The sequence below is a fragment of the Gossypium hirsutum genome, chromosome D04 (assembly GCF_007990345.1).
Source record: "Gossypium hirsutum isolate 1008001.06 chromosome D04, Gossypium_hirsutum_v2.1, whole genome shotgun sequence".
Classification (NCBI taxonomy): domain Eukaryota; kingdom Viridiplantae; phylum Streptophyta; class Magnoliopsida; order Malvales; family Malvaceae; genus Gossypium; species Gossypium hirsutum.
This window is the reverse complement of record NC_053440.1, coordinates 10,061,850-10,133,938: the sequence shown is the minus strand read 5'-3', so window position 1 is coordinate 10,133,938 and position 72,089 is coordinate 10,061,850. Positions and strand designations below refer to the sequence as shown.

The window sequence follows — 72,089 nt, the reverse complement described above, 5'->3', positions numbered from 1 at the left end:
CTTTTTAACTGAATCTGTTAAAGCTTTATAATAAGCTCTTGCAAGATCAACTCTTCCACCATAGTTTTCACACAACATTTCCAACAGCTGTTTCAAAAAGCACAACATAATTAAATATTTAAATTATGATAAAACCAGATTAAAAGATGGAAAAAAATATTTGTTTTAAAATTTTGTGACAACGATTTGTTGAGAAATAACCAAAAATAACGTGTGGCAATAAAATTATTAGGAGCAGTTACGTGCCGACCAAATGTGAAATATGTCAAAGTAACTGAACCAACCGAAATTTTGTCTGTATATTAAAACTCTAGTCAAAGTAAAAGAAAAAACAGAAAAGAAAAAGTAAAGGATTAAGATTTGGTCGGTCATAGCATAGACACTTTCAATTTTTTATTTTCATGAATTTTCTAGAAATCTTGGATACCTATTAAAACTCATATTTAAAAAAATCATTTTTTTAAGAAACAATTACATCTAAATATTTTTAAATAAATCAAATTCTTTTAATTAAAAAAAAGGTAGTAATCACTTACATGAATCACGTCAACTTTAACTCCGTCAATTCCAACATTTTCCAAATGAGAATGGATTCCTTCATAAAGTTGATCAGCCATCTCCGGCGGCACCAATCCAATACCTGTATTGACAATCTTATCGACGGCAAGATCCTCCATCGTTTTCTTCAATCCCGGAGACAATTCCGGCTTAATAACCTTGGTTTCCGGCAATCCAGGGACATTAGGCCTTAAACCACCCCAATATCCACACAGGGCATGCCACACATAAACAAAGTCTACAGTGTTGAATTCCTCCTTAAGGTCCTTGATAAAGGCACCCATGCCCATATTAGTGGAACCATTAGCCAAACTCCTTGGGCTAACGTAGTCCCTAAACTTGTAATTCTCTTGAAACTTCAAGAGCCTGCATGGCATTTGCTCCCCGGCCACGGCACAATTCATGCCTTCTTTAGTGATGGGGTCCTCATCATGGCTAATGGATTGCCACCCATCATCAATCAACACCAGCCCTGGTGGGCACCCACCGTCGACAAGACCTTTCACACCTTCCCAAACACCTTGAGGGTGCACGGTAAGGTAAAATGCGTCCCACGTGCACCAACCAAATTTGTCCACGATCCCTGGTGGGGTTTTCTCTTCTAACAACTTGAAGGTTCCAAGGTGAGTCCTAATCACTTTCATGGCATCCTTCACCAAAATGAACGGATCTTCGCCGACGTGAACGTAAACAACACTCCGGAAGCTGGCTGCGGCCACCTTCGTCGAGCCGCTTTCGACACAAACGTCGACGTTGTTGTCTGTTCCGGGCTGAAGCGAAGCCCTGAAAGGGCCCTCGATGAGAGGGAGGAGGAGGATATAAGGCCTGCCGGAGTCTGATCTATCGAGGATCACCATTTGAGTTTCGTTTTCAAGGTCGCTCCCGTTGGAACCAACCCAATGAGTGGTCCACCAGACTTTGAACCTGAAAATGCTCATGAACTTGATGTTCTTCAGCTTCCCAATGGGAACAGCATGGCGGCTGTCGGATTCAACAGTGTCGAACCCTACAAAGGATCCAACACTGGGAATTGATTTGTCAGTGGTGGAAACATAAGGGGAAGGAGTAACAGTGATGTTAGCAGGGACATCAGTGAGAAAAACGTGGCCATTGGCAATGAAGTTTGAGCCTTCCAGTGAGATTAATGACTGGTTGTTATGGCCATCAACTAGGCCTGAAACACCAGAACTAACCTTCGTCAAGCTTGGAGCCATAATGAAAAACCAAACCAAAACAAAAAAAAAGGGTTTTTGCTGTTTTGTTTTAAGAAATCAAAAGAGATGGAAACAGTCAATTGACTGAGGTAAGAAAAAAACTGAGATTTTGAGAAGGAAAAAAAAATCAGTGAAAATAGTTTGCTTTGACTCTGTGTTTTTAAAAGCTTCAAAATTTGCTTGCTTTGGTTGCTCAATCGAACTGGCCAATGCTCTAATTTATAGGCTTAATTCAGAGAGACGGTGGACATTTGCAAAAAAGAAGGAAATATTCAATTTAAAATAAATAAAAAAATATAAAAAGGTGAGGGGGTGATTTGAAATTTACTTTATTTAATTAATTTTACTTTAGATTATCTAAGATACTTTTTTTGCTATTATGTCATCAATCATGTCAAAAGTTTGAAAGTCCAGAAGGATCGACAAGTGTAAAATATAGAGGCTCCCTAAATCTTGGTATTATGTTTTGACTAGATTTCCAAAAAATAATAAACAATACTAACAAAATCAGTCTCAATAAATATGGTTCCATTTATATTATTGTTTTGTTTAAATCATCAATAAGCTCTAATTAAACCGAGAAATGATTAAAATATTGTATTTTTTATGAAGTAAATTATGCTGTAGGTAAGCCATAGCATTGATCACTTATTAGCCATAGCATTGGATACATTCCCCCAATTCGATTCCCACTAATTATTTTTAATAATTTTAATTTTTTAAATACATATAAATATTTAAATAAAAACCTTAAAAAATATATTTATAATATCTTCTGTTTTTTTCTTTAGTATTGGAAACTGTGATTAAGGAGAGAAAAAAAAAGTAAAAAATAATTGGAAAGCTACTGATGGAAATTAAAAGATCATCCCTCCAATATTTTGTTTGAGTAAGCATTATTTGCGAAATTGTATAAATATTTCATATTTAATAGTATCTTTAAATCGTTGCCCTTGGAAACAAAATTGAAGAAATTTCCGATGGGACGAGGGTATAATTGTCCTAATAATGACATTTTTGCATCCATATGCTTAATTTAAAAATTAAGAGGGATTACGAGTAAAATATAACTTCAACTTTGTTTCTACTTTCTAGAGCATTCATTCAAAACCTCCAAGGCTCTTTATTCCTAAGGCAACTTTATTTTTATTAAAGAAAGAAAAGAAAGAGAGAGAGAGAATCTGTTGATTAAAGGAAAGGAAAATTGAAGCAAATGATGTGAATTTCATAAATGGTTTGATTTTGTTAGTAATTCGTAAGAAATTTTGTTATTAGGAAGAAATTTAATTTTTCAAAAATCGAGAATAAAATCTATTGTTTTATTGAAACAGTTCATATAAAATAGTAAAAGAGGAAAAAAATATATTGTATTAATATTGATTATTTTGTAAATTTATTGATTGAATTAGTGTCCTAACTAATTAAACTATGGTACTTTCACTATGTTATTTAGATATTGATTTGCATTAGGAAGATTGAGATTTTAAAATATTTTGCACTATAGAGTAGTTTTTTATTTTTAAGATAAAGGTAAAATATTTAGTTGGTCATTTAATTTTTAGGGTGCTTTCATTTTGGTCACTCAAAATGAAATAATTACAATTTCATCACTCAATTTTTAGGGCATTTTCAGTTTAGTCATCCAACCATTAAATCACTATGAGAGATTAACAATACATGCCATATCATGTTTGTACTTTCATTTTGGTAATCCAACTTCTAGGTCACTTTCTTCTTGGTCACTAAAAAAAATACCATTTTTAAGTAATGTTTGGGGTAAGAAAAAGTGATAGAAACTAAAATAATGTTAAAAAAAAAAGTTAAATTGTACTTATTTACCCCATTGCCGAAAGTCCTAAATTTATTTATTTTTATATTGAAATTTACATTTCAAAACATAAAATTCAATTAAATAAATTATTAAAAATTAATCCCTTGACAATATCAACTAATTTGTTACCATAATATTGAAATTAACTAGTTCAATGTCCTTCTAATTTTAAATTTTTATTTTATGTTTTCAAATAACTCATCTTTAATAATGGTCTATGAAACTTAAATTTCTTTTGATTATATAATCTTAAGTTTTTCATGCTAAGCTAAAAACAAAGAAAAATCATTACAATTATAATTGAATTAATTTTGTCTTCTATGTCAAACGAAACTCAGAAAATTTTTTCATCACTTCTTTACCCAAACAAAGAACTTAATTTAATTAATCGTAATGATTTTTTCTTTGCTTTTAGTTTAGTATGGAAGATTCGAGATTATATTGTAGATAAATAAATTTTTAGACCAATTACAAAGTGCCATGTGTCAAGAAACATACATAAAATAAGTCGGTAGGTAGCTACTTACCATTTAATGTAAAAAAATGTTCAGTTGATTTTATTTTACTAAAAATTTGAAATAATTTTTTTTTAAATTAAATATTTAAATTACCATATCTATCTTTCCTTAATTAATAGAACATATAAATTAATAACGATTAACTTTTGCAGCTTTTACGATTTCGTCCTTTTTCCTTAATTAACTAAGCAAACTTTAAAATTACCAAACTAAATTTTAATAAGACACTCTAAAAACATTGTAAATATTAAAAAAATAATATTTATCAATTCACTGGTCAAAATTGTGGTCCTGAAACCACTGTTTCCGACACCACTGAAAATAGGTTGTTACATAAATGATGAGGTAATATTTTACAAAAAAAAATACTCTCATCTACTTGATTTTTGGTCTATAAAATGGGGTCACCGTCTAACTATTCACTACACATTCACAAATTCAAAAATCTAAAAGGTCTCTGAAGAAAAGATCTTGTAGACTCAAAGCTCTCTTCAAAATCTCAAGAAATTTATCAAGAACTTAAAGAAACCTGGAAAAATGTCATATCAATTCTGAATAAAGCTGCCTTCTAATCTTATTTAACCAATGAATGGAGGTAAAAACTCGTTTCAAGAGAAAGTCATTACAACACTTGAAGCATCCTACATCCTTTCAATAACAAGTCTAGATGACCCTTGAATCAAGGCTCTTCCCAATTTGGTTGCATTAGCACAAAGAAGATAAAACCCATTCTTCAATATCAAGACCAAGTCTAGAAGACCCTGAAGCAAAACTATCCATCCAACATCAAGTCTTGAAGACTCTTGGATCCAACATCAAATAGGAGGAATGTTCTAATTTGAACTTTTCTTTAGAACTAATGCGATGTTCTTCAGAATTTCTTCAAATTCTTTAGCTTCTTCAGAGGTTTTTTGTGGATATTTTTTGGACTTTTTGAACTTGTGTATGTGTAGAATTGTTTGGGGTGACCCCTTGTTATAGTGTCAATTACTTGAATAAAAGAGAACTCTAGTATAATTTAACATTTTCATTTGGTTGTTCTACAAAATTAAAATCTTTTATTTATTATGTATTTTTTTATTAATTTAATTATTTAGAAATAACATAATAGTTTAATATTATCACTTAACTATTTTATTTTTAATTAGTGATCATATAACTTTTTTATTGATTATATTTTAATTAATTTAAATTAATTAACAATAAATATTTATGACATAGTATGTAATGTCATCATTTTTGTCATGGTAACTCTAGCTTTGACCCATGATAATTTCAGTTTGACACATATCACTTTGTAATTAATTCAAACATTTCATTGTCTACAAATACGATTAATTAATTTAAATGTGAATTTTCAAAAAATTCTTAAAAGAAATAAAATTATAACATATAAAATTAGCTAAAATTTTCTAAAAGTACAGAATTCAAAATTTGAATATATTAATTTTAAAAAATATATTTTAGTTAGAATTTTAAAAATAAAAAAATCCTGAATATTGAGATGTTCTTTTAAAATTTTAAAAAATTCAAAAAACAAAAAAGTTGGAAGTTTAATGGTGTTGGCCGAGTAGACTGACGGTCAGAGTTTATTGCAGCAACACCGATCAATGACTCTCAACTCTGGTCAGTTTTCATTACTGGTGAAGGTTAAATTTTTATCAACATAACGAGTCAAATTATTTGATTTAATAAATTAAAATAATTAATAATATTCCTTAATTAAAATCTTTCTTTGTTGATAAAAAAAAACTAAAGCATTTGTTTTAAAAATATCGTTTTGATTTTCGGAGAACTCGATGTACCTTTAAATCGACAATTGCCACGAGTAAGCTTGAGAATAAAAGAAATAAAATTATCCACCGACAGAACCAGATAAGGTTACGTGGAGGCTCATGTTAGTACCGCGTGGGAATCTTCCCCAGTAAGAAACCAGTATTGGAGGGACGAACGGCATAGGAAACGTTAATGAAAAGACGGTGACCGTTGGTTCCTAACGACCAAATTATTCAACTACCACTCCACCCAATAGGACATTTCCACGTATACGTCAGTTATTTGTACACATGTTATCAGGATAAAGGATTTGGTGACAAACACTCCCGCGGATAAAGCGTAAAAACGCAGGAAACCGGGCAACGGGATTTTCTTTTACAACGGTTCTTTGAAAGAAATTCTGATAATCTAGAAATTGGAATTATATTTTACTCTTAATTTTTGACAAAATTATGGAAACGGCAATTTCTTTTTTTTTTTTAATATATAACTGTTTCTTTACAGGAAAACAACGAGAATATATATTTTTAATTTTAAATAAAATAAAAGCAAAATTGAATAATAAATTTATACAATGCATTCAAATGTACATTGATAATATGAATGTAATATTCTCATAGCTTATCAAGTTTGTTTCTACTCTGGAACCCTTCATGAATGGATGACAGAAAACCTCCAAACAATGTTATTTTTTTTTTGTTTAAAATGAAATTGACTGGTCTTATCTTTTTGGGATGATTTATTGGCATATATGGAAAAATTATAACAGTTTTGTTTTTCAAGATATCACTTGGAGCATGGAGGAAATCATTAAAATCTCTTCTAGTTTGGCAAGACAGTATGCGTCTGTTTCGAGGCTGCCTTCATAGAGGACTTGTAACTCCCCTACTAGTCCACACTTGGCACATAATTGGATGCGTTTGAATACAGATAGGTCGGTCAAAATTGAAGATGATTTTGTAACAGCTGGAGGCTTAGTATGAGACTACAATGGTGAATGGATTTTCGATTTCTAGAACTATGGGACATTTTAGATAGGTTGAACCTATCACTAGATGGAGGTTTTGAGAATATCTTAATTCAAATGGATAGTCGTAAAGCTATGCAAGCCATTCAAGATTAACAGTGTTAAGAAATAATTTTTTTTTCACTTAAAGAGTGTTAAAGATAACATTAATTCGGTATTATATTTTTATATTTAAAGAAACAATATAAAATTGATATTAATTGATTATGTTTTCACGCGTTTTCCATTGTTAACATCCACTAAAGAGTTTTAATTTTTAAAATTGACACATTTAAAATATTGTGATCGTTAATTTTATTTAGTTAAAATAACAAAGGACTTTAATTATACCAAAATTTGAAGGCAAATGAATAGTTGGTTGCTAGCCTACCCCTAATTTGCAGCAATGAAATTTAGACAGTTTACAAAAAAAAAAGAAGACCAAATGTGTACCAGCAATGGTAGCGTCACTATAAACAGAGTCGGTGTTTGGTGTTGGGTGTTGGGTGTTGGGTGACGCTTTTTTGAGAAGGCCCAATCATGTGTTGGAAGTTGGAACCCATAAAATTCTTTCAAACAAGAACAGGTCACTAACTACCGTCACCTAAACATTTTCCTAAATGAGTCGGTTGGAAGCACGGAATATTCGGTATTCTTTTATATTATTAATACTAGTCTTATTGTAAGGTGAAAATATAAAATAATGTTAAACATTTTACAACTTCATAATTATTAATACAATAATATTTAAAATTTGTTGAATGCAAATGAGACAAAATATATTTAAAAAAATTGTTTAGTTGTTGTGCACTTAGTTTATTTATTTTTTTAAATGTTTAGAAGGTGCGTTATTGTTTTAAAAAAAATATTAGATTACCTTTTTATCCTCTCCTTAATTATTAAATATTCAATTTCGATTTGTTAACTTTTAAACAAAGTGGTGTTGGATTGACTCGTAATACTAACTTAATTAGAAGTTTAAATAATAGTATAGATCAATAGGCACAATCGGAGGAACATTTTCTTGATACCAAAATTAAATTATAAAATTTTAAAAATGGTTAAAATGAAAATTTACCATTACATTAACTTATAAATTTATAATTTATGGAGGGGCTAAACTAATACTTTACCATTTTTGAAAGAGCTATAGTTGAATTATATATTTTGAAGGTCAAAAATACAAATTTACATTTATATTAACTTATCAAATTATATTATTTTTATAGGGGTATACTAACAGTTCACTATTTTAAAGGCCAAAACTCTTGTTTCCCATCAACTTGTTCAAGGACAAAGCTAGGTTAGAGCTTTTGTATTCACTTTCTTTACTTAAATTTAACTTGACCTAAATTATGGGCTCAATTTTTTACCCAAACCCAATTCGTATAAAAAAACAAACTAATGTTTAAGCCTTACCACACCTATAAATATTTTACTGGTCTTCTTTAAATCTACTTTTAAAATCTACATTTTTCAATATACTATCATAATATTACGTTAAATCTAATAACTAATCATATTGATTGTAATAATTAATAATATAATTATATACTAAAAATTCTATCATGTAAAAATTACATATTTAAAATAGAAGTATGCATTAAAAAATACAACAAATAATAATATGTATGATTCAAAACTAATAATAATAAATATATAATATGTACGAAATTTAAAAAAAGAAATTAAGTTTTACATAAAGGGTTTGGATAAAAAAAAGTTATAGAGAAAGATTGGTAGCAAAATTTGGTGAGATGTTTAGCGACCACTTATTTACATTAATCAATGAATAAGTTTATTAACCATATATAATCACAAAATCTAAATGTTATTTCAAAGTAGTTTAGGTAACTAGTGCTAAATATTAAGCATATTGAAACCCACTTAAATATTTAAATATCAATTGATTGAGTCTTAATTTAATTAATACGAGTATTATTGATAATGTAGGAGGACGTGAGTTTGAGTGTACTGAAGTGCATTATCCTCTTATTTATGAGTTGGAGAGAAGCTATAGGTAGTTTTAGACATTATGTCAAAAAGAGCTGATATGATCAAAACATATAATAAGATTATTCAAAAAGAAAAACAAAAATCTAAACATCAACCCTATTGCTCTCCACCAACACTCCCCACTTAAGCAACTAGATTTTCGAAATTGAGAGAGATCAAGAATTCTTACTATTTTTAGATTCATGGACCCAATTCAATTCAGTGGGATCTTTCATTCACATTTTTTTCACCCAGAACGTTTTATAAAACTCTTAGACCCTCAAATTTGGAGTATCCTACTTTCATGCAATTCACAGGGTTCAACAAGCAATTGATATTTCACGATCAATGGTGTAGTACTATTTGTAGTAACGGTCCTTATAAATCATATTAACAATCGAAATATGGTCGAAAGAAAAAACCTCTATTTGACAGGGATTCTTCCTATACCTATGAATTCTATTGGACCCAGAAATGATACATTAGAAGAATCTTTTGGGTCTTCCAATATCAATAGGTTGATTGTTTCACTCCTATATCTTCTAAAAGGACAAAAGATCTCTAAGAGTTGTTTCCTGGCTCCGAAAGAGAGTACTTGGGTTCTCCTAATAACTAAAAAGTGTATCATGCCTAAATCTAATCAAGGTTCGCGGTGGTGGAGGAAATGGACAACAAGCACTAACGGGGCTTTTGCTGTATAATTATGCAGTTGTAGATATATTTTCTATTAACCCTTGTTTATAATTTAATACACACATCAAGTTTCCTAATAAAATCCTATGACATTAATTTCATAACAATTAAATAAAAGAAAATAGTGAATGTACGTGAAATGTTGTTTTATTATAGGGATTTGATTAAATTAGTTATTCTATTATTAAATGGATCAATTTAGTATTTGTATTGTTAAAAAGAATTAAATAAGGCCAAATTTGAGTAGAGTTAACATTTACTGTTTAGCAGAGTTAGTATTTTTAAAGTTTTTTTGGTTCTGTAAGTGAAATCTTTTGTTTAGAATGGAGCTGTAATTAAAAAGAAAAATAAATTTTAAGACATTTTTTATATAGTAAATGTTAACTCCATTACAATTTGGATGTATATGATTCTTTTTAATAGTATATAGACTAAATCGATCTATTTAATAATAGAGGAATTGATTTGATCCTCTTCCTAGAATACATAAACCTCCTAAGTACTTTAACCTATATAATTATTATGTTTTAAAAAAACAAAATAAATATATTTAAGTTATGATTATCTTATTAAGTGGATGACCATCAAGATCAAGATAAGTTTTGATATACTTTAAATTCTAATAGTTATTAGAACTAGATCTCTACTTCATTTATACTTCTTATGCCTATAAATAGAGACTTTGGAAAAACTTTGTAAATATTTTGATTGATCAATGAAATATACTTTCTCTTTTGCTCTCACATTTTCTTTGTTCTTTACTCAATGTTTATTTATTTTATAACACATTATCAGCATGGTTCTCTTTTAATTGTTTTTCTCCATAAGTCACAAAAATATCCCAAAATTTACTGTTGTCGATTGCCTCTTAGAGCTGCTGCTATTTCAATTGAGGTCTGCGCACCATATGTAATCATTAGAGCCTTGAACCACTCAGGTATATTTACTATGATTTATTTATTATATCATGTTTATTATAATTGGAGACTAATTATGAGAACATGAATAGATAGATTTTGATTTGAAATCCACGCATATCTGCGATGGTGATTATGAAATAAAGAATCTATTGGGTCGTTTATAAGTTTATCCTAGTAAATCTATTGCATTCCCCGAAGTGAACGCAAGCATAAAAGAAAATAAAAACCAATATTATGCTAATATTTGGTAGAACAAAATTAGTCGAAAACTCTGGAAAAGTTAATATATTAGTATTTTGTGATGGTTAATCCATTTGTTTTAAAATATATTCATTATAATAGATATCATATTGTGATTGTGAATGAAGAAAAGATTATATTTCATATGAAGCAAAAGAATATTGAGTTTTTTATTTATATTTATTACTCTTGTTATAAATTGAATTGATCGTGACTATTTTTGTGATCTTCTTTTGTCATCATCCCCATTAAGAGGTTGAAAGCAAAATATTTAACTGTAAAAGTTCTACTTATGAGGAATAGAATATGGTAATCTATCTAAAACTCGTTACGGTTAAATGCACTTGAAGTTGCAAGTTTTTTTAAAAATTGTGAGTATAACTCTACGGTATTCAGAATAAATTCTCAATTAAAATTACATGGGAAAATATTACTGATGAGAGCTTGCAAGAGAGAAAACTTATGTATGAAATGTAACAGCTCGTTTCTAGTGAAATTGAAATAGTGATTTTAGGACCACAAATTCGACTCCGTAAGGAAAATTATTTTAATATTATTGCATGGTCTGCATTATGATAGAAAATTTGTATAAAAATATTGTTAAGAAAATTTTACCGATTACATGTCTAATTTGAAAAAGGACCAAATTGCATGAAATGAAAAAGTTGAGTTCTAGTAGCTATATGTATCAAATAGCTATGGAATTCAAAATTTGAGGTCCTTATATGGAAAATAGACCTTTAAGAGGAGTTAGTAGATAAGTTTGATGATTCATCCATGGAAAATTAGAAAAAGAAAAGGATAAAATTGGAAAGATAAAAAATAAAGATGATAAATAATAAAATAAGGAAAATATCATCATTTTATCATCATCTTTCCCAAATAAAATATGGAAACCCTAGCCCTGGAGAATTGAAGAAAGAGAAAACTTATTTGGGCTAATTAGGTGAGTATTCAAGTCTCGTTTTTAGTAATTTTTATATTTTTGAGATCTTAATAGCTTAATTTAGCTATCTCGGGGATTAATTAGCAAAGTTATTAAAGTACTAGAGTTTTTCCATGGATGAATATGCACAAATTATGAATTTTATGGTAGAAAATGAAAGGTTGTTGATAGATAAACAACTTTTGTGATGTGAATTTTCATGAAAATGTGATTTAGAGACTAAATTGAAAAGATGTAAAATTCATAGAAAAATTCTAAATTTTATGAATTTCATGGGCTGCAAATGTTATATGTAAAAATCGATTAGGCTTGGAATAAAGATTAAAATACATGAATTTCATTTTCCGAGCCTAGGGACAAAATCGAAATTAAATAAAAGTATAAGGGAAAAAATGGTAATTTTTCCTAAGATGTGAATTGAATTGAATTGAATATGAATTTTATTAAATTGAGCTAAATTTACTCGTATAGATCAGGATAGACCAAATACGAAGCTAGATCGAGGTAAAGAAAAAGCAACAGATTAGTAGCATACAAGTTCACAAACATTGTCGAGGTAAGTTCGTGTAACTAAATTGTGTATATTTATATGCTTGAATTGAATGTTGTGTACGTAACTGTATTGTTGCTATGAATATGAAATTAATATTATATCCGACAATGCCTGTCAAACATCAAGTCTCCATTGAATAAATGAAATTGAATGGATACAGGATTTCCTGTATTGGTTATGGCCTTGCATATGTTCCGGACACACCACAGCTCGAAAGAGCGTCTCGTTATTAGCCCTCTCGAGCTTCCTTTTATATGGTTCTTGCGAACTTTCCGTTAATAGCTCTTCGGAGCATCCTGATCGGTTGTGATCCTGCATGTGTTGTGGACACGCCGCAGCTCTTATAAGTGTACCGTTATATTACTCTTCGTGAGCTTCCCGATTAAATGCTCTTTGTGAGCTTTTTGATTAAATGCTCTCTGGAGCTTCTCAATATGGCTCGCTTGAACTTCTCGGTACATGGCTATCCGGAACTTCATGTTTAATGGCTCTTCAGAGCTACTCGTTATTGGCTCGCATGAACTTCCCGATTATGGCTCTTATGAGCTTCTCGTTATATAGCCAGGATAAACTTCCTTTTATACACCTCACATAAGCTTCCTGTTATATGGTAAATTGCCAAATTTTCTTTGGATGAATTTTGCATGCTTACTTTAAATATAAATGAATGGCAAGTTAAATTCCTTTTATACGAACTTTCTGAGCATAATATGCTTACCCTGTATTATTTTTCCTGTTTTATAGTAATTCAGAAGCTCGAAATGGTTGGAAACTGGTCAGAGTATCATCACACTATCCTTCGACTCATTTTGGTATATGTAACGAACTAAATTTTGGTATAATGGCATGTATAGGTTCAATTGGGCCATTGATGACAAATATGTGTTTTTATTATAAATAGCCATTGGAATGGCTTGAGTTGGACATATTGTTGTTAACTATATATTTGTGTGGCTTCTTTATGTTTGTTGTGTTTGATGTGGTTGAGTGATGAATAAGTTATAGGCATATTGCTGTATGAGATGAGATAGTATAGTTGGTATAAGTAAACAAATAGATGTTTTCATTAATATAGTAAAATTGAAAGATGAGAAATGATGATATATGACATGTTTATGACTTGATTTTGGTTAATTTAAATGTCTTGGATTGGCTTTTGAATGTGCTAAAATGTTAGTGTAGGTGGAAGACCAAATGGGTGAGAATATGGCTTGGAAATGGCCTTATTTCGTCTACACGGTAGCGACATGGGTGTGTGTCTCAGCCGTGTGTGACACGCGGCCTACCACACATGTGTGTGTTTTGGCCGTGTGTCCCCTACATCTCTAAAATTTCAAAACAGAATGCTCAGAATTGATCACACGACCTGACACATGGGCGTGTGGCTTGGCCGTGTGACCCCTGCACATACACACGACCTAGCACACGAGTGTATGACTTTGCTGTGGACCAAAGTCAGAGAGTACACGAGTACAAACACAGGCTGAGACACGGCCGTGTGCCCTATTTCGAATGGCCACACGGCCTGGCCACACGGGCATGTGTCCCCTGCACCTTGGAAAAATTTTAAGATTTTGCAAAAAATTCTTTGAGTACCCGGTCTAGTCCCGACTTGTTTCTAATGTATGTTTTGGGTCTCGACAGTATATATAAGGGACTTTATGAATAATTTATGATATGAATATTAAATAATATGAAATGATTGTATTTTTTCTGTATATTTCGGTAATACTCCGTAACCTTGTTCCGGCGATGGATATGGGTTAGAGGTGTTACATTTTTTGGCATCAGAGCTATGATTTAGCCGATTTTTGGACTAACGTAGCGTATACGAGTCTAGCTATGAATGCCATTGTATAACCTTCAGTAATGTAATACCTCCTGACCATTTTAAATATGTTTTTCACATAGTAATATCATCCAACCGAGTTGAATTTGAAGAAGCTGAGAGTAATGCTCAAGCTTTAGTTCAAAGAGCAGCCTCAAGTAGTAAAAGACCCGTATCTCAGGGCTGAGGAGGAGAGGCTAAATAAAACTTCTTCCAAATGATGAATGAATGGTTTACCGAATATATAAGAACAAATCCAGCTGTACAACAACCTCCCTCTCCTTTCTCTCAACCGTTTTTTGATATGCTAAAAGGTACAAAACTTGTAAGAACTAGTAAGCCTCCTGTAGATAAAATTTACAAATATGGGGTAAAAGAATTTAGAGCAACAACCAAAGATACTCCTGAAAGGGCTGGATTCTGGCTAGAAAATAATATCAGGGTTTTGGATGAATTGTCTTGTACACTACTTGAATGTCTGAAATATGTTGTATCATTGTTAAAAGACTTAGCCTACCAGTGGTGGAACACCTTAATTTCTATCGTACCGAAGGAAAAGGGTTACATGAGAATTTTTCCAAACTGAATTTAAAAAGAAGTATATCAGTCAGAAATTCCTTGATCAGAAGCGAAAAAAATTTTTAGAGATTAAATAGGGGTATATGACAGTATCTGAGTATGAAAGAGAGTTTGTCAGACTGAGTAAATATGCTAGAAAATGTATCCCGGCTGAAATCGCAATATGCAAGCGGTTTGAAGAGGGTTTAAATGAAAACATAAAGTTGGTAGTTGGGATTCTGGATTTAAAAAAATTTGTGGTACTGGTTGACCGAATCCATAAAGCTGAAGAACTGAGTAAATAAAAGAGACAGGCTGAGATGGAAGCTGGAACTACAAGTAAAAGATTTACGGGGAAATCACAACAGTCGGTTTCAAAGAAATCAAAGGGTATTCTGGGAGAGACAAAAGTATTCAACGCTCAAATTTGAGATCTCAGGCTACATTTGTAGTGAATGCAGACAGTGTCAGAAATACTAAACCCAGGTGCAAATACTATAATAAATTCTATTTTGGTGAGTGCCGCATGAGAAGCGGAGCATGTTTTAGATGTGGTTCTTTTGACCACTATTTTAGAGACTTTTCAAAAAAGCCTGAGAAAGATACTTTAAAGACTTTAAAGTTAAGTAACTCCGCTACAAGAGGTAGACCACCTCGAAACCTCGACAATGTGAGTGGAAGCCAAGGTTCAGCAAAAGATTCAACTATTAAATCTGAAGCACGAGCACCGACAAAGAAATATGCTATTCGTACACGTAAGGTTGCCTTCGTACCTGATGTTATTACTGGTACATTTTCTTTTCTTGATATTGATATAACTGCTTTAAATGATCCTGGTTCGACACATTCATACATATACACAAATTTAGTGTCTAATAAAAATTTGTCTGTCGCGTCCACTAAATTTGTGGTTAAAGTATCAAACCCCCTAGGCTAGTATGTGATGATCCTGGTTTGACACATTCATACATATGCACAAATTTAGTGTCTAATAAAAATTTATCTGTTGAGTCCACTAAATTTGTGGTTAAAGTATCAAACCCCCTAAGCCAGTATGTGATGGTGGATAAAATTTGTAAGAATTGTTTATTAATGATACGGGGTTACTGTTTTTCGACTGATTTGATGTTATTTAGCATTTCATGAGTTTGATGTGATTTTGGGCATGAATTGGTTAACTCAGCATGATGCTGTGGTAAATTGTAAACGAAAGTATATTGTATTGAAATGTTAGAATGGTGAAATGATTTGTATTGAATCTAAAAATTTGGATGGGTTGTCGAATGTGATATCAGCCATATCAATACAAAAATATGTCAGAAAGGGTTATGATGTTTATCTTGCTTACGTATTGGATACTAAAGTGTCTGAATCGAAGATTAAGTCAGTGCCAGTAGTCTGTGAGTATCTTGATGTGTTTCCAGAAGAGTTTCCTGGATTATCGTCGGTCACAGAGGTTGAATTTTCTATAGATCTTGTTCTGGGGATAACACTGATATCATAGCACCCTACAGAATGGCTTATACTGAATTAAAAGAGTTAAATGCGCAGTTGTAAGAACTGACCGACAGGGGTTTTTCTCAACCCAGGCTTTCACCTTAGGGTGTACCAGTTCTTTTTGTTAAAAAGAAAGATGGATCATTGAGATTATGTATTGATTACAGACAGCTCAACAAAGTTACAATCAAGAATAAATATCTACTGCCTCGTATTGATGACTTGTTTAACTAGTTAAAATGTGCCACAGTATTTTCAAAGATTGATCTCCGTTCTGGTTATTATTAGTTACGAGTGAAATACTTGAGTGTGCCCAAAACAGTCTTCAGAACCAGGTACGAGCATTACGAATTTCTTGTGATCCCATTTGGTTTGACAAATGCACCTGCAGTATTTATGGATTTGATGAACAGAATTTTCAAACCATATCTAGATAGATTTGTTGTTGTATTCATTAATGATATTCTGGTATATTCTCGAGATGAAAATAAGTATACTGATCATTTGAGAATTGTTCTACAAACATTGCGTGAGAAATAGTTGTATGCTAAATTCAGTAAATGTGAATTATGGCTTTGGGAAGTTGGTTTTCTAGGGCATATAGTGTCTGCTGAAGGCATCAGAGTAGATCCGAATAAAATTTTAACAATTGTTAACTGGAAACTATCGAAAAATGTGTCTGAAGTCAGAAGTTTTCTGGGATTTGTTGGTTATTATCAGAAATTTGTACAAGGATTCTTGATGATAGCTTCACCGATGACACGACTATTACAAAACGATGTGAAATTTGAATGGACCGATAAATGTCAGAAAAGCTTCGATCGGTTGAAAGCCCTATTCACTAAAGCACTAGTTCTTGTTCAGCCATAATTTACAGTGATGCATCATTGAATGGTTTAGGCTGTGTTTTGATGCAAAAAGGTAAAGTAATAGCCTATGCTTCTAGATAGCTTAAGCCACATGAAAATAATTACCTAATACATTATCTTAAATTAGCAACTATTGTATTTGTGCTGAAAATTTGACGACACTGTTTGTTTGGTGAAAAGTGTCATATATCCACTGATCATAAAAGCTTAAAGTATTTGATGTCGCAAAAAGATTTGAATTTGAGACAATGCAGGTGGCTTGAATTGTTGAAAGATTATGATCTAGTTATCGATTATCATCTGGGAAAAGCCAATGTGGTGCATATGCTCTGAGCAGAAAGACTCTGTTTACGTTTCGAGCAATGAATACCTGATTGTCATTGGCAGATGGTGGCTCAATCATAGCTGAGTTAAAAGCTAAGCCGACATTTCAATAGTAAATCTGTAAAGCTCAGAAAAGTGATAGTGAGTTACAAGCTAAACAGGTACAGTGTGAATCGACTTCTGATTCAGAATTTCAGATTGGACTTGATGACTGCCTGTTATTTAGAGGTAGAGTATGTGTTCCAAAGAATTAAGAACTTATACAAAAGATTTTACATGAAGTTCATAGTGGTACTATGTCTGTTCATCCGGTGAGTAATAAAATGTATAATGATTTAAGGAAATGTACTAATGGTCGGGAATAAAACGTGACATTTCTGAATTTGTATCTAGATGTTTGATATGTCAGCAAGTTAAAGCTGAGCATCAGGTGCCTTCAGGATTGTTACAAATAGTCACGATACTGGAATGAGAATGGGAAAAAATTACCATGGATTTTGTGTCAGGATTACCCCTATCTTCGAAAAAGAAAGATGCCACTTGGGTAATTGTGGACCGTTTGACAAAGTCTGAACATTTTATTTCGGTATGTATGGTTTTTTTTCTGGATAGATTGGCTGAGTTATATGTTTCTGAGATTGTTAGATTACACGGTGTGCCGGTTTCTATTATTTCTGATAGAGATGCAAGGTTCACATCCCGATTCTGGAATAAATTACAAAAAGCTTTGGGTACTCAATTGCATTTCAATACTACATTCCATCCTTAGACAGATGGTCAATTCGAATGTGTGATACAGATTTTAGAAGATATGCTTCGATGTTGTGTTTTAGTATTCGAAAGCAATTGGGAAAAGTATCTGCCTTTAGTCGAATTCACATATAATAACACTTATTAGTCAAGCATAAAGATGGCACCGTATAAGGCTTTATATGGTCCTAAATGTAGCACTCCATTGTATTGGATTGAGCTTAGTGAGAAAAAGATACATGGAGTTGATTTGATCCGTGAAACTGAAGAAAAAGTGAAAGTGATCCGAGAAAGCTTGAAAGAAGCTTTTGATTGTCATAAATCTTATGCGGATCTTAAACGGAAAGAAATAAAATTTCAAGTTGGTAACAAGGTATTCTTGAAAGTTTCACCTTGGAATAAAGTTCTTTAGTTTGGCCGTAAAGGAAAATTGAGTATACAGTTTATCGGACCGTATGAGGTTATTAAAAAAATCGGACCTATTGCGTACCGATATACAATACCACCAGAACTTGAAAAGATTCACAATATTTTTCACTCATCTATGCTACGACGGTATTGGTCAAACCCTTCACATGTTATCTCTTCGATAGATGTCGAGATTCAGCCTAATATGATCTATAGTGAAGAACCTATCACAATTCTGGCACGTGAAATAAAAGAATTGAGATATAAAAAGTTAGTATTAGTGAAAGTTCTTTGGCAATGACACGGTATAGAAGAAGCTACCTGGGAACCGGAGGAAACAATGAGAAATCAATATCCAAATCTATTTACAGGAAAGATTTTCGAGGACGAAAATTTTTAAGGGGGGAGAGTTGTAACAGCCCGTTTTCAGTGAAATTAGAACAGTGGTTTCGGAACCACAAATCTGAATTCGTAAGGAAAATTATTTTAATATTATTGCATGGTCTACATTATGATAGGAATGTCGTATAAAAATTTCATTAAGAAAATTTTACCGATTACACGTCTAATTTGAAAAAAGACCAAATTGCATGAAATGCAAAAGTTGAGTTCTAGTAGCTAAAAGTATAAAATAGCTATGAAATTCAAAATTTGAGGTCCTTATATGGAAAATAGACCATTAAGAGGAGTTAGTAGATAAGTTTGATGATTCATCCATGGAAAATTAGAAAAAGAAAATGATTGAATTTGAAAGATGAAAAATAAAGATGATAAATAATAAAATAAGGAAAATATCATTATTTTATCATCATCTTTCCCAAATAAAATATGGAAACCCTAGCCATGGAGAATTGAAGAAAGAGAAAACATATTTGGCCTAATTAAGTGAGTATTCAAGTCCTGTTTTTAGTAATTTTTATATTTTCGAGATTGTAATAGCTTAATTTAGCTATCCGGGGGATTAATTTACAAATTTATTAAAGTAATAAGATTTTTCCATGGATGAATATGCATGAAATATGAAATTTATGGTAGAAAATGAAAGGTTGTTGATAAATAAACAACTTTTGTAAAATGAATTTTCATGAAATTGTGATTTAGGTACTAAATTGTAACAATGTAAAATTCATGAAAAAAATTCTAAATTTTATGAATTTCATGGGCTGCAAATGTTATATGTAAAAATCGGTTAGGCTTGAAATAAGAATTAAATTGCATGAATTTCATTTATCGAGCCTAGGGATGAAATCGAAATTAAATAAAAGTGTAGGAGTAAAATGGTAATTTTTCTTAAGATGTGAATTGAATTGAGTTGAATATGAATTATATTAAATTGAGCTAAATTTAGTCGTATAGGTCCGGATAGACCAAAAACGGAGCTAAATCGAGGTAAAGAAAAAGTAACGAATTAGTAGCACACAAGTTCAAGAACATTGTTGAGGTAAATTCGTGTAACTAAATTTTGTATATTTATATGCTTGAATTGAATGTTGTGTATGTGATTGTATTGTTGCTATGAATATGAAATTAATATTACATTCGACAATGCGTGACAAACGTCAAGTCCCAATTGAATAAATGAAATTGGATGGATACAGGATTTCCCGTATTGGTTGTGGTCCTGCATATATTGTGGACACACCACAACTCGAAAGAGCGTCCCATTATTAAGCCTCTCGATCTTCCTGTTAATAGATCTTTAGAGCATCCTGATCGGTTGTGACCCTGCATGTGTTGTGGACACACCGCAACTTTTATGTGAGTCTCGTTATATGGCTCTTCATGAGCTTCCCGATTAAAGGCTCTTTGTGAGCTTCCTAATTAATGGCTCTCTGGAGCTTCCCGATATGGCTCGCTTGAACTTCCCGATACATGGCTATTCGGAGCTTCCTATTTAATGGCTCTTCGGAGCTACCAGTTATTGGCTCGCATGAGCTTCCTGATTATGGCTCTTATGAGCTTTCTGTTATATAGCCCAGATAAGCTTCCTGTTATACACCTCACATGAGCTTCCTGTTATATGGCTCGTGAGAGGGCTTCCCGATTATCTGCTCTAAGGAGCACTCTCGAATATGAATTTACGGGTTACAATTTGTACACTTCAAGTGTACTACCTGTGTATCCATCGATATTTTTAATAAATTCAATGGGCAAAGTTCCCGACATAGAATAATCTGAATTTCGGATAAAATATTGTGGAATTGTATATGTTATATGGATATATGATGTGGAAAGCATATGTACATGAAAATTTGTTACATAATGAGCTCATCCTTGTTTATTGATATTCACATGAATTACATGACTAACATGTTTCTTGAGATTATATGTGTTTATGCAAATTGCCAAATTTTCTTTGGATGAATTTTGCATGCTTACTTTAAATATAAATGAATGGTAAGTTAAATTCCTGTTATACGAACTTACTAAGCATAATATGATTACCCTGTATTATTTTTCCTGTTTTATAGTAATTTAGAAGCTCGAAGTGGTTGGAAGCTGGTCAGAGTATCATCACACTATCCTTCGGCTCATTTTGGTAAACAAACTAAATTTGGTAGAATGGCATGTATAGGTTCAATTGAGCCATTGATGACAAATATGTGTTTTGGTTATAAATAACCATTGGAATGACTTGGGTTGGACATACTGTTGTTAAGTATATATTTGTGTGGCTTCTTTATGTTTGTTGTGTTTGATGTGGTTGAGTGATGGATAAGTTATAGGCATATTGATGTATGAGATGAGATAGTATAGTTGGTATAAGTAAACAAATAGATGTTTTCATTGATATGGTAAACTTGAATGATGAGAAATGAGGATATATGACTTGATTTTGGTCAATTTAAATGTCTTGGATTGGCTTTTGAATGTTTTAAAATGTTAGTATAGGTGGAGAACTAAATGGGTGAGGAATATGGCTTGGAAATGACCTTATTTCGTCCATATAGGTAGAGACACGGACGTGTGTTTTGACCGTATGTCCCCTGCATCTTTAAAATTTTAAAATAGAATGCTTAGAATTGATCACACAGCTTGGCACATGGGCGTTAAAGTCATAACGTGTCACATGTGGCAAAAAATAATAAATAAATAATATTATTAAACTTTAATAAAAATATAAGAAATATTTAATTTTTATTAAAAATTATAAAAATATTATAAAAATATAAAAAATTATAAAATATATAGAAATATAGAAAAAAAAGTACATATAAAATTTTATAAAGTAGTAAGAAAATGATAAAAAATGTAAAGAAATATAAAATTCGTAAAAGAATTATAAAAATTATCATACCAAAAGAAGCATTTTATAATTTTCTATAACTTTTATTGATTTTTATTTTTTATTTTTTTGTCACATGTCACGCTGTATTAGAACATGTGATGACTTTAACTGAAAAAAGACTGGGGATCATTACGGTTAAAGTTAATGGTTAAAGGATATTTTTGATGCATTTTATAATTTTTATAAAATTTTATATTTTTTATGATATATAGATTTTTCTAATTTTTAGTAAATTTTAAATGTTTTTTATTAAAATTTAATATTTTTTATAACTTTTACTATTTTATTTTTTATAATTTTTTGGCATATGTGACGCAATGGTTATCACACGAGGTGACTTTAACTGAAAAAAAATTGGGGGTAGTTAACTTTAACGGTCAATTGTTAAAGTTTACATTTAAAAGACATTTTTAATGCATTTTGACAATCGAGTGCAAAAAAAAAAAAAAGTAGGGGCTTAATTTTTTTTTAAAAATTTGTGGGTCTTTTTGATGCATTTTGACAGTTTAAGTACCCAATTGAGTGCTAAAAAAAAGCAGGGCCTTAATTGCTTTTTTTAAAAGTTTGAGGGCCTTTTTGATGCATTTGGAAAGTTCAAGTACCTAATTAAGTGAAAAAAATGAGATTAATTGCTTTTTTTTTTTAAGTTTGAGGGCTTTTTACACCCTTAAGCCTTTTATCTTGCATAACAAATGTAATTTTATTTATTAAAAATTATTGTCATTTAATAAAATATAATTAATATATTTTTATATAAATTTAATTATTTTATTGAAATAATATCTTAACTAATATTTATTATTTATTATTTTATTTAGGAATAGAACATAATTTTACTAAAATTTCAAAGAAAAAATTGTTATAAAGATTTTTTTTTGAAATAACAGCTGAGTTTCATAGCAAAGGTTGGAAAGTCAAGAGACTTAACGTTCCAACAGTAAGAAAAAGTAAAGTTTTAGAGAAAACCAAAAGAAATTAAAAGCAAACAATAGTTCCAAAAACCAAAAAACTAAAGAAAACCTGAAACATAGACCTCTCTTCCCTTGCAAAATGAAACGTCGGTGAAGCCAACTGAAATCCTCTCTGAAAAATCTTGCAAAAACCTTTTGCATGTAAACCTACTAACCAATCTTAGAGGACAACACTTTGGTAACACCTTTGGAGTACAAATAGCTTAATCTCCAAACACCCAAAGCTTCCCATTGCCTAAATTAGCTTCGAGACAACACCTGTGCCAATCTATGGTCACTGATCACTGCACTGTTGTCGGCGCTTCCTCCATCCAGAACCTTGGCTCTGAGAACCGACACCCTTTTCCCGCTAAAGCATGTGTAGTTGCATTAGCCTCACTTCTAGCAAAACAAAAGGTAATCCATTAAAAAAAACCCATGGTGGCTTTAATATCTTGAATAATTGGACTCAACACCGATCTATCTATTGTGTAGGAGTTCAATTTCTTAATAATTGTAAGTGAGTCACCCTCAACTTGGATTGAGTGAAACCTTAGTTCATGCGCAAAAATGACGGCCTGTTCACATGCCCTTGCTTCTGCTACAAAGGCATCAACAATATCATGATCTGGGTAAGTACATGTGGCCATAATTTGTCCTGAATTGTCTCTTGCTAGAATACTTGATATAGAAGTTTTAGTATTCTCGATAAAAGATGCATCAAAATTTATCTTTATGTTGTCTGGGTTCTAACCTCCCAAACCCGGCCTAGACGTTATGGCTAGATTGAGAAGGCTACATTAGCCATCGAAATGGCTAAGCTAACTTACGTTACTTTTGAAGACCTTAAATAAACTCATTTTAGAGAAAATCGTAGTTGTACTTTACGTTAGCTTAAAAGCATTCATTCATTAGGTTGTGTATACTTAGGATTCATTTTATTGTTGATGGTGTTGTTTTAGAAAAATTCTTTGTTTTTTGCTCTTCTTTAAAAAAAAATCAATGTTAAACTAATGTAGCGGAAAAACCATTTTTCAAGTCATTTTGGAAACTTAGTTGCCTTATCGATTTGTTTTTCAAAAACAATTCATTTGCAATGCAGTGGAAACTAAGGAATGATATCAAATTTTACTTAAGCCCAATATCATGCATTGTTCAGTTATTATGCTTGAGTAATCCATGCATGCAAAAATCCCCCAAAAAAGTTACCAAACTACAGACCAGAAGTCCTTAAAAATTACAAACCAAAACAAATAGAGATTGATTAATACTTATTAAAAAAATAATTCAAGGTCCAAGGTGATTCTTCGAATGTCGAGTCTGGTTCTAATTTCGAGGTTTACCTGAAAAGTTAAACACTATTGGGAGGTGAGCTTATGAAACGCTCAGTGTGAGTTGAACTAATATTTAAACAGATGAAAACATCAAATACAGTGAGACATATTAACTTTAACAGAAGAAAACAAAACCATCACAGGAATTTCATGTCATTACATAGCCATTATCAAATTGATGTCAAATGGTATATGAGCATGGGAAATCATTCATTCGAGTAACAATAATTAATTTCGATACCATTCAATACAACAAAATACAATACATAGCATAAATCAATAACATTCGAATATGTCGTGCACATGATGTAATGCAAAAAGGTTCTTACCCATACCATCCGCTACACACCACGAGTTCCCCAAAACCCATCATCCGAACTCCAAAACATTATGGGCTTAAGCCCGTTGTGGTTAAAACCACCGATAACAATATGCAGAAAATTCTGCCAGTAAAAATGCAATAAATCGCTATTCCCCTCAGTACTTTAGGTGGAGTGCACTGATTATGAATAATGCGGACTTAATATGCCGCCAGTACTCCACGGAACTCCTTTGTCAACCACAAAATCTCAACCCAATGCATATGCATTATGTCACACAATCTTATACATAATCATATCTCAATACTTTTCACAGTCATTTGACATGCTTAGCATGTCCTCAATAATCACAAACTTTCAATAAATGGAAACAATGTTCCAAACTTTCAAATTATCATTATGTTGATATCAATCAATATTGTTCAATTTCACTTACTTTACGAATTTTCATTGTACATAAATAGCACCCTTTTCAGTGCACAATATAAAAAATATCTCATGCATTTAAATCATACATAAGCTTAATATCTCAACACATTATATCATTCAGTCAAACCTTCTCATATCTCATAACTCAAATATGCAATTACAAACTCAATCAAACATTCATACTACCAAACTAGCAATTTTGCCAACATGTCAATCTTTTAAAACTTGAAACATACCTAGTTTGGCCCCTCACAAAATCAATAATTTGGCTATTAAGCCATCCAATAAGCAAGCTAATTTATCAAATATAACATGGTATTTAACATTTTTAAACAATTTTATGAGTTTAGGACCCACACCTTATTTTTCACTTCCTCACAGCACACTAGCGAATCTTCCAATTTTCCTTAATAATTCATTAAACGAACCAAAACCAAAATTCAGTATAAATTCAATAAATTTACCATTAAACCATCCCCCAAAAATCCACTTATGAGTTCAAACTAATCGTTAAAATTATAACTATTTTATGAATCCAAACTAGTTAGATTCCTTAAGCTGTATCGATGCGAACTGTACGTACAATCGTTCTTCACCTTTACAGATGATTTGGGGTGTTTGGGTCAGCACCTAATTCAATAATATACTGGAAAATAGGTAGCTAATTAATTATTAAATTCATTCATTTAATCAATTCATAACATTTACCCAACAACTATGTCAAAATAACAAACTAGTTACCTTTAATTGCATTTACGCTTCACGATTTATGGGTTTCGAATGGCGAATCGATCAAGAATGTTTTTCCCTAATTGAAATGAGTTTAAAAGCTGATTAGGAGGGTTCAAAAACTCAAATTAAGCCTGGAAAAATATAAGCAAGAACCAAGAAACAAAATAGCTCCCTTTCTTGCACATAGGCGCACGCACCACCAACTATGGTGGCCAAAATTGGGGCTGAATTTTAAAACGGTTTGAGATCTCATTAAAATATGGAAAAATACCTTAAAAATCATTTAAAATCCACAAAATTCTAGATCTTGAAATTCTAGTTTTTAATTGAAAAAATTAGTCAAGAAATTGAAGAGAAAAGAGACCTTACCTAAGCTAGTCGAGAGAAATGACAATGACACTTTCTTGGCAATGTTTGGGATGGATCTTAGAGTTCAAGATTTTAGATTTGGGGCTGATTTTAATGAGGAAAGATGATAGCAATATGGTGGAGAATATGTTAACAAATATTGTGGCAAAAAGAAAAATAAAAAAAAAACAAGAAAGAGATGGTAAAACTAGGTGTAGGCGAGGACAACAATAGAGGAAAGGAAAAAAAATTAAAATCAAAGAGAAGGAGAGGAGAAAATAGGGAAATGAGGAGGAGGATTAAAGGCTGATTATTAGTAAAAAAATTAATATTTATGCCTAGGTTAACTAGGCTTGGATGCCCCACACATTAAAACAAGGGGTTTTTGTCAAAAAATTAAATTATTTGCATGAGAATAGAATTGAGGTTAGGACCTCAAGGATAAATTCACTAATGTTTAACCATCAAACCAATAACTCATTATTGATATAAATTTGAAATATTTATTTTTAAAAAATAAGACATGTTACAAACTAGGGTTTAAGCCAAAACTTGTAAAATAATAAAAATGGTGAGAGAGAAGGGATTTGAACTTAGGTTTCAAGGAACATTTCACTAACACTTAACCAACAAACCAATACCTCATTTATTTCCTAAAAATGCATAGCTAAATTTCAAAAATGAAGGCATGATCATTCTCTCTCGATTCACAAACCCGATTATACTAACCTTTGATTTTTGGTATGTTACATGGGTCGTAAAGCTCCCATACTTCCTACTTGGGAAGGAAAGTAGTTGGCCTTAGCTCTTCTAAGGCCTCGATCTCTAGCAAAAACCCCATAATAAACCCTGAAAACTCCTTCGATGTTTTCCTAAGACCCTTATGAACTAGTCTGTTCTGTGTGTACCACATAGCCCAGTAAGTGATCACCATTAACTTTCTAGATCTTATGTCTACTTGTATGAATGCCCCTACTAACCAAATTCTATAGTTTGTGTACTCTAAGGCAGGAAACACCGCAACATTCAAAATATTTAGTGTTTGTTTAGAAATAGAATAGTACCTCAAAATATGGTTAACTGTTTCTTCAGCTTCATTGCACAAAGGGCACAAAGTATCAACCTGAATCTTGCACTTTATTAAATTCCCGAAAGTAGGCAAAAAATTGTTAGCAAATTTCCACATTGTAATTTTTACTTTTTCCGAGAGTTGAAGTGCCCACAATTTTGTATAAAAAATTGTATTTATTTTAGGCATAGATATGGGATATAAGCCCCTGTTATGTATCTCCTCTTATAGTAATAGTTTGTACCTACTCTTAGCGGAGTATTCCCCTGACCCCTCATAACGCCACACAAGAGTATCCAGAGGCTTTGACTACACAAGTGGAATAGATAGGACTTTCTCAGCCTGATTAGTATCAATGATGGCCCTAACACGTCCTTTAATCCAGGTACATGAGTCTGAATTCATCAGTTGAGTAACATTAGAGAATTTGACATCTACACGCTAATGTTTTATTCTACCATTTCCAGGGCCAGGAACCCACGATTCATTTCATATGTTGACCTTTTCACCCGTGCCAATATACCACCTAAAACCTCTCTTAATTAACCCCTCTAGCACTCAAGATGCTTCTTCAAGTAAAAGAAGGGTGAAAACCTAGCCTAGTTGACATAAATTCAGTTTGTGGATGACACCTAACTTTTAAGCACTTTCGCCAACAAACTAGCTAGATGAGTTATAATATGCCAACACAATTTAGCTAATAAGGCAACGTTAAATTTGGCCAAATCAATGAAAGCCTAATACCCTTTCCGCTTTCGATAAGCACAACGAGTGCCATGTACTCTAATGAATACCTTTAAGAGACTTATTATTCCTTTACAAAAAAATTGTTAAGATCATTTTCTAATTTTCTACGTAACATTTTTGGTAAAAGAAAGCAATGCATTGCTTAAAATAGTATTACTTGCAGTACCGCTTTAATAAAAATCTCTTTCCTACCCATTGAAAAAAATCTCGTGCTCCAACCTTCAATTTTCTTACCAAACCAATCGAGATAGATCATAAAGGCTTGCTTCTTACACCGACCAACCATCATGGGCAATCCCAAGTACTTTCCTGGTTTCGTCGATACCCGAACTGTAACACCCTTAACCCATTTTTGTTGTCAGATTAGGGTTACGGAGTATTACAACACATATAAAAACAATTTACATTATTAATCTATTCATTTATTAATTTAAATAACAACATTCAAATATGCATTTCATTCCTAGCAAAATAACATTTATGGGCCTTAAAACGAGCTTACGAGGCCCTAAAAATAGTTTGGAAACAATCAATGACAAATTTGAATCTAAATAGAAAAATATGAAAAAAATTTAAAAATTTGGAAACAAGGGTCACACGGCCGTGTGAAAGAGGCCAGCCTGTGTGGCTTTAAACACACATGTGTGGCTACCCCATATGCCCGTGTGCTTGGACCGTGTAACTCATTGTGACCATGTGAAAAATCTTCATTTAAAATTAATAATGCACATGGTCCTGTGCACCTTAAAAAGCTTCGAAAACAAGGCATACTGTCTTCCAAAACTTAAGTACCAAGCCAAATAAAAACCAACCATTTGCACACTTTAGAAATAGATTTAAACAAGCCTAAAACATGCCAAAAAAATTCAACCTAAATGCCTAATCAATGTGTCCTTATTGACACCACAATTCAATTATCAACCTCAATTCACATGATACATCAACTAATTTGCATTCAAATTTATAAGTTCATATATAAAACTCATACCAAACTTATCATTTCTTCTTATTCATGATTCAAACACTTAAATATTGTTTATATCAAAAGACCAAAACAACTTTATATAAACATATTCACACAAAGATTAAAGGCACATACACAAGTAAGCTTATACCAAGCTTAATACATAACATTTGTAATAAGTATCCAAGCATACACAAATACACCTATTACATATGAGCCTTATACATGCCATTTATAATTGTAACTAAAACATTCAAAAACTACCAAAATGATCAGCGAATAGTGTGATAGGCTCCGACAATATTTCAACCAATTGAGTTTTTCGATGACTTATAAAATAGAGGAAAACAACTACGTAAGCATTTAATGCTTAGTAAGTTCGTATAAGAGAAACTTAAACTTACCGTTCCTTAATATTTAATCATTCAATCATGCTTATTAAATCATATAGTACTTGACTTTCCTAAACTCCACAATTCACATCATTTGTAAATAACTTAACAATTCATCATCTATGAAACATAAGATACAACATGAAATGAGTTACATTTACTCACATTACTTCACATATGTGATTAATTCCCTTATTCATTCATTTTCATAGCTCATCTTACCATTTCATAAAATCATTCATATCCGTAATTTCATATCTAAACCTTTCCATTACTTTACGTACCCGTTGAACTGTATAGAATAACATCGGATACTCAAGAACAACTTTCTCTATAACCATAACATTTTAAATAATGCTCACACGAGCTGTGGGTAGGGATGTTAGCTACACGATGCTACTCACACGAGCTGTGGAGAATCTGCAGCAAATGCAAGATCTCAGCCATCGGTAGGACATCCAGGACCAACACCCGAACATATAATCCCTAATGACATGTCATTTGTATCCTAAGCATTCTCTAAGTTCAAACAGGACTTTTGTCGTCAAGTTTTTAATTATCGAATTATTATCGAATCAATTGTAAATAATATAACATTAACAAATAATCAACCAAAATAACATTTAATAAAAATAAAATTCATACGAACTTACCTCGACCACAACGATTGTATCAACAAAAGTCAAGAATTAATCCGAGACTTTCGCTTTTTCTCGATTCAAGTCCGGTTGATTCTTTTCTTGATCTAAATAATAATTTAACTCAATTAAATATTTCAATTGAATACAATTAAACAATTCAAACCTATAATCTATATTAACGTGAAATTAAAAAATTACCCCTAACATTTTAACTTTTTATCGTTTACCCCTAAATATAAATCTTATAATTTAACCAATAAAATAAAATATCATAATACCCAAATATTCTTAAGGTTCCAAACAACCCCTAACTTTCTCTAATTCACAACATTAACCATAAATTTTACTATTTTCACCATAAAGTCCTTAAACTTTAAATTCATCAAAAATTACTTAACAAAACATGTTTATCTAACAATTAAACTTAATAATCTATCAAAAAATTCAAAAAAATATTAAATTATTCATGGAAAAACCCTAAATTTTTTTATAACTTTACAATTCAACCTTCGAGTTACGTAGATTAAGCTAAAAACAAGTTCAAAAACCTAAAAATCATTAAAACTGAGGTTTAAAAACCTCACCATGCACCAAAGGAAACTTGGCTGAATTTTCTCAAGCTCAACAATGGTGATTTTCATCAAACACAAGAAAATGGAAAAATATGATGAAATTATTTTACTTGTACATTTTATTTATTGTTTTACTACTTTACCCTTTAATTAACACTTACAAAATAACCAATCCATGTCCATCATTGTCCAACACCAATATAAATGACATAATTACCTCATAGATCTACCAACTTACATTTCCAAGGCCATTCAATCCATTTAATTAGTAGAATTTAACTTTTGCACCTTTTTCAATTTAGTCTTTTTTACCTAATTAACTATTTAAACTTTAAAATTTCTTAACGAAAATTTAATACGACTCCAGTTTAACCTATAGAAAATAAATAAATATTAAAATGTTTACTCACTCATCGAAATTGTGGTATCAAAACCATTATTTTTGACACCATTAAAAACGAGCTATTACACAAGCTCTCAGAATGCTACCAACAATATCATGCTCAATAACTCCAACATTTGCACCAAAATAAATCAACGATTTATCGTAGTTTACCTTTTGACCAGAAGTGGCTTTATACTCTGTAATTACTTTATGAACATTCTGTGCACCCTCCTTCGAGGCATCGCCAAACAAAATACAATCAATTGCAAAGAACTAATGGTTAATTGCAAGCCTTTCTTTTCCAATCAGCCCCTTATTATCCCTGTCATTGTAGCATAATTCAAAATAGTAGAAAAACCCTCAACACACAATAAAAAAAATAGGGACTAAGTGGGTCACCTTGGCTTAACCCACTCGATGGTAGAAAGTTGTCACTAGTGACACCGTTAACACCAATTGTGTAGGAAATAGAGGTAACAGACCTCATAACCAATGTCACCCAATTAACATGAAAATCTAGTTGTAGTATCATTCCAGCAAAAAAAAATCTCATTCCACCCTATCATAAGCTTTGCTCATGTCAAGCTTAAGTGTAAGATTACCTAATTTACCCGATCTTTTCATTTTGAAGGAATGTAAAATTTCATACGCAACTCAAACGTTATCTAATATCTACCTATCAAGTATAATCGCTCATTGAGCCTCATCAACACAACATTCCAATATACCACTCATTTTGCCCACTATCACTTTTGCAATGATTTTATACAGAACATTGCACAAACTAATAGGACTAAATTGAGTCCTGTTTCTAGGTTTACCGACCTTTGAGATTAATACAATATGGGTCTTATTTATCTCATCAATAGCGACCTCACCACTAAGAACTACTAGACAATATTTTGTACCCTCTTTGCCTAAAATATGCCAATATTTCTGGTAGAAAAGAGTGAGAAAACCGTCAATACTTGGAGGTTTGATAGGGCCATAGACTTAACAACAATCCATACTTCTTCCCCACTGAAAGGTAACAACAATTCATCGTTCATACCAATTGAAATCTTACGTTTAACATTAACATAAATATGAGAAGCATCCTCTGTTGGTGAGGCCATGAACAGTTTAATGAAATAATTCGAGGCGATCCTCATAATTTATTCTTCTTCAGTCACCCAAAGCCCCTCACCATCCTTGACCCCCACAATCATATTACGTGTTTTCCAACCAGATGCAATCTTATGGAAGAAAATAATGTTACGATCACCATTTGTAAGCCAATTTATCCAAGCCCTTTGTTCCCAAAACATTTCCTCCTTGTTCGCTTCTAAATTCAACCCAAGGTGGATCTCTGAAAATTTAGTGAAAATATCATCATCCGGCTCTTGTTTATAAAGCTCATTCATTCTGAGTTCTAGCATTCTCTTATTTACCGCCCTATTGCTTTTAATTATATGACTCTATCGCCATAACTTTTTCCCCAACCTTTCTAACTTTAAAGGCAAAACGTCATAAGAGGAATCCTAGAACTTTTAGATTTCTTCTTCATAATACCCTTCCAAACACCAATTAGCATCAAAGTGAAAACAAGATCATCCATTTTTCTGCTGAGAACTCCTCCGTCCTTCTATATCTACTACTATCGAAAAGTAATGAAAAAAAGAATAACTCTAATGAACAACATAATATTCTGGAAACTTATTCCATCAATCTGTATTCGCTACTCTCCTATCAAGTATTTCTCAAATATTGTTTAATTCTAATTTGCCTCTCCCCTATATGAACTAACGTCCTGTAAACCCCAGATCACTTAGATCATAATCTTATAAAGCAGACTTGAAGGCCTCCATGTTTCTCTCCGGTCGTAGCTGTCCACCATTATTTTCAAAAGAATATACTATCTCATTGACATCTCCAATTACCAACCATGACATTATTTGATCTTGACCTAACTATTGAAGTAGATCCTATGTATTACCCTTTAACTGATCTTTAGGATGCCCATAAAAACTAGTAAAATGCCATGGTGTACCATCCTGTTCATCATGTATTTCAACATCAATATGGTGCTATGAATAACTTCTTAAAATAACCCCATAGCTTTGTCTCCATCCCAATGATAATTCCTATCTGGAACCCATTACTCCTACATCTATTTCATTAAGAAATCCACACTTCCTCCTAACTCCTTCCATCCTTCTCGCATTAACTTTTGTTTTCATTAGAAACAAAATTTAGGGACAAATTTCTCTCAACTTATTCCTGAGACGATTTACTTCCTGTGGCTTCCCCAACCCACAAACATTCCAAAGTAGAGTTTTCATTGCACTTGGTTTCCCTACATTGTAGAGCTAGCCAATCTTTCTTCACCTTCCTCTATCACCCTTGTATCACCATTGATCAAATCAGTAGGTATTGCTCTAATCGCTTGTTGCCTTTTTTTTCCCATCAATGAACTGAACAGGACTGTCTTCACCATCCGAACCTATTTCCATAAGCCAAGCATCATTCGACCCTTTAGCATTAGACCCATACTCTCAATTTGTTATTCCTAAATAAGCCCTAGCTTTAGCCTCTTGAACTCTTGTGGATCCTAGCAAATTGTGATTAGGATTTGGATAACAATTTGTTATATTATCTCCGAAATGACGCCTAATTCCTCCTCTATCCTTATCCAAACTTTTACTCATTATTCCATTCGACTCTCGCAACTATCTGCTAACCATTGTTGCTCATCTTCTTGCCGAAGCTCGTAATAAAATGTCCCACTCGAATGTAATTTTAACAGGATCCACCCTAACCCATACTGGGCAAAAACTCTCCCCATGTTCGAGTTTACTACAGAGAAAACAAAATGGGCTAACCTTTTTATATTGAAATCTAACATAAACCATTCGACCGGTCCCTACCATAATCTTCTTTTTTTGCTTCAAAGGAAACCGGACATCCAATCTAACTTTAATTCGCATATGTCTCTTTATGCCTAAAGCTAGAATTTTCGTATCATAATCAAGAAAAAAACCCCCAAAACAACCCAAACTATTGTGCCATTGCTTTCGACATCAGACCCAGAGGCATATCGTGTATCTGCACCCAAAACTCCACATAGATTAGTGGCAATGTAATCAGATCCTCTCCTGGTTGGATCTTATGCATTAATAGTAGATGATTGTTAAAAAACCACATCATCCCCCTAGAACCCGATTCATGTAAACTTTATAGAAAAACTAAAACAAAAAAAATGCTTCTACCCTAGATATGTAATGGATATGCCCCAATAGGGTTCCATAGATCAACAATGGTGTTTCTCAGTGAAGGAAAATGCACCACACTATGTTAGAAAACTTCCAACCAAACAAAACTTGTATTATTCTTCTAATTTAGTTGCTTCTTCTTGAAACGCCTCCTCCTCCCCATCAATGAAATTTAAATTCACCATCTCGTCCTCCATAGTGCCCACCAAAACCCTCAAACAAAGCTGTAAAAACCTTAAACGACCGTGAAAAAACCCTAAAAAAATAATTGTGTCAAAATGATAGATGAAACTTCATGCCAAAAATGGCAGACACAAATTAGATATGAATGAATAGTAAAATTTTAGTAAAGAATGTTAAAATCCTAAATTATAGGCACATATGTATAATATATAATGCTATTATAAAGTGTGATACAAAATAAAGTGATCAATTATGTTATAAATCATAGGTATTAAAATGCATGGAAATAATGTGTAGATATCATAAGTTGTATTTATAATTTGATGATGGGCCAAATTATAAATACTCAAAACTAATATAAGAACAGATTATTTAAAAAGAGGTAGTGATCCCCAAGAAATAGATATATATCTCGTATTTTTTTCCATCCCCATCACAGAGTTATACAAAGAGAGAAAACTATTTTCTTGGAAGATCAATTTCATATATAGTTTTGTTCTTAATGATCTGACATGATGGTTCCTTATTTATATCAGATTCTTTCGGTATTTACAAAGAATGTACTTTATACTTTATGGTTGTTGTTGTTGTACATGAAAAGTTGTTTAAAAATGAAAAATAAAAATCGATTCTATAATAAACTTTGTTTACAATGAAATGATGATATAGTATAATTATTATAGAGAAAGCTAACTATATCATGTCAACTAAAATTGATAAGATTACACTTAAAATAACTAAACTTCGTCTAATTAAAAAGAGAAAATCCTCTTCATTCTAATTTCAATAGTATTCAAAGTTAATTAAGATTATAAAAGGCGTGTAATGCTTATTTAGAAAAAAAAAACTAAAATTATGTTAAAAGCGGATAAAAGTATTGGGAAAGTTTCTATATTTAGGAGTAGATTGCATTTCGGCCCATGTTTTGAAAAATGGACAAATTAGCTTTTATATATTTCGAAACATGCAAATTTGCCATTCGTTAAATTTTATCTGTTAAATGATAATGTGGGATGTTAATTTAAATGATTATTTACTAATTTGGTCCCTAAGCTATAGCTAAAAATCAAATTGATTTTAAAAAAATACTTAACAATAATTCTAAAAAATATAAAAAATTTAAAAAATTTAAAATAAATATGAATATATTAAAATTATTAAAAATATTTATCTAATTAATTAACATAAATTTTAATATATTTTTAATAAATTTAATAATTATTTTGACATAATTTAAAAATTGAATCGGAGAAGAATATATATGATGCATATGTGGCTCAATCGAAAGAGTTTGAGCAAGCAAAGGTTTCACTTGAACATTCCAAGCACCAAATCAATTCTCTCCTGGAAAACTTGCAGAAATGGGAAAACCCATCAAATGTTTCCTCTCAAACTTCCATGGGGGATGACCATTTAAAAAGACTTGAATTGGAGTTTCAAATTACCAGAGAGAAATTGGTTCGTGCGCAAGACGATGAGCGAGCGTCTTCATTAAGGGCGAAGAAACTAGCTGAGGAAGTCAGATTTCTGAAAAGTGAACTTAAATCCATTGCCGATGCAGAAGAAAACAACGAGAAAGCCATGGATGATTTAGCCTTGGCATTGAAAGAAGTGATAACAGCAGCAAACGAAGCCAAGAACAAGCTGTCTGCAACACAATTTGAGCCGGAGAAACCTAAAGGGTTGGTAGGAAATTTGAAGATGAAGCTGAAAATGGTGGAAGGAAAATCCTGTTGAAGTAGAAGTAATAGTTCGGCGGAGCATGCTCAGTTAACACTGATAGCAAAAATGATTGCGGTGGAGCAGAGCTAACTAATCCGGTGAAGAGTATTCACTTCTTAAAATTTCGTTACTCTGATTATCAGGCGGAAAGTTGGAAAAATTTGTTTCGGATGAAATTATAATTTTTACGATAATAAAAATATAATTTTAATATTTTAATAGCTTATATTTTTATAATTTTTAAAGTATTAAATTAAAATTTATTATTTTTAAAATTAGTCAAAGTGTAATTTTAACTCTACTAATTTAAAAATTTAAAGGATTTAAATGAAAAAAATTACATTTTAAGGGGCCGCCCCCTCCAACTCCCTTAAGTAGGCCCTTATTGATTATATAATTCGTCTAGTTCGTAAGTGTGATATTTTAATGGATTCGATAAATGAAAAGACATAATTTCAAAAACGGAATGTTCAAATTGAGAGAGTTTTAATCATTTATGTTATAATAAATTAATCTATTTATAAATAATTTAAATCGTTGGAAAATTATTTGTTATAATATTAGTAGAGTTTTTATACTCTATACAGAGAGTTAAGTGTTGTTCAATATTTTATAAAGGAGATTATTTGATATACTGTTAGTAAAATTTTTATTTTCTACAAGATCAATGGATTGACAAATATCTTAAAAAAAGTATAATAAAATATTTAAAAAAACACACGTCAAAATTTTTAAACTACTTGTGGAATAAAAAATTACATTAATACTAACTTATAGTAAAATATTAAAAAACATAATACAAATTTTAAAATTGCTTATAAATAAAAAATTACCCCACTCATATATCTTTTTTGGACGCTCCTTCTTGGTTTTGTGGAACCGTCAGTTTTGAGCATTGATGGATATTTTTGAGACGGGGAAAAAACGAAGGAACTAACTGGGTGTAAGGGTCGGTGTCTCATTGCTTCTAGAAGTTTTGGTTTTTGTGTAATTTATTTATCATGTGTGTTTTAATTTTGTTTGGTGTAATGAACTTATGCCTATTTTTATAATTTTTTTATTTTTGGATTAATGAGAAGCAAAAACCCAATCTATTTATTTCAAGAAAAAAATTACCCCACCAATTTATCAAATAAATAGTGGCCCAACTTAAAACATTAGGCAAACATTTCAGATTATAAATATAATATCCAAATATGATTCAGGGCTAGTTTAACATTATTTTTAAAAAGTATGATTTTAAGAAGTATTTTTAAAAAATTTTATTTAAGATTTAAGTATTTAGGTTATGTTTAGCAGCACTTTTTAAAAACACTCTTAACATGAAAAGCACTTTTGAAGTAAAAAAAATACTAAATAAACTATTTTTGAAAGAAATTTTTAACTTTTCAAAAGTATTTTTTCTCAAATAGAAAGTTAAAATTTTTAACTTTTTTCTCCTCAAAATACTTTTAACAGCTTAATTATAGAGAGGTAAAAATGTAATTAAACTATCAAAAGTATTTTTAAAAAACAAAAATTAAAAATTTTAACTTTTTTATTCGGGGATAATACTCTTAAAAAACTAAAAATTTGTTATTTATTTAATATTTCTTGCACTGTTAAACACAGCCGAAAAAGCGGGGAGGAGCATAAAATTGTGCGCGCCAGAAAGGATGAATTCAAGTTATAAATATCCAAGCGTTTATTCCAAATTTAAGCACAACCTCTTGTGCTTTTTTACAAAAAGATAATATTAGTTTTTTCTGTCAAAAGTGTTTGTAGGAGAGAAAAATTAAAAATTTTCATTTTTTTATTTGAGTAAAAAGTAAAAAAATTCTTTATTTAAAAGTTCATTTTATTTAAAAATATTTTTCATGTCAAAGTTACTTTTAAAAAGCCCTGTTAAATCTTAAGAAAAAAAAAAAAACGGGGAAGAGCATAAAAATGTGTGCATCAAAAAAAAAAAAAGAATTCAAGTTATAAATATCCAAGCTTTTCAAAATTTTAAACAGAGACATTTTGGGCTTTTTTACAAAAAATAATATTAGCTTTAAAAAAAAAAAAGCTTCTCCTTGCCTCAGATTGATAGCAAGAGAGTTTGATTATGGATTCATATTCACTGAAATCCGTGTTCGATTTACCAGAGCCTTTCCGTTCAATCTTTAACTTCAGGTAAATGTACTTCAACTTTAAATTTTGGCATTTTGAGAGTTTGAAAATAACATTGTATGGATTTAGCTTGATTCTGAACGGATTTAAATATTGACCGCAATGTGGTTTTAGTACTCAACGTCGTTGATATTCACAGCCAATATATACTGCAATTCATTGTGGTATCATTTATTATGTTTATAATCACCTTAAAAGCGGTGCGAGTTCACGACTGCAATTTAAATCTCTTTGTAAATGATTACAAGCATAACTTGATATCATTTTTATCTATTTTCTTGAAAGGCTGAAGCAAATCCAGGATTCCATGGTTTTTATTGTTATTTGCAGGTACTTTAATTCACTGCAGAGTGAATGCTTTCCTGTTTGTTTCCTCTCCGATGTAAACATGGTAATTTCAGCTCCTACCGGAAGTGGGAAAACCGTGCTCTTTGAGCTCTGCATTTTGAGGCTTCTTTCAAGGTTTATCTCTGGCGATGGAAGGTTTGTCCATATAAAGGGAACACTAAAAACAGTTGAGTCTCCACCACTCATGGGCAGTATTAAGTTTCTAGGCACTTAATTTAGTGCTTTAGGACATAAAAGCACACAAAGCGCCTTTTCTTTTGGCTTAGTCTTCAGTTAACTCATGTTGAGACTATTCTTATTTTTTGTTTTGATTTGGTCTAAAGATCTACATAGCTCCATCAAAAGCTTTAGTACAAGAGAAGCTGCGTGATTGGACTCAGAAGTTTGGTTCATTGGGGATAAGTTGCCTGGAGTTGACAGGTGATAACGATTCTTATAGCACAAGGAATATTCAAGAAGCAGATATCATTTTAACCACTCCTGAGGTGAGTACATTTACATGTCATACCAAAACCCAAACCGCGAATTTACTCCTTTGTTGCAATGTGATCCTCTTTTAAATGGTTCTGTTGGGGCAAGAATTGCATGATTTGATGGGTTTTCTTTTTTTACTTAGAAATTTGATGCAGTGACTCGATATCGCATAAAAGATGGAGGCTTGAGCTTTTTCAGTGACATATCACTTTTACTTATTGATGAAGTTCACCTACTGAATGATCTTCGTGGGGCAACTTTGGAAGCAATAGTTAGCAGAATAAAAATGCTTGCTCGCAACCCAGAAATGAAATCAAGTGCTCTGGCTTCTGTTCGTTTTTTAGCTGTGTCAGCCACTATTCCAAATACTGAGGACCTTGGTAAAACTTTCCTCTTATAGGTGCTAAAGAGTTAATCTGGTTTTATTTGAAACTTTTACTTCCAAAAGATGGAAAATGACTTAAATTTTAATAACATACACACTGCATACCAACAAGCACAGCTGAATGGCTCGAGGTCCCTGTCCAAGGAATCAAGAGGTGAGTTAATGATGGGATTTCTGCGTTATCTTCTCTTAATTTGCAGTAGAATCATATCCCCATTAACTTTCTAATGTTTTAACAGGTTTGGAGAGGAAATGAGGCCTGTAAAGTTGACCACTAAAGTTTTTGGTAAGCGTTTTCCTTTTAGATGTTCCATCTTCAAAATTGTCTTTCCAAAGTTATCTCAAGTGCATTTCTTTCACAACAGTAAATGCCTTCCTTGCAGGGTATGCCTCTGCAAAAAATGACTTCCTATTTGAAAAGGCAAGTAATTGTATTTATATTAGTAAGTCATACACCTTCTTACTAGAAATATTTAGACTGTAAGGGAAGATATAAGAACATATACCATTAGTCAAAAAGTTCAAATTCATCTAACACTAGTGATTGTCTCTATGTGTCATCACCAGCGCCTCCAAAACTATATTTTTGGTAAGATTCAACTTCTTGACTTAATGTCTTATTAAAGGTTTACTGATTGTTTCTGGTATATGCACTCAAGTCATCTTTTATCGTAAAAGAGCATATATATAACTATTGGTCGAAACTGATTGCAGATATTCTAATGCAATATTCAAGAGGAAAATCCGCTCTAGTTTTTTGCTCAACTAGAAGCGGGGCACAAGAAGCAGCACAACGCCTCTCTCAGATTGTAATGACCTTTGGTTATTCAAATCCATTTATTAAAAGTAGTGAACAACAGGAAAGGCTACGGGAGGCTTCCCTGTCATGCAGTGACAAACAAATGCAATCTTATATTCTTTATGGAGGTAAAGGGTGTACTTATACTGCTATGACACTCATTGTCCTGAAAAATTGCTTGTCAAGTTGATGTCCCATTCTATGTTTGCAGTTGGTTATCATAATGGTGGGCTTAGTCTCAAGGATCGTAATCTCATTGAAGGTCTTTTTCTTAATGGTGATGTACAAGTTTTATGCACCACAAATACTCTTGCCCATGGAATCAACCTACCAGCTCATACAGTTGTAATAAAGTCAACACAACATTTGTAAGTCAGCCTGTTTCCCTCAACTAATTTTTGTTCCCATAGGAGGCCAGAGCATCATCTATTGTATCTAATGTTTCAAAAAATTCATTTTATTCAGCAACAAAGAAAAAGGCCTTTACATGGAATATGACCGATCAATGATACTACAGGTGTGTTATTACATGGATCTTCAATAGTTCTGAGTTACTTTTAAAGTCATAAATCACTAGATTTTCTCTACTCTCCTACCTGCTGCTTATCTCTATCCCCATTAGGTTGTACTTGCATTGATGTCCATGTTTTTAAGTATTCTTGTATATGGATATATTTAAACTAGTTTTTTTCTATTCAGATGTGCGGGAGGGCAGGTCGGCCCCCATTTGAAGATACAGGGATGGTTATAATCATGACTAGACGAGAAACGGTAGTTTAACACTGTGATTTGTTCCGATTCCCTAGCATATTGCTTTACTATCACTAATTTAGCCATGCTTGATTATTGCTAAATTGTCTTCTATGATTTTCATACATGATCTCAGGTTCATTTATATGAGAATCTCCTCAATGGATGTGAAATGGTAGAATCACAGTATGTCAACAACTTTTAATATGTTGCTCTGACCTTTCAATTTTCTTAAATACTTGTGTTCGATATATATTCAAACATGGGTATAAGGATATACTCCAAATACATGTAAAAACTTAAAAAAAGTTAAACATATCCGTGATGGACACATATTCGCATTTGACACTCACACTTAAGTTTGAGTGATATAAGATTTGTTATTCTTGACTTCTGCAATAGTGCGTGCCTTCTATGAAAACTGGGCGATATCTTCTAATTGTGTGCTTTGCATTTGTCTTACCAATGTAGGTTGCTCTCATGCTTGACGGAACACTTAACTGCAGAAATAGTTCAATTGACCATCTCTGACATCACAAAGGCAATTGAGTGGATGAAGTGCTCATATTTATATGTGAGAATGAAAAAGGCATGTATATAGCCATCTTTTGAATCATATAATTTATTTTACTTCAAAATTTGACACCTTGGATGCACAATCAGAATCCTGGGAATTATGCAGTTAAAAAAGGAATTCGAAGAGAACAAGTAGAGAAGCATATGCAAGGTCTACTTCTTTCCATTTTGATTTATTGTGTTTGTTTTGACATCATATTACTCATCAATGTTGTTTAAACCAGAAATTTGTGTTCAAAATGTTAATGAGCTATCATGCCACCAAATGGTCCAGACTGATCAAGAAGGTTTTGCCTTGAAGCCACAAGGTATCTTGAAAATTTTAAGCTTTCGCTTAGTTTTCCTTAAGTATAAACATATCATTAATTCCTACCCTTTATTATCACTTCCTTTTTTCCAGAGCCAGGAAGATTGATGACAAAGTACTATTTGAAATTTAACACCATGAAACACATTATGCAAGCACCATCTAGCTGTAGTTTGGAAGAAGTACTACAGATTATCTGCCATGCTGAGGAGATTGCTTGTATGTATCCCTATCTAGTAATAGTTGTTTCTTTTTCTTTTTGGTTAAAAAAATTGTTGTTTTCTCGATGATATTTGGATTCGGGTGTGAATATTGGATATATATGTTCGTTATGAGTATGCATAAATTTCTAAAATTTCTATGTATTCAAAGGGGTCCTTGGAAAATCGTAGTATCTATGTCCAGATAGACAAGTTACTTAAAAACAGTAAATTTTGTACATGATCAAGAAAGTATGAAAGTGATACACTAATGTTCTGAAAACGAAGGGATACAGCTCAGACGCAATGAGAAGAAAGTTTTGAATGACTTAAATGGAGACAAAGATGGCCGCCTCCGTTTTCATGTCACCGGTGATAAGGGAAAACGGAAAAAACGCATTCAAACTAGAGAAGAAAAGATATTTGTTTTGGCAAATGACTGCTTAACCGGGGATCCTTTAGTTCCTGATTTATCCATGACCCAGGTTTATTGACCTCAATTCGATTATCCTTTTACTTTAATTATGGATATAACCTTTTTTAGAAGAATTACTTCAAAGTTGAACTGATGAAATTATGAATTGGCTTGTTTGCCTTAGGATGCAAATTCAATATGCTCAAATGGGGCTAGAATTGCCAAGTGTATGAAAGAATATTTTATATACAAAAAGAACTATAGAGGAGCCCTGAACTCGTCCCTTTTAGCCAAGTCGTTATATCAGAAACTCTGGGATGACAGTCCATACCTGCTGAAACAATTACCTGGCATTGGCATGGTGACAGCAAAGGTTTTCTTTGACGAGTACTAATTTGTTTGATAATGCTACATTTATTCTATCTACCTATGTTACTTGGACCCAGATGTAAGTGTTGGGTATTAGTATATGTCCGAATGGACATGTTCAAAATTTCTAACTTGTTTACATAAACTTAAAGAATTCATGGAATGCCATATCCTCATACCTATGTCTGGATATGCGTTGGACATAAAAACTGGACAAAGATACTTGGGAAAATAAAAAAAAGGGGTGAGAGCAAACAAGGATTTCTAAATATCTGTTAGATTCAATGTCCTCTCATTATATTTATTCCTTTTATTCAGGCACTGCATTCAATGGGAATTAAATCATTTGAGACATTAGCTGAAGCGGATCCAAGGAGGATAGAATTAGTTACTGGTAGAAAGTTTCCTTTTGGAAATCATATCAAGGAGTCTCTCACGTCATTGCCTCCAAAAGTTGACATCAAGATCGAGGTAAGTGAATGCCAGAGGCAAGGGAAGTCTAAGTTAGCAGTAACATTGACTAGGCTATCATCACAAGGGGTCCAATCAACCAAGCGACACTATGCTGACATGGTAGGTTATCCGGATGTTTCTTCATACTACTTAATTAGTCATTAATGAAATATAATTTACTAAACATATTCTCTTACAGATCGTTGCTTCAGAAGAAGATAACCTAATTCTTTTCCATGAGAAGATAAGGTGCTATTAATATTAATTTGGATACTACAGTTTTGAGCAACGATGGTGTTTTTTCTCAAACAGATGTCTTATTTAATCGAATATTTTTGTCAAATAAAAGTCAGGAAGACTTTTTGTTTTCCTTTATGGATTTTGTTATGCCAAATGGTGAACTTTGGTGGAAAGCTTAATTCTAGATGCTACCTGTGCTTGTTTCCTCTATATTACTTTCTAACTTTATCTGACTTGGTTGCAGCAGAGTGGATGAGTTTTTAAGGTATGCAATCTTCTTCTCGAACACCTTATTTTGTAAACATCAGCCTAATAATAATACGTTGAAACAGGTTTTCGTCACTTACACGACGACAAGCGTATAAATTTAACAATTTAAAATGTTTTGAGTCTTGTTCGTGTTACTTTTTCATGTTCTATCATGTTTTAGTTATTATTTATGCCAATTTAATATGTTTTGAGTCTTGTTCGTGTTACTTTTTCGTGTTCTATCATGTTTTAGTTATTATTTATGCCAGCCAAGTTATGAATTGGACGTATAAGTTTAGAGTTCAGACTAGGTGAAGACGGAAATGAATGCCCTTAAAACTAATGCTTTTTCAGAATCATTTTTCCTTAATTGCAGTGGACTTAACTTACAGAACCGACTGGCAGTTCTACTTGATTGAGTTCATGAATGAGTTTAGTTCAATTTGCTAGGTCTTTAATTACTTAGTGTAGAATGTTTGGTTATACTTGCAGCCCCTACAGCACGACAACCCTCGTGTCAAACCCCCTCGGAAAGATGACCATAAAGGCTGATCTTGTTTTTGAAGAATACAGCTAAGTTTCTAAAAGTCATAAATACACTGTGCATAAATTCCAGGTTTAAAGACTCATTTTTGCAGTTTTATCCATGCAGTTGGAGTTGATCTCCATGAAAAACTTCTGCTGGTTAAGGAGAGCAATTCAAATGCCAATCTTAAACGTGCAAGGAAACCAACTCAGTTTTTTGCTCCTGAGGAAGTTTATGTTATAGAAGATGACAATGCAGCCACACATAAATCTTTTGTCCAAAGACCTCCTGATTCGATTGGATCTAAAAGGGAAAGTTCTTCAATGTGAGAAACAGAGAATTCTTCTGGATTTCAAGTAACTCATTTCATTTACACCCTTTCATCGTGTCATCTAATTCCTTTTTTATTCCAGGCCCAGTTTCAACCTCTTGGATGAAGAACTAGAAGGTATGGGATTATGCTGTGATTTTCATTAGATATCCTAGCATCTTTTTTGCCTATTTCACGCAGTATTTCCGCCTAAAAAAATTCTGTAGGAGAGTTTGCTGCTGGAATTGAAAATGATGATTGTAAAATCATCACTGAGCAATCAATATTTGACCATATACGAGAAAAAGCCAAGAACTTTCCTCTCTTGACTCCAAACAATGCCTATTCCCCATCATCTGGAGGCTTAATTCTCACAAGAAAACGCTCCTCTGACCAAGAGAAAAGCAAAATTCGTCAACATATATTGCTTGATCCTTTACCTGAATCCACAGGGCACGAACAGATTGCTGATGATCACAATAACTATCTAACTGGAAAGCATCATATTACTGCTGGGAGCTCAGTTACAATTAATCTCACGGATGAATCAGGTGCATTTTTTATGAAAAATTTGTACGCAAGTCGTCATTTCTTATTCTAGTTTGGTTTTTAAACCGTTGCTTGTTCTCTCTAGGTTATCTTCCATCTGAACCTGAAGCGTTCTCTTTCAAAAGTCTGACTGAAGAAGCAATATTTGATCACATACGAAAAAAGTCCAAGCATTTTCCGGTAATCAACACGCCAAAGCCCATTGATACCGACTGTTGCATTTGTACTGAGGAACACAACTCTGCCAATCAGCCAGAATCTGGCAATGCTACATTAGGAACATCAAAATATGCAATGGTCATTTCAGAACCTGAACCTGGCGAAGTCAACAGAGACGCCTGTGGCACCAAGGTCGGCACAAAGACGAAAAACAATGTACTCCAAGGAAGTTCCGGTGGAGCAAATGGAGAATCGGCTGTTTCTCCCAAAGTTTCAAGCACCAAAACTGCCACATCATCCGTTCAAATGCTATCATTTGATATTTCAATGGCGAAGAACAGCAAGCATCTAGCAGATCTTGGAAGCTCTATCCAGGATGGTCGGAAAGACAAGCCATCTCCAAGTGACTCAGAAAGGCAGAGCCGCTCACTGGCCTCTACAGACCAAGCCAGGGAAGTAGGTTCATTTCTTGGCTTTCAGAGTGTTTTTTCATTTCTCTGATTTCTTTTCACCTTTCAGCACTACAAAATTGGCAGTTACGTTTTTCTAGTTTGTCAATTTCATCGGAAAAATTGTAGTATTTCATTGCTCTTTCGATCTTCATTTTCTTTAATAGGGCTGAAAACTGATAGATGAAACTTGGCTGAATCCTGGTAATCGCGTTTTGGTTGTGTTAATATAGTCAAGAGCAGGCTAAAGTTTAGTATTTTTAGAAAAAAAAAAGTAATTAAATAAACTGAGTTTGTCTTTATATACATTGACTCTTGCTTCGAAAAATTTGTAATGTAAATTTTCAGTGCTAAATTTGAAGACAGTAATGGTAGGCAAAAAGGATCACTTGGCAGATTATCCCAATGGAGTACTTACGTAAAATACTGATGTGAATGCCATGAAGTATATTTGACAACATTTGAGCCATTTAAAAGTTCATTTTGAAGTAAAACTTTGAATAGAAAGAGATATGCCATAATGGAGCACTAGGTGACGATAAATCAAGAAATGGGTCTGGCCACCTGTAACAGAATTATCACAGTTGTTTTGAATGATAGCAGTAAAACTGAGATTACCAGATCGAGGCACAGGCATGAACGATCCACTGGAAAATGACAAAAGCACCCGTCCATAAGATGAAGTAAGAAATTCGAAACCAAGGGAACTGCTGAAAGGTAGTTGATAGATATACACAATTCAATGTTGCTATGATGAAAAGAAAAGCGGTACCAGTTAAACAAGATTGAAAAACAGCAATTATTTCCCCTGGCTATTCAAGGCTGTATCACCGAGAAGTAGGATGACATTGAGTGTATGCATGTTCACGGCCATCTGAAAAACGGAGATGCGGATTAGGCTTTGTCTTAGTAGACTACAAGCAAGGAAGAAATACAAAACAAGTTCAAGTGGAAACATCAGCCAACAGTTTTGATAGAAGTATTATTAGAAAAATAATGTACCAAAAATAAGTATTCTTTGCAAAAATAGAATGAATGGATCTTCTTTAACTGGAGATGAGGAGATATAGAGAAATGGCTATGAAATCGTCCTCTAAACTTGCGTTACTTGGATTTTGTTGTTAATGTCAGATACGTATTTGGAGGGTCTTTGAAGGGTCACATTGGGTATGCATTGACCATCGGTATTTCGAGAAAAAAAAAAGTGAAAGAGTTGGAACAGCATAGTATGATTCTATGAACTTGAGCTACATGATGTGATGATCATTTCTAAACTTGGGATGTGATTGAATTCCTATTATACCGAACATGTTTGTACAGGTTTTTTACCGAAATAAATTAAAAAAAAAATTAAATACCGAAATAGGTTGTCAGATAGATTAATTACCGAAATAATATGTTTTTTTAATGGTGCCTATCTCACCGGTGCCAATGAATTTTTTATATTAATATTTTTTCTTTTTAATCGCGCCTATCTGACAGGCGCCAATAAATTTTTTATATTAATTTTTTTTCTTTTAATAAAATATTATTAATTTTTTTCCTGGATTAGTATATGACTCGGGTATAGATACGAGGCGCGACTAGTTACGCCTATCTCGGAGGCGCCAATGGTGGAGCCTATCTGACAGGCGCTATACCCCCGAAAATCAAATGAGCACAGACATAAATTTTAGTAGAGGAACATACACAAAATTTAGCAAAACGGAAATAAGAAGATAGAGAGAAAAAAAGAAGAAAGGAAAACAAGAAGAAGGATAAGGTATTTTGGTTTATTTCTTTTTAAATAGAATGTAGAGTATTGTTAGTAATTTTATTATTTGAAAGTTATTTTGTTAGGTTATTAATTTTGTTAGCTTCTGAATGAAAAAATTTGTATTAAAAATTTTATTTAATTTTTTTACATTTCGAAACTGTTTTAAGAATTTTAAAAATTTTTTAACAGATCTAGTATTGAAGACAAAGAATCAGTTTTTTGTATGCGTTTATTTCGATGGAGAAATTTTGACAACAACCGTGGGATGTATATTTGAATGTCGCAAACAAGTAGCAATGAGATTTAATAGAAATATCTCGTTTGATGATATGAAGGAAACAATTAGTGAAAAAATTTATAGACATTGTGGGAGAAGGATATCAAAACTTTTCTACAAGTTCCCAGTTTCGACGGATCCAATAAAATTTATCGAAATAGAACTTGTAGACGATGAAGACGTGGAGACAATGGTCGATCTTTATTGTGGGACTCGGAGCAACCAAAATGCACCGATTCAGTTATTTGCTGAGTTAGCTGGTGTGGAGGCAACTGAAGATCCCACTCCATTAGGTGAAAAAGATGGAGTTCAAGAGCCGTGTATGGTGGTTCCGGTATCATATGTTGATAGTCAATCAACTATACACGGGATCGATATTGATCTTAATGCTGCACCCGAGACTGATGTGGTTAGTGATGGTGCATACTATAGTAGTGATCCTATTGATCACGAAGTTGATAGTGAGAGTGATCCCGACGTGAACGAGGTCCCGAATGATATTGATGACGAAGGCGTGAATGAGGATGGAAACGTTAACGCGTCTTCAGTCGGAAACCAGATTCGTGGTATTGTAATACACAATAATCATGGGGCACACATGTCTCGGATAGACCCTGATGCGGCGCGGGTAGCTGAGTTTTCGGAGTACCCTGAAATACTACCTGCTCACCGGATGACTGTATATTCTGATCCAGAAGAGTTGTTCGTGGGCCAGAGATACTAAAGTAAGGAAGAATGCATATTTGCCATTAAGCGGTATAGCATGAATATATCAGTAAACTACAAAGTCGTCGTGTCTAAACCAACATTATATATTAGAGAGTGTTGGAGGTTGGCAGAAGGATGCAATTGGCAGATACGAGATACATTTATCCAGAAGTCGCAGATGTGGGAGATACGAAAATTTGTTGGGCCTCACATATGTACTTCAACACGTATGACAGAAGATCATCGAAAACTTGACTCCAAAACTATCTGTACATGCATCATGCCAATGGTGAAAGACATGCCGACCATTAAAGTTTCGGTACTGATTGTCGAAATACAAACACGATTCCAGTATCGAGTATCGTACCGGAAGACATGAATAGCTAAATAGATGACAATGGAGTAATTGTACGGAGATTTCGATGCATTGTACAATGAGTTACAGGGATGGATAGCCGCTATGAGGGAACACGTGCTAGGGACTGTCATTGAGTTATAGACACGACCTTATTACAGGTCGGATGACCAACTACAATTGAGAAAAAGAATTTTTCATCGGATGTCATGGACGTTTGATCCATGTGTGCGAGTATTTTCCCACTGCAAATCGTTTGTGCAAGTAGATGGAACCTGGCTATATGGAAAATACACACAGATCTTACTTCTTGCGGTTGTTCAAGACGGCAACAGAAACGTACTCCCGATAGCATTTGCCATCGTCGATAAGGAGAACATGGAATCGTGAGAGTTCTTCCTTACCAACTTTGCGAAGGTATGTTATTAGCAACGATAATATTTGCATCATCTCTGATAGAGGGAAATGATTAATTGCAGCTATTAGGCGTTCCGGTGTACCATGGAGATCTGTTTACGGCATCCGGCACATCGCGGCTAACTTCCAGCGAGATTATAAGAATGCAGACTGGAAGAGACAAGTTGTGAGAATGGGTAAAGAATTACCTTATCTTTTCAATATAAGTTTTAATGTTTTAGAGCAATACTGTAACTTATATTTTCTTAATATATATGCAGCGCACGAGCTAGAGCCACACATTTTTTGCCAAAGAATGGCCCGGCTTGAGAGTGACATGGAGGGTCAAACCAACACATCTTTCCGACAGTGGTTGGGTACCATGGAGCCGTGGCAATTGGCTCAAATTTTTGACGGGGGCTTTCGTTATGGTCAAATGACCACAAACTTGGTGGAGGGGGATCAACGATGTGTTATTAAAAACACGACATCTTTTGATTTCATCTGTCTTCTCGGCTACATTCTACAGGTTGACTACCTTGATGCCAAGAATGGGTCAGCAACAAGTCAACCAGATGGAGGCGGGACACGTTTTTGTCGAAGATGTTAGGGATGCAATGGTTGCAAACCGTCGGATAGTAAGGTCGATGATAGTAGAAGTATATTTACGACGTAATGAAACGTTTCAAGTTACAGAGACCATTAGTCGTCGACCCGGTATACCACTTAGGTCCTATGGAGTTGATATCTGAAACAGACGGTGCGACTGCAAGATGTTTCAAACAATTAATTATCCATGTGCACATGTCGTGGCAGTTTGTGCTAAAGTAAGGCTCAATGTAGAACTATTTATCGATGAAGTGTACACCATCGAATGCACGTTGCGTGTGTGGGAAAATGAGTTCCCTGTGCTTCCTAACCTATCTACTTGAGAGGTACCTCCAACGACCTTCGAGCTTGTCCTAAACAAAAGGTTGCCTAAGAACCCGAAAGGTTGTCCGCAATCATCCAGAATCCATAACCAAATGGACATTAGGGAAAAATCTGACGGGAAGCTGTGTGGCGTATGTAGATTAGTCGGTCATAATCAGAGTAAATGCCCACTCCGAAACTACCATGTTGGACAATCGTCTCAATCGGGTAGAAATTGAGATGTAGTTCATTACATGTTGAGAGGATTGAATCACAAATTTGTAAAAAAACCATAAAATTTTATTTAGAAAAAAGGCAAAAAAGTCATTATATAAATATAAAGTCGACTATTTAAATTGCAAAGGGAAAAAAATTAAATTGATAAATAAAATGCCAAAAAAATTCATTACATAAATATGAAGTTATTTATATTACGAAACCTCCTAAAATTGATGGTTTGATGGTGTGGTTCTAGGGGTATATTTTTGTGGAGCTCGACGTTTACGTTGCAGGCGATTATGGTGATCAACGTTCTCGTCATCCGTATGTAGGGGTGTGAGAAACATAGATGAAAAATCATATGTCTCAAATGCCATCGATGAACTTGAGCCGGGAGGAGTGGAGTACGGCGATGGATATGAGCCCGCGAAATAGTCATCGCCCCCAAATCTAGATGATAAGAACTATCCCTAAAATGTAGTTCCGTCTCTGCCTCCAGCTTCGGCTCTAGCTCTGGCTCCGGTTTTGGCTCTGGGTCTGGTGCATGATGCGGATCTGGAAGGGGTTGCCCAATTCGTGTTGTATGCGGAGGGACTACCATCAACCGCCTACCAAACAGAAATGGTTTCCCTATCTCACAGTACCACTGTATGTACTCTAACGAGGGCTACAGATCCAAAGCACGATCCATCTGAGGTACCCTCCCTAACCGATTGTTCCACATCGTAATATATTCTTTATGCACTTTTCCCCAATCATGTCCATACATCCCCCTCTTGTTCATCCATTGGATCTCCCCCAATTGTACTGGCAGTGTCGGCATATACTGTATGCAGCCGAACTGCCGGAGTACTTGATTGCCATGATACCACTCCACTATCTGAAAATTGATAACGGGTGCGCTAATGCACCATATGTTTAAGTCGATGTGGGCAGATGAGGGGATAACTGCCATAATTTCTGGAACAGAATTCTGCATCCAAATGGACTGCACAGTTAATAACATTGTTATATTAACGCGGGTTGAGTGAGTAAAATAATAAAATTAAGTTTATATTGGAAAAACTTACCCCCTCTTCAGCATGATTCTCAATCATTAGACAGTATATCGGAACCGTGTATGACCTCCTAATACCCGGATTAGTACTCCATCTACGAAAACAAATTGTTAGAACAATATAATCTAAAAAAAAGTCAACTAATTATTATAACGAGTAAAAATTCATCACATATTAATGAGTGGAAATATATATGATTGGTGACTAATGGAAGCCAAGAATGACATCCGATAAAGTGCCCACGACTGCTGCAATATGAGACATCTGCCTATGTCCATTGCAGAAGGATCTGTCGTCCGACAAAGTTCGCGATACAACATGGCTAAAATTGTGGATCCCCCACTGTATGAACGGGTGTTATGCAAATTGGATAATAGGGGTAAGTACATCAAGTGGACCTTACCGCCGTTTGCATTCGACATGAGTACACCCCCTATAAGGTGCATAATGTAAGCTCGAATGACCTGCATCACCTCCCATTTATTGGCAATACTCGGCAAATGTTCAAAATTGACCTTTAGCCATGAAAATCTCAAATTGGTAAATTTTCCTTCACTTGGCGAGCGTCCAAGTAATTCATAGCAAAGGGTAGTAGGCCTAGAGATTGAACTTACACCCGTGACCGCATTCCCGTCGATGGGAAGCCTCAGCTGTAGTGCAACATCCTCTAGAGTGACGGTACACTCTCCGCACGGCAAACGAAATGTGTGGGTCTCCAGACGCCATTGCTCGACTAAAGTATGGTATTAGGCGTTCATCTGGCAGAAACCCTACACTATTAACACGGCCCCTCAATACGCGGTACGGACCCTGACATTATTAAATTAGCAAAATAGTTAATACAATATAATTTCATTCAACAAAAAACATGAGTGTCAAATAAAATTTTATTACTATCTCATTAATAGTACTTGATATGTGATTATTATTATTAATCAAAGAACCCATTTGTTGCAAATCTGCAATTAAAAAAATGAATTCATTTAATTTGTTTCAAAAAATACAATAAATTATTTCAAATTTCAAAAACAAAACACGGTAAATAAATATCTAATAATTTCTCATAATTTACCTACAATAAAAAATTTATGTCAGATTACAATAATAATATAATTAAAATTAATATAAACTATCTTTAAAACATACGAATTAAAAAAATAGAAATAGATACATACCCGAGTAGTTTATGTTCAAATAACCTATAAAATTATATAACAACAAATTTAATCAACATTTTAATAAATCAATAAAAACTGTTAAATAAATAAAAAATCAAATAAAATTATATTATATAAAAATTACATTATATAAAAATTAAATGAGTTAACAGCAACGATATGATTAAAAGAGTCAGTTATGATTAAACTTTTAATGAAATGATTTTTAATTTTTTTATAAACTTATATGTTAAACTCACCAAATACTAAATTAAACACAACAATTTATAACTTAATCCTATCTGATAGGCGCGATCCGTTTTTTACCTGTATTTTGACCCTTTGACCGTATTTTTACTTGTATATATATTTCAATATTTTTAATAAAAATAAAAATTAATATTTTATTTAAACAAAAAATATTTTTTAATATAAAAAATTTATTCGAGCCTATCAGATAGGCGCGATTAAAAAAATATTTTTTAATATAAAAAATTGATTCGCGTCTGTCAGATAGACGCAATTAAAAAATTTTTTTACTATAAAAAATTGATTGGCGCCTGTCAGATAGGCACGATTACAAAAAACATACCATTTCGGTAATTAATCTATCTGACAATCTATTTTGGTATTTAATTTTTTTAATATATTTGGATAAAAAACCCCCAAGTTAGTATAAAAAAAATTAAATGAGTTAACAGCAACTATGTTGATATAAAAAAAAAGTTAACAATAACTATATGATTTAAAGAGTTAGTTATGATTAAACTTTTAATGAAATGATTTTTAATTTTTTTATAAACTTATATGTTAAACTCACAAAATACTAAACTAAACACAACAATTTATAATTTAATCCTAAATTACTAATAAATTAATTTTTAATTTTATAAAGTAAGAGATGAAATTCATAATTAAGAGATTGTGAAGGTGTCAACTGATAAATTTCTTTGTGTTCTTTTTTAACAAAAAAGATTTTCATTTATAACAAAAATTCCAAGGTAAATCCCACTAATCTTTAGCATAGATAAAACTAGTTTTTATACCCATCCATCTTTATTATTTATGTTCTTAAATAGATCAAATGTTATTAATCCCTTAGCGGGATTTATAATTTCATAATAAAAAGATAAAAGATTAAACAAATTTAAATTTCGAATATGATATTGAAGTCTTACAATATAATATTGAAGTCTTACAAATTTAAATTACTAATAAATTAATTTTAAAATAATTAAAAACACAAAAAATTATAACATAATCCTAAATTACTAACAAATTAATTTTAAAATAATTATAAAAAGCAAAAAAAATTACATTCATACAAAATACTAATCCAAAACTATAAACACTAAACATAAATAATTTATAATTAATAATTAATAACAAAAAACCACAATATCTTAATTAAACTCTTTAAATTATAAATAGAATTATTTACTAAAATAATACATTACCTTCTTTCTTTCTTTCTTCTTCTTCTCCTTTCTCTCTTTTCTTCTCTTTTCCAGTTGATACATGAGGTTTGAGAGACCATACTTATACGTCCCCCATTTGTAATTTTTTTCCATTAAGGGACAATAGCCTGGTGGAAGGGACAGAGGCGGCAGCATTGGCATTGGCGCCTACCTATCAGGTGCAATTAGTGGCGCCTATCTGACAGGCGCGACCCGTTGACTCATTTTTTATCCGTATTTTGACCCGTTGACTGTATTTTACCTATATTTATATTTAAATATTTTTAATAAAAAAATAATATTTTATTTAAACCAAAAAAAAAATTAATATAAAAAATTCATTGATAGACGCCATTAAAAAAAATACCATTTCGATAATTAATATATCTGATAACCTATTTCGGTATTTAATTTTTTTTAATATATTCCAGTAAAAAACCCTGTTCGTACACAGGCAAGATCTTGAAAGCAATAACCAGATGAACAAAGGGACATAGAACTCACAAAATTAAATGCATAATCTTCGATGGTAAGAAACGGAAAAATAAGGCACCAATAAATGAGGTCAGTAAGCATCACTGCTCCAGCATTTATCTACATATGAAAAATCAAAATGAGATTTAACATAAAAGTCCTGAGGAGTACTGTAAAAGTCGCATGAAAATCTCGAAGGATTTGCAAGAGAATTTACCCGGAATATAACTTGAAAGGGAACTAATGATGCCTGCAGCCTGTGAAACATCGCACTGTTCCTGCAGATTTAAAGCTTTCATCTGTACATTAGTATCTTTTCTATTAGTTAAAGGTGTGTAGTATCCTTTCTCGCCATCTAACTTAACATGCTGTACGTTCATTTTACGATGCTGGTAACACCCGTAAATAGAGAGCAATGTTCCGAACTGCAAAAAAGAGATGAAACTCATACGTACTGCAAACAGTCGTATGGATACAACAGTTTTGTTGTGGCAGCAGAAACATTGGCACAAAGACTAGGAAAAAAATAATTGTGAGGCTTACCCCAAAATAAATGGTAACCAAAGTAAAAGTACACCGAAAATGTTTTCTACAATTTCCTGTATTTGTTTTATAGAAAACAGCTTTGTCATTTATATTTAAAATTATTATATTGATAATAAATTTTATTTTTATTTTTAAAATATTTAAAATAATTAAAATATTATATTTTTCAATATTATTAAACATACATATTTAATTATTTATATTTAGTCATAAAATAAATATAATTTATTATTTTAATAAATTATTTAATATTTTAATTTTATTTTAATAATAAATTTTAAAAATAATAATTTTAAAAAATGTTATTGAAAATATTCAATATTAATATTTTAATAATAAATATTTATTACAATTATAAATATATTAACAATCAATGTTTTGTAGTAAAATATGTCATAAGTACATGGACACTTCACAGATTTGCAATTTAATCTTTGTACTTTTATTTTCAAGAATTTAGTCCATTTACTTTTCAAATTTGAAAATCAAGTCCAATTGTTAACATCCTTAGATTTTTTAGTCAATTTTGTTGATGTCACATTTTTAAATAAAAAATACTTGATAGTCATGTAATTAAAAAATGACGTCATAATCAACCTGAATTTAACATAACATTTTTAATATATGTAAAATATAAAATTATAGAAAAAAATAAATTCAATAAAATGATGAAAAAAATAAGAAAATCTCAAATGCATGTTTATTTCATTAAAAACAACTTTTATGAAATATTTTTGAGAAATCTACCAAACAATAGAAAATTTTACATAAAGTCATCCAAATACAAAAAATATTAACTTTTCCAGAAAGTAAATCATTTTCCAAAAGTCATTTTCAGCGAAACAAACGAAATCTTAGAGCATGTTTGGTTGGGGAATAGGAATGCATTCCCCTATTCGGTGGGCCCACCACCAAACCAACGTTTGGTTGGCTGTAATGCCATTACAGCCTGATTCCATTCAGGCCCTATTACATGAAAAGGCTGTAATTTGAATGCCCACATACCCGATTGGCTATTCCATCCGGCTCTTTTTTTCCATTTTCCAATTTCTGCCCACCTTCATCTTCTCCTTCACTTTCTTGCCATATTTCAGAGTTTCTCATTCATCTTCTCCCACAGATCTGTAACTTTCTCTCCTTCTGTTCCCATATTTCAAGTAATTTTTTCCTTCTTTGATTTTTCCATTCTTTTTAACGTTTCTCTTCTGTGTTTTTTGTCGCTTTTGCAGCCATGGTTCTCGAGGTAAGCTATTCAATTAGATTCCTCTTTTGATCTCCTTCTTCTAAATCATCAATTATTTTAGTATTTTCTTCTTCTTTTTTCGTTACTCAAAAGGGTTTTGTTGATTTTTCTTTTTTGGTTTTCAAATTTTAAATCGGTCAATTAGGCTACTATAATATGCATTGATAACTCAGAATGGATGCGAAACGACGATTATTCTCCATCTCGATTTCAAGCCCAAGCTGATGCTGTTAGTCTTATCTGTGGAGTTAAAACCCAGGCAAAATGATTGCCTTTTAATGGAATGTAAAATTATGGGAATTTGATTTCATTTCATGAATTAATGGCAGTCTAATTTGAAGAATATGGTGGGGATTTTGACTATGGCGGGAAAAGGAGTACGTGTATTGGCTACTCCTACTAGTGAACTTGGAAAAATCTTGCCTTGCATGCATGGTACTTATTTTTTTCAGTCATGTTTGGAGACTATTAGAACCTTAGAAGTACGTGTATTGCTTTACCATTGCACTCCTAAAGAGAGAACTTGGGTTCGAACTTAGAACCTTAGAGACAAACCCAAAAGGGTTAGTCTTTATGAACTTATAACGGACATGGAGGATACTTTGTTTCCTTCTAATAAGAAAAATTGACTTATATGTTGAAGGAAAACAACATTAATAGTTTTACGGCTTGTTATTTGGATCACACGAGTACTTTACTTTACTTAACTTTAGCAAATCTGTACCATGACCTATGTAAAGCATGCAGTTCTGTGAGAAATCCATGTTTGATAACCTCTGTGAAAGACGAGCAGCTTTTTTATTAGAGTTTAGAAATGAAGAATTTGTCATTGCTGTTGGGTTTCAGGAGTTATATTTAGTGTAGCTTGTCATTTTTATGCAAAAGTAGCATGTAATTAATGAGTAATCTATGATATTTTATTTACATATTTCTGAATTAAAGGTCATATTCCTTCCACTCTATTATCTATGTCATCATCGTTACCTTCTTATTCTCTATGTACGTTTCAATGCATACATGTCTTGAAATGGGGGGAGAGATGAACCTAGCAGCTGGAATTCAGATTGCTTAGTTGGCTCTAAAACATCGCCAAAACAAAAATCAGCAGCAAAGGATTACAGTTTTTGCTGGAAGGTATGTTATATTGGCCGTTGATTTGCTGGAAGGTATGCAACCATCAAGTACTTTTGAAAGATTAAGATGCAATTTACTGGAGAAATTCAATGCATTTACTTTTTTTGATCTGTTTATGCTTTTTTTTGTTGAAAATCCAATGATGATGAGTAATGGATGTTTGGTTCTGGAACATCTTGTTTGAAGAAATTGTAATGACAGTTGAAGAGGATGTGAGAAGAGACATTGATGTGATGATTTTGCAATTATATATTTGTCATTGAACCATATTTGACTATGATCTTAAGTTTTGGTGCTAAATCACCATTGGTACAATAATCTAATAGATTTCTACTTCAAATTAGACTGTGTTCCTAGTTTGCATTGTGTGTCACTTTTAGAAGGAAATCTGATTAAAACCATAGAACATATGTGCAGACCTTGAGAGAAAATTGCAAAATTTTACTGCTGTATACTCCCTTGGCCTCAAAGCAGATGGTTAAAATGCTTAAAACCCCTATAGTTTAATCCTTGAAATTGTTGAGTTTACGGTTTTCCTTTGAAATGATTGGAAAGTGCTTGATGTGGTGCAGGGACTCGTAGCTTCAGCAATGGTGTTTGCTATACAAATATATGTTGTTGATAGAGGAGGCCCTTTGTCTCAATGTATTTGCCTCTGCAAACCTTACTTGCGGCTTTAATAGTTGCTGTTACATTGGGTGAAGAATTCTACTTGGGAGGGTAAGCCTTAACTTTTAACCCATACATTGTTGCCTACAATCATACTTTGCAGGGTTGGAGTGACATTGAATATAGCTTGCGAAATATGTGAAACTTGCAGGGTAGTAGGAGCAACATTGATAATAGCTGGATTGTATCTGGTTATCCTAGGAAAAAGTGAAGAGAGCAAGTATCTGTCTGAAAATGAACCAATTTATTCAGTGTCTGAAAATAATGACATGGTATCCACCTTCATTCGGCCATTGCTGGGAAATAAATTGCAGAGCTGAGGCAAATGGATGAATTTTCATATCAGCTCCATGGCAAAGTCAGTCATCCAATCCACACTAATGCCATTTGAAGCAGCTTGTTGCTATTGAAATTGAAAGACAACAAACGTAAATGATGGAGTTTCCAACAATTGAAATGGGAAAAAGAAAAGTTGAATTGTATTTATATATGTTTATTTGACCCTGTTGGTTTGGATCATCATTTTGTGAAGAAATTCAATGATAGTTGCAACTTTTTTATGTTGTAAAATATTATAACATATGGATTATGACATAAAAACTAATGAAATCATGTAACCTTTTGTTAATATATGAATATTATGTTTATGCAAAATTTAATTCTCAAGTTATTTATTACTTCTAATATTTTTTTAAATGTAGAATAATTAAATTATTTGTTTCATTAATGATATTTTAGCACATTAAATATATATTGAGGTTTAAAAATAATAAAGTAGATTATATATTATTTTTATATTATTATATATTATGATTTAAGTAAATTCATATAAGAATAATTATATTAAGAATTTTATTAAATTATATATTTTTATTAAATTATATTTAATAATAATTATGTTAAAATATGATTAAAATATTTATTATTTATATTTATAATCTTATTAAAATTTAATAACAATAACAATAATCATCTACCTAAAAAAATTTTGCTAAGGGTATTCTAGTCATTTTAGTTTTTTTTCCTTATGCTATTACAACGTCATTTCATTCAACCAAACACAAGAATACTATTACAGTTCTATTCCATTCTATTCAACCAAACAATTGAATTACTATTAGACTTTTATTCCATTACAGCGAACCAAACGTGCCCTTAAAATATTTTGTATTACACACTCCGGAAGTAGCTAAAAAGCAAGGCAAAATGCCCTATGATTCTAATCGAGATGAACAACACATTGGATTTAAAAGCTACAATAATTAAGCAGTATTAGTAACTTAATACAAGGCAAATTCAAAGAAGAAATATGCGACCTCCATTGGTGATGATTTTTAAAACAATGGTTGGGAGAGCTAAACAAAACGCAACGGACCGATAACCCAACAGCCAAATGGGAAGGATTTGTTGAAGACAAGGCCTCCAAACATCTTCAACACTTGTTTCAATCCTTCCTATAATCAATGATACGACAATTGGTGTTGAAACAATCAATGAACATGTCCAATTCAACCAATAACTCAAGCTTGTTGTATCTCAAGTGGTCAACAGCTGCATCCTTCTAAAACCACATAACCCCAGTATAAGTAGCATCATAATATTAAACTTGTTACAACAACAAAATGTTTAAGCTTCCTTGCCACATGGCTTCAAATGCAGTTCTTGAATACACATTTTTATGTATTCATTAATCAAAACAGAAACAGAAATGGGTATTTGAGACCAGTAGCCATTTAATTGATGAAACCCAAATCAATTGAAAAGAAAAACAAGTCATTGCTACTGCATCAGATTCCCGTAAAACTAAATTAAAACGAAAAAGAAGAAGATAAGAAGAGATTACTTACATAAAGTACGAAGAACCATAATTTTTACATTTCAAATTTATTTGCTCTAACATGACATTAGCTATATTGTAATAATATTTTAATTTGACATGTTTATTTTTTTAACTTAACTCAATTTGATTCAACTCGAATTTCAACTCACTCTACTTGATTCGAAAAAATTTAAAATGAGTTAAAAAGAATAAAAAGAGACTCATCAATTCAACTAACTTAAAAAATTTTACTCGATTTAATCCAACACTCATCCTTACTTTTCACTGCGTTAAAACACATGCTTGCAAAATTCTCCCCCATAGCTCTCTTAAATAACAACAACAAAGAAAAAGATGCTCCTTAGATTCCAAACCATCACAACATAAAACACATTCTGGTATCTCCATGAGATCAATTTATTCTTCATAGTCAATCGATCTTGAATTTCAAGCCAAGTAATAAAAACATGCCTTGGTATTGAAAGGTTGCACCAAACAATTCTATCCCAAGAAACTGTACACTAAAAATTATGGGTATAAAAATAAATTTACGAGAAATTAACTAAAATTTTAATGTGTGTATCAATGTCACTTTTTAAGGTTTTATTTGTTTCTACTTATATTTTGGTATGCAAAAGCGTTACTAGAAAATAAAACTCGATGATACAATGAAGCTTAATGATTGTCTACGTTTTGCACTGACGGAAATAATTCACTGAGCATTGAGCAAAGCATTGCAAGAAAATCGATCTTTATAAAGAATTTTTGCAGTAACCATTTATAGAATAGTCTAAGAATAATAGAAGATGATGGAGAATCAAAAGAAACAAAAATTTCTATGTTTTTAGTGGGTAAAACAAATGAAATTTGACTCCTATTGATAGGAATTCTCGTACATCTTCCTACCTTTTCAATTATAACTATTAAACATTATAAATATTTTGAAAATATTCCAACAATTTTGTGTGCTTTGTACATATTTGAAAATCCTTTAATGCATCAAACATCTAAGTCTCAATTACTTTCTTCACGCCTAATTATGCCTTGATGTTAGGGGTGTGCAAAATTCAGTTAAAACTGAAAAAATTCAATTAACCGACTGAATTCAGTTAATCGGCCGGTTAACTGAATTTTTTCGGTCGGGGACCGGTTAATTCGGTTCGAAACCAATCGGTTAACTGAATTTTTTTTGTTTAATCAAAAAAATTAATAAATAAAATTATCCAACCCAACCTAATCATAAAAATTGCAAATAATTTAATAAATAAAAATAAAATTCTAAAACTAAAAGTCTAAAGCTGTAATAGCCATTCCATCCGCATGTTCCGATTTGGTTTCCTCACAAATTTTTCTCTTCTTTTTCTCTAATTTTTCTTGTTCTTCTCTGCAACTTTGTCAACCCTCAACTCCCTGCAACTTTCCAAAAAGGTAATAAATCTCCATTTCTCTGCTTTTATTTATTTGTTTTTGGACTAGGGTTTCTTGAGAAACTGACTGAAACCACTTCCATTTTTAGAGTACGCTAGATGGGTAAGTGATGATCTTTTTATTAATCTGTAGATAGGCTTTTATTTCTGTAGGGTGAGCTTTTGGTGTGCTTGTATTAATTCATGCTATGCATGTACTTGTCTTAGATGCGAAAATCATAGCATCATTGTAAAACATTATTCAGTCAACAAATCAGGTTTGGTAACAATCTGAAAAGGATTAGTAGAAAGTTGATGCTCGTATGTTGTGGGATACTGTTGAGGATTTAGTATTGTGGTGCTTTTGTTCTCCAATGGCTGCCCTCGCATTAGATGCAAACTGGGTTCATTAATACTAAGACAAATTTATACTAAATGTGGTTGAATTTATAAGCTGATTTCTTGCAGAGTTTGGTTAGAGAAGCATGAACAATATCGGTTTGAACATAACATACCCATATGTTTCTTTAGCTTCAGTTGGAGAAAATGAGTTGAATTTGTATCAAGCTATGTAGGGTCTTTCACTGTAAAAATTTGCAAAGTTGTTCTGCAAACCAGCATGACAAATTAAATTATAATTTAAATGTATCAAGCTGTTGTTTTAGTGTTTCAAATTGAGCATTTTCATGCTATCATAATTTTCTTTCTTGAATTTAAACTGTGAGAGATTCAATAGGCCTCATTCATTAGAGCTGCTCAAGAGGGGCCTTCTTTCATGCAGGTTCATTTGATTCCCTGCAGCTTTTGGTTACTTAATCTTACCATCTGTTTCTTTGGACAATTAAAAGGGTTTAGATGAAACCAAGATATCAATTTGCTTCATTACATTTACATCATTGCTTATATTAGATTCTTGGCTTTATAAGTTAGTCTTTAAGGCCGAATTCGTGAATCGGTGGTCGAGTACAGACCACATCCGAAGTTTCGGTTACAAAATATGGTGAATCTAAGTTAATTTACTGGCAATTTAGCTGCCTAATAAAATCGAAATGATATGCGGATTTATATATCAGACAAAAGGAACAAAATACCAAACACAGAATCCTGCATAAAACATATATGCCAACTAGTTGGAAAGCTAACCATATGAATGTGTTTGAGCATCACTCCTATTTAGATTAATTGTTGTTTAAGATCAGGCTAAGTTCATTAAGGTCGAAACTAAGTGTGATTAGTGGTCAAGCCCAAGTTCATTTCTAGTCAAAGTTGATGTTGGATTTTTAAAGGTCCAAAAGATTCAAACTCCACATGAGTTTAAGTCTTAGGCGCAACTGCACAAGGAGGCCTTCACTACTCCCATATGATTTTTGAAAATGCTTATAGTTTTGTCCTATAGTTTAAAGCAAGAGACATGGAGGAAGATGCTTTACTATTAAGTTGTGGAATTTTAGACTGAAATGTATTCATTTAATACCTTGTTCTGCAATTTTGCTTTCTTTTATCATTTGGAGCTTTAATATTAGACTGAAATGTATTCATTTAATATCTATGTAAAGTTTGAAATTTTAAGTATGAAATTGCTGAACTGAATATACTGAAGTTTGTTGAGGATATGGACTGCTACTGATTGAAATAATAGGGAATTATGAGAGGTTAAATGCCAACTTTGGCCTCTGTCCAAATGTTGGACTTTCAACATTTAATTTCCCTGTTTAAAGATGTTTAAACTTGCTAAAAATGCAACAATTGCATATGCTATTTATTTAATTAAATTAAATGATACTGAGTTCTTTACCTTTTCTTCTTTGGTTGTTTTGTTGCATCTTTATTTAATTCGGTTAATTCGGGTAATTCATTTATTTTTAACCAAAAATAAAAAACATATAATTTTCGATTTCGATTTGGTTAATTTTTTTGAAAAAATTTCAGTTCAGTAAACGGTTAAAAATTTTGAAAGGTCGGTTAATTCGGTTAATGTTATTTCGGGTCGGTTAACCGACTGAACACCCCTACTTGATGTAACTTGATCCTAGAAATTATTCTTACCTTTTAATAACATAAAAATTTGTCCAAGCTACCCAAATAGATCCAGATTGCACCCACATAAATCCCCCAATTTTGCAATTTACAGGCTTTATTCTATGTGACTAGATCTTTAATAACAAGTTCCTCTTAGATTTAGGGTGACAAATTCCTTTCCAACTCACTTTTGCTCCTTTGGCTGACCCTTCCATCCCTTTCCAAAGAAAAGAATTAATGACTTTAGAGGGAAGCAATGATACTCTACAACAAAAATTTTGAAGGTTGATTGTAATAATTGTATCCTTTCAGCAAATAAAAGGTTTCTAGTGTCCAATTGCGAATTCTTTGTGGAATCTTTTTTAGTAAAGAATTGCAATCCGTATCCCTCAAGTTTCTTGCAACTAGAGGCAATTTGTATCCCCTTGCCTAACTCCCTTAGTCCCTACAAGACTTCCATTTATAGCTTAATGTTGATGTCACATGGGATTCCGTGGGACGAAGATGGGCTGATCCTCAGTGGTGTGGTATGCCTTGAGACCAGCTGTTGGGACGTAATGTGGGGGGTGGGAAGCCCATGCTATTCGCCTAGTGCTTGGTTCGCAAAGGATACAGGCTTGTTATTATTGAGTCATATTATTTCTTCGTTATTTGGGTCACTTTGTTTCTGAGACCTCATAATTATCTTCATCTTTCAATTCTTTAGCTTTTAGTTATATTAGTAGAAAGATAAACTGTTGCAACATTTTTAAATATTTATAGTGTTCCAATAACTATAAATGAATGGGTGTAATTAATCAAAAGATTATATTATTGGATTTTTTGAAAAAGAATTATAACTATTTAAATAATATTATTTGAATAGTTATAATATTAAATCAATAATTATGTGTTTATTTTAAAAATATGATTATTCAGAAAGACACCTATTGATGAAAGATGTCTCTATAAAGAGACATGAAAATTCCTATAAATAAAAATGAGATTTCATTTGGAAAACAAACCAACAAATTCTAATATTCTTTCTTTCCTTCCTTCATTTTCTAATATTATTAGATCATTCTATAAAATATTATTGCAGAAATCCTTTGTAGAAATTAAGTTTTTGTTATACATTGCTTGGTGCGTAGTGGACTATTCTCGTCAGTGCAAAACGTAAATAGTCATTGGCTTCATTGTATCCTCGAGTTTAATTTGCTTGGAACTCATTTGCACACGAAGATAGGTGAGGGCGAATATAACCTTAAAGATAGTGGCTTGATACACGCCTTGGAGCCTTGTCCTATTTCTTATTTTTCTGTTTGAGTTCTGTTCGTGTGTTCGAGATTTTCCTCACTGGAGATTTAAACTAAAAATTTTAAGGTTATATTATTCATGATGACTACCACAACACATGAAAGTGGAACACTAAGGGAGTTGGCTTCCAACTTTGTCAAACTTAATCGATTTCATGGTGGCAATTTTTTACGATGGCAAAAAAAGATGCACTTCTTATTATCAACTTTGAAGATTGTTTATGTTTTGGATACTCCAAGACCTGAAGAGAATGAAAACAAATATGTTGCTGCAACCTGAGAAAGACAAAAATGGGACAATGCTGACTGTATATGCATGGGCCACATATTGAATAGTTTATCTGATGGTTTGTTTGACACCTACCAAAATAAGGTCACCGCTAAAGCATTATGGGACAAATTAGAGACAAGATACATGACCGAAAATGTTACAAGTAAGAAATTTCTTGTTAGTTGTTTCAATAATTATCAAATGGTTGATGGTCGTTCTGTTATGGAACAATTCCGTGATATTGAAAAGATACTGAATCAATTCAAGCAATATGATATGAAAATGGATGAAATGATTGTTGTATCCTTTATAATAGACAAACTTCCACCATCTTGAAAAGACTTTAAAAGAAGTCTAACACATAAGAAAGAGGAAATATCTCTTGAGGCTTTGGCAAATTATCTTTGTATTGAAGAAGAATATCGAAAACAAGACCAAAACCTAAATTCTGGAAATGCCAAAATGCATGTTACGGAGGAAGTACAGACTACTAAACCATTCAAGAGAAAATTTTAACAGACTAATAGAACACTTAAGTTCAAAAAGAAACAAAAGGGATCATGTTATCATTGTGAAAAGCCGAGACATTTCAAGAATAAATGTCGATTTTTTAAGAAGAAATATCTTCTAAGGCTGATAATAACGAAAAGTTCGTTGCAATGATATCTGAAATTAATATGGCACAAGATGATAATTCATAGTGGATTGATACCGGAGCAACCAAACATGTGTGCAAAGACAAAAGCATGTTCACAAAGTTCACACAATGTGAAAATGACAATGTCTTATATATGGGAAATTCTTCCACCGTAGCAATCAAAGGCAAAGGGTCTGTTGAACTACAATTCACTTCTGGAAAGGTTTTAACCTTAAATGATGTATATTATATACCAGGAGTTAGGAAGAATTTAGTGTTTAGAAGTCTGTTGAAAGTTTGGTTTCAAACTTATTTTTGAGGCAGATAAGTTTATTTTGTTTAAGGGAGGAATTTTTTTGGGGGAAAATGTATATGTATGAGAATATGTTCAAACTCAATATTATTAATAAGAATAAGAATACTATTTCTGCTTATATGGTTGAATCTTTTTGTTTGTGGCATTATAGATTAGGTCATTTGAATTATAGAAAATTGAATGACATGTATAAGTTAAATTTAATTCCTGTTTTTAATAATAATATTGAAAAATGCAATACATGTATGTTGACTAAAATCACAAGAAACCCTTTCCCTAAGGTTAAAAGGAAAACAAAATTGCTTGATTTGATACATAGCGATTTATGTGGCATGCATAATCTTTTGTTACTTTTATTGATGATTGTTCTAGATATTGTTATGTATATTTATTGCATTCAAAATAGGAAGCGCTTGATAAATTTAAAGTTTATAAATATGAAGTTGAACTTCAGTGTCAATCATTTATCAAGTGCTTAAGATCGAATGGAGGCGGAGAATACTATAATCCAAGTTATTTTGAATCCACCAGAATTGTCCATCAAGTTTCAGCCCCTTACACACCACAACAAAATGGTGTAGTTGAAAGGAAAAATAGAGTTTTGACTGAAATGGTAAATTCAATGTTATTATATTCAGGTCTTGGACAAGATTTTTGAGGAGAAGCTGTTCTAATAGCTTGTCATATATTCAATAGAGTTCTTAATAAGGAAACTAAAATAACCCCCTATGAACAATGGAAGAAAAGGAAACCAAACCTTAATTATTTAAAGGTTTGGGGTTGTAGAGCTATTGTCAAAGTTCCAACACCTAAACGTAAAAAGTTAGGTGAAAAAAAGAATTGAATGCATATTTATAGGATATGCACATAATAACAAGGCATATAGGTTCATAGTAATTGAACCAAATGATTCAATTTCAATTAATACTATTATTGAATCAAAAGATGCTATTTTTGATGAAAATAAATTTAATTCTATATCAAGGCAATTACAGCCACAACAATTGATTCATTCTTCAAATGAGAATGAGATTCCATTGGAACAAATTGATAATAATGATGAATATTGTCAAGAATTAAGGAGAAGTAAAAGGATTAAAAAGGTCAAAGATTTTGGACCAGATTTTATTATGTTTCTTGTAGAAGGAAATGGTGAAAGTATATGCAATAATATACCTTATTGTTATAATACAGAATCTGATCCTATTACATTTGAAGAAGTAATGAAATCTCAAGACTCTGCTTTTTGAAAAGAAGCAATAAATGATGAAATGGATTCAACAATGGGAAATCAAACTTGGATCTTAGTTGATCTTCCATCGGGTTCCAAACCAATAGGTTGTAAATGGATCTTCAAAAAGAAAATGAAGGTCGATGGAACCATTGATAAATTTAAAGCAAGATTGGTAGCCAAAGATTTTACACAAAAACAAGGTATTGGTTACTTTGATACCTATGCTCCAGTAGCAAGAATTGCTACAATTAGACTCTTAATATCAGTTACCTCTATATATAATTTGGTTGTTCACCAAATGAATGTTAAAACTGTATTTTTAAATGGTGAATTGGAAGAGGAAATGTACATGGAGCAACCGAAAGGATTTGTTGTTCCAGGACAAGAGCATAAGGTATGTAAGCTTATTAAATCTTTATATGGACTTAAACAAGCACCAAAATGGCACCAAAAGTTTGACAATGTTGTTTTAGCTAATGGCTATAAAATAAATAAATCCGATAAGTGCATATATAGAAAATTTGAAAATGGAAAAGGTGTAATAATTTGCTTATATGTAGATGACATGCTCATTTTTTGCACAGATTTGGAACAAATAAAAAACACAAAGAAATTCTTGTTAAACAACTTTGCTATGAAAGATATGGGTGTAGCAGATGTTATTCTTGGGATTAAAATAACCCGAGATAAAAGTACTATAGCTTTATTACAATCACATTACATTGAAAAAGTGCTTAAAAAGTTTGATCTTTTCAACTGTATACCAGCACCTACACCCATGGATCCTTAAATAAAATTAGTATCTAATGCTGGTAGGAAAATTGATCAATTGAAATATGTAAGTCTAATTGGTTGTCTTATGTACATAATAAGTTGTATAAGACCAGATATTGCATATGCTGTTGGAAAATTGAATAGGTACACAAGTAATCCAAGTAGTTTGCATTGGCAAGCTTTGAATAGAGTACTTAGGTACTTAAAGAAAACTATTAACTATGGATTGTGTTATAATGGATATCCTTCAATTTTAGAAGGGTATTTGGATGCTAGTTGGATTACAAGTTTGGAAGATCATGCATCTACTATTGGATAGATCTTCATTCTTGGTGGAGGAGCCATTTCTTAGGGTTCCAAGAAACAAACATGTATTACTAATTCCACCATGGCAGCATAATTTATTACATTACCCGCTGCATGTAAAGAAGCAGAATTGTTAAGAAAATTGCTTTATGATGTACATTTATGGTCTAAGCCAATTTCACCTATTTCTATTCGTTGTGATAGTGAGGCTACTCTAGCAAAAGCATATAGCCAAGCATATAATGGAAAGTCTAGACACATTGGATTAAGACATAGTTATGCCTGACAATTAATCTTTGATGGAGTGATCACTATTAATTATGTGAGGTCAAGTGAAAATTTGGCGGATCCTTTGACAAAAAGTCTTGCTAGAGATGCGGTAAAAAGGACCTCAAAAAGGATGGGACTCAAGCCCATTAATTAGAGTCACCCATGATAGAAACTCGACTCAACGCTTGGTAATGAGACAAAGTACATCATTATTATGTGACTGTTAGCACTATAAATAAATCCATCCTAAGATTAAAGTGATAGGTACCCGTAATGATAAGGGAATGATGAGTAATGTACTCTTAGTGGACCCATAACATAAAAATGCTAGAGTGTTATAATTACGGGAACACTCTTGATGGAATCTACCTACGTGAGTGGAAGTGTGGCTGCTTTTAGGAGCTCAAGGGCTTGGCTCTGACAGCACTCATGAAAAGAGGACACAAACACATGGCCATAATATTGTCCCTAGATACTATGCATTGACCGATGTTGAAATCATTGTGTGAGATGTGTTCGGTTAATCAATTGAAATAGTTGGTTCAAATCTTAGTCTACCATGCAATTTCGATTAACTTTAACATATATTCACTAAATGAAGGTTCAATCGTAAGATACCTTCATTTGTGCAAATTGATTTCCAGGAATATTAAAATCTAAAATATTTTGAAAATGGGGGGAGATTGTTGGAACATTTTCAAATATTTATGGTGTTCCAATAACTATAAATGAATGAGTGTAATTAATCAAAAGATTATATTATTTGATTTTTTGAAAGAGAATTATAACTATTTAAATAATATTATTTGAATAGTTATAGTATTAAATGAATAATTCTGTGTTTATTTAAAAGACATTATTATTCAGAAAGACACCTATTAATGAAAGATGTCTCTATGAAGAGACATGAAAATTCCTATAAATAGGAATGAGATTTCATTTGGAAAACAGACCAACAAATTCTAATATTCTTCTTTTCCTTCCTTTATTTTCTAATATTATTAGATTATTCTATAAAGTATTACTGCAGAAATCCTTTGTAGAAATTGAGTTTTTGTTATACATTTCCCAGTGCGTAGTTGACTATTCTCGTCAGTGCAAAACGCAAATAGTCATTGGCTTCATTGTATCCTCGAGGTTAATTTGCTTGAAACTAATTTGCACACCGAAGATAGGTGGGGGCGAATATAACCTTAAAGATAGTGGCTTGATACACGCCTTGGAGTCTTGTCCTATTTTTTCTTTTTTTGTTCGAGTTCCGTTCGTGTGTTCGAGATTTTCCTCACCGGAGATTTAAACTAACATAAATAAGGTAGCTAGTAGGATTGGGCGCATGGGTTTGCTTTGTGAATATGAGACTTGTTTTGGAGTGGATTACCCGCACGGGATCCAACTGCGGATGTTACTTGAGTTAATGAATTGCCTTATGGCCTTATCTTTCCAGAAAAATGGTTTAAGTACTGTAATTTCTAACCTTACAAACACTTCAGAAAATCCTAACCCAACGTATAGAATCAAAAGCTTTCCTAAAATCAACTTTTATGCACATCTTGAATATAGTTTCTTCTTACCATACCCATTCACCAATTTCTGGGCAAGCTGAACATTGTCTACTAAGCTTCTTCCCTCTATGGTTGTTAGATATAATCATAGGTAAACACTTCTTCATTCTATTTGAGAGAATCTTAGTAATGCACTTATAAATTGTAGTGCAGCACGAAATGTCTGAAATCAACTACTTGACTAGGATTTGGGAACTAAACATTAAAAGGCCCTAATATAGCACCAATTTAAAATAGAAAAAAAAATCTGAATTGCACTCACCGCATCAACTCCAACAATGTTCCATGAAGTTTGGAAAAACCTAGTAGTAAACTCATTTGATGGTCAATGTTAAAGATTAAAGAAGAAAATTATTTAGATTTTGATTTATAAATTCGTGATATTTAAAATTGTTTCATGAAAAAAATTAAACTATAGAAGAAAAGAGGAATAAGAGTTCTGTATTGGTGCAAATGGCGCAAACAAAGAAAACCACACATCAACGTTTATTGTAACTTAATAACTCAAAATGAAAACTTTCAAATAATTCAATGGCCATATTATAGTTTTCTAAAGTCGAATGATCAAAACGTAAACTTACTAATAGTTAAATGAATTTAAATATAATATAAGCAAAATTTTTATTTTTCAACTACAACAATAATGCTAAAATTGACATTAAAAGTAAGCACTTGATTAAGCAATAATACAATAAATTCCATGCCTAATGCTTTAAAATTATAACTTTTATGTTAAGTTTGGTGGAAGTATTATTTCTTATCTATGTTTTAGTACATGAGTACTGAGAAATAATTCATTTAATTCGTAATATTTAATTATTTTTATAATTTATTTTTAGTAAAAAGAAGGAAAAATTTTCGTTTATTTTGAAAAGATCTTAATATTTACAATTTTTACTCATATTTCTAATTTCAAGTTTAAAATTGTACTATCTATTTTTTATTTTATATCTCATCAGTAATATATTACATTAATAACCTAAGAAGGCATTGATGGAACCAATTCTTTATAATTCAGGGTGTGTAGTGAGGGGCTGGCCGGAATCCAACTCTTTCTAATCTTTTAAACTTTTATTTTCTTTTACTTTGAAAAATAGTAAAAAATTATAATGGCAAATTTATTTTATCTTCACTCTTCCTTATACAACTTTTGCCTTTGCCTTAGGGGCTGCACTCATTGAGGGAAAGTAGGCATTCCCAACCATTTTTATTTAATCCCTTTAAAATTATAAAATTTTAAATTAATATAATATTATTATTATTATTACACAGACTGGTCCGGCTGGTCGGACCAAGAAATGATCAGAATACTTATTCAAAAAAAGACATTAAACTAGTTAACTCAGAAATTGGTACGGACTGATTGAATGAGTGGTTGAAACGATTAAACCAATTTTTTTAATATTTTCATTAAAAATCTATTTTTAAATTTTTTTTTACAATTGAATTGAATTAAACTTTATATAAACATGGATATTATAGTATAAATAATAACAACAATGTTATCTTCCAAAATTAAAAAAAAATCTAAAACATTAACTCTTTTCAATAATATTAAGAAATCTGAATACTATTTGAGACCAAAATTGTAGAACATTATAACCTAAATTGTTGACAAATATATACTATATTAGCATTATACATGTAAAAAACTTGGCTCAACTAGATTTGATTTCTATGAAACCCCTATAAAAGGAAGACATCAGACTGATTGGTCAAACAACTTGGATTGAAATCGGTAGAGGTATCAGTTCAAAATAAAGGGTCAGATTAGTTGACTCGTGAACGGGCCGGCCGAACAGAATTTATCTATTTTTAATAATTTATTCAATTGAACCTGTCGGATTAATCAAATTGGTTGAATTGGGTACCAGTGATCTGATCAGTTTCCCTACCGATCGATTTTGAAAACCTTGAACTTCATTGATGATATATTATAAGTAGAAGGAAGTGTGAAAAAAGAGAGAATAAAATAATTCTCATGTTTTTTTTAATCAATATTGCATTTTGAAAATTCCAAATTTTAAAATGGATTTTGAAATCTAAAATTTAACTCTTATGAAATTGGACTTAGATTTATGATTTTTTTTTTGTTATCCCAATAAAAAATATAAAATTTCTTGACCCAAATCAAGATTTCCAAACAATTATTTATTGAATCATATAGAAATTCCGACCGTAATTTGGAATCCTAGACAAACTTGGAAGATAGTTGGTAAGATTAAGGGAACTTAATTAGCATACTATATATAAAAGGATAAGATATTACAATCTTTATCTGGGTCTAAAATCATTAAA

At 32.1% G+C, this 72,089-nt stretch overlaps 2 protein-coding genes, 2 long non-coding RNA genes and 1 pseudogene across 11 annotated transcripts in view; 3 read left to right on the top strand and 2 right to left on the bottom strand.

Annotated features, from left to right (window-relative positions):
- LOC107926076 (probable galactinol--sucrose galactosyltransferase 5) overlaps positions 1–1,978 on the bottom strand; it is a 3,427-nt gene extending 1,449 nt beyond the window's left edge. Inside the window, exons 1-2 of the mRNA XM_041091929.1 lie at positions 537–1,978; positions 1–87 (exon numbers count right to left, since the gene is read on the bottom strand). The exon at positions 1–87 is cut by the window's left edge and continues 91 nt beyond it. Coding sequence (XP_040947863.1) covers positions 1–87; positions 537–1,772 — 1,323 coding nt within the window. The 5' untranslated portion in view covers positions 1,773–1,978. The remainder of the gene's footprint in view (positions 88–536) is intronic.
- A 35,571-nt stretch (positions 1,979–37,549) lies between these two features.
- On the top strand, positions 37,550–45,657 carry LOC107926069 (DExH-box ATP-dependent RNA helicase DExH17). 5 transcript variants are annotated; one of them, XM_041091927.1, is made up of 27 exons: positions 37,550–37,966; positions 38,294–38,477; positions 38,635–38,796; positions 38,928–39,165; positions 39,288–39,324; positions 39,410–39,456; positions 39,536–39,591; positions 39,738–39,759; positions 39,885–40,097; positions 40,181–40,337; positions 40,435–40,486; positions 40,669–40,740; positions 40,856–40,905; positions 41,191–41,308; positions 41,383–41,446; positions 41,520–41,603; positions 41,696–41,821; positions 42,091–42,287; positions 42,402–42,590; positions 42,905–43,159; positions 43,239–43,288; positions 43,527–43,544; positions 44,021–44,100; positions 44,181–44,379; positions 44,468–44,502; positions 44,592–44,915; positions 44,999–45,657. In XM_041091927.1, the coding sequence occupies exons 1-27, from the start codon at positions 37,899–37,901 to the stop codon at positions 45,571–45,573; spliced, it is 3,672 nt and encodes a 1,223-aa protein (XP_040947861.1). In that variant the 5' UTR covers positions 37,550–37,898; the 3' UTR covers positions 45,574–45,657. The 5 variants fall into 5 exon arrangements, with proteins under 5 accessions (XP_040947861.1, XP_040947860.1, XP_016712345.2 ...); XM_041091926.1 differs by having other exon boundaries at positions 43,524–43,544; XM_016856856.2 differs by having other exon boundaries at positions 37,551–37,966; positions 39,554–39,591.
- Positions 45,658–45,991: 334 nt separating this feature from the next.
- Positions 45,992–59,439, bottom strand: LOC107926023 (uncharacterized; annotated as a pseudogene).
- On the top strand, positions 55,810–58,512 carry LOC107926070 (uncharacterized). Of its 4 annotated transcripts, XR_001692130.2 has the most exons (5): positions 55,817–55,960; positions 56,066–56,079; positions 56,225–57,213; positions 57,786–57,933; positions 58,034–58,512. It is a non-coding gene; the product is annotated as an uncharacterized lncRNA (long non-coding RNA). The 4 variants fall into 4 exon arrangements; XR_001692127.2 differs by having other exon boundaries at positions 55,810–55,960; positions 56,066–57,213; XR_001692129.2 differs by having other exon boundaries at positions 55,817–56,079.
- A 1,552-nt stretch (positions 59,440–60,991) lies between the features above and the next one.
- LOC107925979 (uncharacterized) lies at positions 60,992–62,670 on the top strand. The gene is made up of 2 exons (XR_005912480.1): positions 60,992–61,129; positions 61,576–62,670. It is a non-coding gene; the product is annotated as an uncharacterized lncRNA (long non-coding RNA).
- The last annotated feature ends 9,419 nt before the right edge of the window (positions 62,671–72,089 follow it).

What these genes read in the sequence shown, in the direction of transcription:
- LOC107926069 (XM_041091926.1), top strand. Translation starts at nt 37,899, where the DNA reads ATGGATTCATATTCACTGAAATCCGTGTTCGATTTACCAGAGCCTTTC. An exon ending in AGAGTGGATGAGTTTTTAAG is followed by an intron (nt 43,545 to 44,020) that starts GTATGCAATCTT and finishes TTATACTTGCAG; the next exon opens with CCCCTACAGCACGACAACCC. An exon ending in AAAAGGGAAAGTTCTTCAAT is followed by an intron (nt 44,380 to 44,467) that starts GTGAGAAACAGA and finishes TTTTTATTCCAG; the next exon opens with GCCCAGTTTCAACCTCTTGG.